The 70,352-nt window shown below is 46.1% G+C and overlaps 2 protein-coding genes and 1 pseudogene across 9 annotated transcripts in view; 1 reads left to right on the top strand and 2 right to left on the bottom strand.

The window, feature by feature from the left end:
* LOC137231782 (BOLA class I histocompatibility antigen, alpha chain BL3-7-like) overlaps window positions 1-3,440 on the bottom strand; it is a 3,714-nt gene extending 274 nt beyond the window's left edge. The window contains exons 1-8 of one of the 4 annotated variants that reach the window (XM_067752443.1): window positions 3,156-3,440; window positions 2,565-2,834; window positions 2,088-2,363; window positions 1,192-1,467; window positions 963-1,073; window positions 500-532; window positions 310-357; window positions 1-146 (exon numbers count right to left, since the gene is read on the bottom strand). The exon at window positions 1-146 is cut by the window's left edge and continues 274 nt beyond it. In XM_067752443.1, coding sequence (XP_067608544.1) covers window positions 142-146; window positions 310-357; window positions 500-532; window positions 963-1,073; window positions 1,192-1,467; window positions 2,088-2,363; window positions 2,565-2,834; window positions 3,156-3,219 — 1,083 coding nt within the window. In that variant the 5' untranslated portion in view covers window positions 3,220-3,440 and the 3' untranslated portion in view covers window positions 1-141. The other 3 variants (XM_067752444.1, XM_067752442.1, XM_067752441.1) reach the window with 3 other exon arrangements.
* Window positions 3,441-43,996: 40,556 nt separating this feature from the next.
* LOC137231778 (BOLA class I histocompatibility antigen, alpha chain BL3-6-like) lies at window positions 43,997-47,484 on the bottom strand. 5 transcript variants are annotated; one of them, XM_067752428.1, is made up of 8 exons: window positions 47,329-47,484; window positions 46,734-47,003; window positions 46,257-46,532; window positions 45,360-45,635; window positions 45,131-45,241; window positions 44,667-44,699; window positions 44,472-44,519; window positions 43,997-44,308 (listed from the first exon to the last, which is right to left on the bottom strand). In XM_067752428.1, exons 1-8 carry the CDS (start codon window positions 47,390-47,392, stop codon window positions 44,304-44,306), a joined length of 1,083 nt encoding a protein of 360 aa, XP_067608529.1. In that variant the 5' UTR covers window positions 47,393-47,484; the 3' UTR covers window positions 43,997-44,303. The 5 variants fall into 5 exon arrangements, with proteins under 5 accessions (XP_067608529.1, XP_067608530.1, XP_067608532.1 ...); XM_067752429.1 differs by lacking the exon at window positions 44,472-44,519; XM_067752431.1 differs by lacking the exon at window positions 45,131-45,241.
* An 11,294-nt stretch (window positions 47,485-58,778) lies between these two features.
* On the top strand, window positions 58,779-60,473 carry LOC137232874 (cysteine-rich protein 1 pseudogene; annotated as a pseudogene).
* Window positions 60,474-70,352: the final 9,879 nt, after the last annotated feature.

Raw genomic sequence — 70,352 nt, 5'->3', positions numbered from 1 at the left:
GTGGGCCAGTCTCCCCACCTCCTCACATTATGCTACGAGGAACACAGACACATTCAGATGCAGCTGCAGAAAGAGGAGTCACGGGATCTGAAGCCACAGAAGTACGATGGTGAATCACTCAGTCCCCACGAGGCTGCTGCCTCACACTGTGAAAGAAAATAATCATGAACAAATTCCGGTCAGTCATGTAAGTGCTGACCTTCCCAACAGCCCCCCACATGCTCAAATGTCCCATTCAAGGATCCCCACCACCCGGGGCATGTCCTCCGCCCCAACACCTCTCGCAATCTAGGTCCTGCAGGGTCTCACCTTTAGGATCCGTGAGAGACACATCAGAGCCCTGAGAACTGTCACTGCCTGGGGGAGAACAAAACCAGGACGTGGTCAGAACCCACAGGAGAGAAACTAGAGAAGGAACTTTAGGAGGGTGAGCCCCCCCCAGGGCCTCCTGTCTGCACCCTCACAAGGGTCTCAGGAATCACAGCCCCTGCACACTTACTTGCAGCCTGAGCGTAGCTCCAGCCTTTTTGACCTGTAAGAAGAAAACATCACGTGAGAGGCCAGGGAGAAGACTGAGTTGTGAGATCCTAGAGGAACCCCCTAGTCCTGGATCACAGAGAACTTTCCAGAACTGTTGACCAAAACCCATGATAGGATCAGGAACACGAAGAAAGGAAATGTGCGGGGACTGGATCAATTTCTTCCCTCCTGGGGGTCTGTCAGCAGGAACATTCCCTCTCTGACCTTCAAGTGCTGGTAACCTGGTCCCCAACTGGAATTATGAAGGTGAAAAACGTGTCTTTCATTTCCACATGTGCTTTACAAAAGGGTAAGTGCCAGTCTGCAGACTGACAAGCAATGTCTCTGAATGGTGCTGCCCAATACACACACAGGCAAGCTTCCACCTGGGCTTGAACCCCCCTGTGACACAAGAAAACTCAGATCCCTCCCCCCTTCCCTACCTGAGTGCTTCTTCCTCCAGATCACAGCTCCAGTCACCACGGCTCCAGTGACCACCAAGAGAACCAGGCCAACAATGAGGACCATGATGGGGATGGTGGGCTGAGGAGGTTCTGTGGAGGAAAGGGAAGGGGCCCTGACTTCAGGCCTGAATCCCGACCTTGCTGAACGTGTCCAGAAGGGCTCCTGCTTTATCTGAGAGGAAGCTCCACCCCACGTGTCCCTCCTTACCCCATCTCACGGTGAGGGGCTTCTGAAGCCCCTCGTGCTGCACATGGCACGTGTATCTCTGCTCCTCTCCAGAAGGCACCACCAGGGCCGCCCACTTCTGGAAGGTTCCGTCCCCTGAAGGCCTGGTCTCCACAAGCTCCATGTCCTGGGTCTGATCCTCCCCATCACGCTGCCAGGTCAGTGAGATCTCCTCAGGGTAGAAACCCAGGGCCCAGCACCTCAGGGTGACCTCACGGTCAGAGACGGGGTGGTGGGTCACGTGTGTCTTTGGAGGGTCTGAGGAGGAAGAATCAGAAAATTCACACTTAGTGTTACCTTCATGGGCCACTGAAGCAGCATCATGTGACCATCCTGAGAATGAACAGCACAACAGGTTTGAAAAGAAGCAGCAAAAACACCAGACACCAGCCTGGACTCCGGGGTCTGGGAAGATCTCCCAGTCCTTGGAAAGTTCTATGATAAGGATGAAAACCAAGGTAGGAGGCTCCATGTAAAGGGGAGAATACAGAGCAATGGTCCTGACTTTGGTGGAGGCTGAATGACTCAGAAAAGCTGGAGTCAGGCCTCCTAAGATGTTCTCAGGCTGAGAACAGGCTTGAGAGAGAAAGTCATGGTTCACAAGATGGGGGTCAGGGTCAAAGGGCACCGTTGGTCAGTTATTTCAGGGATGGTTTCCTGTTTCTTCCCCAAAGAGACTGGATTCCTTCACTGTCTTTCAGAAAAGTGAGGCCACCGGTGAGTCACTGTCTTGTACAGAATATGAAAACCTGGGCGGATTCCTCCCTCTCCCGACAAGAAGCTGGGGCAGTGTTCCCACAGGGACCCCATTTCCTCCCCTTGTGGGAAGCCAGCTCCAGCCCGAGGGGAGACCAGGGAGGCTCCGTGGCCCCTCGTACCTGCGCGCTGCAGCGTGTCCTTCCCGGTCTCCAGGTATCTGAGGAGCCCCTCCACACACCTGCCCTCCGCGTAGTTCCTGTGGCGCTCCGCATAACCGGCTTTCTCAAGCTTGCGCTTGGAGATCTGAGCCGCCGCGTCGGCCGCGGTCCAGGAGCGCAGGTCCTCGTTCAGGGCGATGTAATCGGCGCCGTCGTAGGCTAACTGTTTGTACCCGCGGAGGAGGCGACCGTCCGGCCCCACGTCGCAGCCGTACATCTCCTGGAGGGTGTGAGACCCTGACCCCGCCCCGACCAGCCGCAGCGATTAAACCCAAACTGAAAATGAAACCGGGTAAAGTCCCGCCGTTTCCTCCCGAGTCGGGGGGCCGGGCGGGTCCCGCAATGTTGGGGTGACCCTCGGACCCGGAGACTCGGGGCGACGCCGGCCCGTCCCTGGGGATGGGGGTCGTGACCCGGACCCGGGCCCGCGTCGCTCACCGGCCTCGCTCTGGTTGTAGTAGCCGCGCAGGGTGTTCAGGTTCACTCGGTACATCTGTGCGGCCTCCTTGGAGATCCGCGTCTCCCGATCCCAGTACTCCGGCCCCTCCTGCTCCACCCACGGCGCCCGCGGCTCTTCCCTCGGATTCGGGGCGTCGCTGTCGAACCGCACGAACTGCGTGTCGTCCACGTAGCCGACGGCGATGAAGCGGGGCTCCCCGCGGCCGGGCCGGGACACCCCGGTGTAGAAATACCTCAGGGAGTGGGAGCCTGGGGGCGGGGAGGGGTGAGACCCGGTCCGACCCTCCTCCCGGCGCGGGTCCCCGGGTCCCAGGTGACGGGGCCGGCAGGGGGGAGGGGGCGAGGGGCTCGTGAGACGGAAAAGGTGTGGAGGTCGGAGAAGGGCCGGCACCCCGGGGGGAGAGAAGAGAGGGCGGGAAGCAAGGGAGGGAGAGGCGGGGACCGGGGTGAGGGGGCGGGTCTGGACCGGGGGCGGCGGCGTGGCTCCTTCCCTGGGAGTCCTGACCCCCGATCCCCGGGGTCCCCTCGCTCCTCCCCGCAGAGGCCGTTCCCTCCCAACCCCGCACTCACCCGCCCAGGTCTCGGTCAGGGTCACGGCCCCCGTGAGGAGCAGGAGGAGGGCTCGCGGCGCCATGACCCACCACCTCGGCGTCTGAGGAGAAACTGCGTGCGGCGGGTCGGTGGAGACTTTATAACCGGGAACCGCGGGGACGCTGATTGGCTTCTCCAGAAACCGGACACGCAATGGGAGTGAGAAGTGGGGACGCGTCACGAGTGTCCAGGCAGGAGGGCCCGACACAGGTTGTGAGAGAGAAAGTGAAACTCCGGGAGACTGGGAATCCCCCCCGCGGAGCGTCCCCGCCCCAGAGACCGCCTGACACCCTGAGAGCCTGAGAGCCTGCCCCTCCCGGGACCTGGGACTCTGCCTGATCCCTCCCCTCCTGCACCGAGAGCTCTTTGTCACAGTGTCTCCCTGAGTCCTGGCCCAGGGACTGTGTAGTCAGCGATTTTCACAGCATTGTGATCAGAATATTTATACAGTCTTACAAACTAGTGACGACCCCCCAGATAATTTTACGTGGATACTTCTATCGGTACTTTCCAAAGTAGAAATAATAGAGTTTAAAAATTTTAAATTAATTTATTTAGAATAATATTAATAACCCATGATTTAATATGAAAAATAGCTACTTCCCAAAATAAACACGGTAGTGGGAAAAGTGGAGCTTTTCAGATTTTTATATTTTTGCAAGTCTCTCTGTTTCTTGTCTCATTAGAAGACCCCTGGATGTTCATGTTTGCTTCTTCAATGAATCCGTTCTTTTGATTGAAGTCTATGAAAATAAACAGGCCCACAGATATGTAGGAGTAGTATTTTCAAAAACCTTTTCAGACAGTCATGGATGTTAGTCTTTGATACAAAACGAAAACTACACAAGTGGTAGCTTCTCAAAGGTTATTTGCAAAGTGGACCTGACAATATTATTAACTATTTCCTATTCTGTTACGTTAAACTCCTTAACCCTATTTTGCACATTGAATGTCTCTTGAACTAAAGTAAGATTTTAAAAAACTAATACGTTGTTTCACTAAGTTATATAGATCTTCCAGTGTGATTCATTCTTTCAAGTAAACATTGTATTCCATGAAGAAGAGGGTAGTTCAGGTCACACAAGTTATTTTCCTTGGGACATAGTACTTTGGAATGTAGCAGAAGGGCTTGATGGGTACTTCTCATGTCATCTTAGAAGGTACTTTTAAAATGTGGATTTAAGGGAGTTCCCTGGCCGTCCAGTGGTTAGGACTCAGAGCTGTCACTGCCATGGCCTGGGTTCAAGGGTTCAATCCCTTTTCAGGGAACTAAGATCCCACATGCTGTGGGGCGTGGCTATAAAAAAAAAAGTGGATTTAAGGATGATTTAGGAAATAAAAGAATTTTTATGTATTTTTTAAAGTTGTTTTTTAATGAGGTATAGTTGGTTTACAATGTTGTGTTAATTTCTGCTATACAGCAAAATGATTCAGCTATACATGTGTATATACACTCTTTTTCATTTTCTTTTCCATTATAGCTTATTAAGGAAAGATAAAAATTTGTAATGCATCAACCAGAATGTTTTAAAGCAAACCTGCTTTTTTCTTCCTGCAAGTAAGCTGTGGTGAAAATAATTATATTGCAGTTTGCTACAGTAGTCTCCATCGCTGCTGAGTTATACCTCAAAGCAAATGTCAACATAATGGAAAGTCAAATAATATCTTAGTAATGCTATGAAAGTAGGTTTCACCTCATGGATCTCATGAAAGGGTCTCAGTGACTTCAAGGGTTCCACAGATCACACTCTGAGAACTGCTGTTCGAATAAACCTGGGAAAATCTCCTAACTGACGCTTGCCTTTGCCTCCTCTTCGTTTTGGAGAATCCCTCTCCCTAAGCTGGACTCCCTGCCTCCCCACACTTAGCTGAGGGCCCTGCCCCCGGGGCTCCTCTAGGAGAGAACTTACCCCTTGGAATTGATCCCAGAGAGTGTCCTCAGTCCGGGAAGGGAGGTAGGGGACAGGTGTTTCCCCTTTGGACCTGGAAACAGTTTGTGCCTGAAGGCACCGTACCCACTCATAACCTAGTTTGGTTTTGTTACACACCAGCTAAGTATGTATTCATATCCCAGACAGAAATCTGACATCGTCTCTAAGAGAAATAATATTGGCCCTTTCATGGGTCCAGTATATCTGACTTGAGGCCCAGAAAGCATGAAGAGCAGTCCTGTCCAATAGAATGTTCTGTGGTGAAGGAATTGTTCTATATCTGTACTGTCAAAATCAGGTAGCCACTAGCTACAGGTCGCTATTTAGCACCTCAAAAGTGGTTACTGTTCTGAGCACCTTAATGTTATTTAGTTCAAATAACATTAAATATGTGGCTAGTAGCTAGCCTATTGGGCATTGCATATCTATAATGTTCTTAATTTCCAGTCTCTTCCCCCAAAAAGATACTGTGTGACTCATAGGTTGATGCATATTAAAATAACCTTCATATGGAAATCATGGTTTTGTCTATGTGGGTCTTAGATATATCCTTAAAATGTAGCATGCGCAGAAAGTTTCATTAACATGTATTTAAACAACTAGAGTGTTCAGACATTAAGGACACCGTGGTTTATCGCCTTAAGGTCATATGTGTTCAAAACTGCCCATCGCTGGAGCTAATTCTTGTCTTTATAAGCTTGAGCTCTTGCTGTTCTTTTCATTAACCTGGTAAATATAAGCAGACACTGAAGTCTTCACTTATCCCAAGAGAAAGTATTCACTGAACACAGCATATATCAAATACCTTGCAAGACCTGTACATACTTGTGAAATGATAAAGCAGGAGATGTAAACCTTAGAATCCACCAGCTGAGAATTCTTTACTGACTGCTCCTGCTATTCGTTCCCCCCAAATTCAATCAGTTCTGTTTCCCTTCACCCTTGGACCCCTCTCTCCTAGACAAAAAAATACTTGAATTTTTTACATTTGGGGAATGAAGAGTTATATGACCCAAAGGTGAAAAACCACTAAAAAATCATAAATTTTCTCTATGTCAACCAGACTTTCACAAAGATACTAACACATGCCCTTATCAAACTCAAAGACAAAAAGATTGACAAACAGGTAGCAATGTTTTTCAGCCAAAGACCACCAGGAGAAAATCTGTGGGCAAACAAGTTGGATTTATTACTGGATGCAGCGAGGGAGATGACACACCATCGGGGACCACGGTGTCTTAGTGTGAGGTGTTAGAACATATACAGGAAGTGGGCTCTGGTTGGGTGATTTTGAGGAGGGTGTATGGAGGAGGGGCTCACTCTACACTGGGTGTTGTCAGGAAGTGGGGGCAATTCTATGACCGGGCATGTCAGTGAATCTTCCCTGTAAGGAGGAAAGACTAGAGTGAGGATGCAGCTGTGATTGGAAAGAAGCCGTGGTCGCTGGTATCAGCACAGGGAGAGGTTTGATACATTGTGAGGTGCATAGTGCCGCCTCGTTTGGTCTGTGCTTGGAGAAAATGATGTTGTGGTCTTGTTTTGTCTTACTGTGTCATGGTCTCAGGTGTCCTTGTCTGATGTTCATGTTCTGTGAGGTGACATATGTCCAACAGGAGAAGAACACGGCTGCGTGGTGAGCACCAGCCCAGCTTCTGGCAACGCTGAGGCCTAAGGTAAACGTCAGACCAGCTTCTGATGTTGGAGGCTGCTTTGTCCTTCCTGAATTCAGTGTTTAAAATAACTAAATCCCAAACAAAACATAATTAAAGTGTATTAGAAAACAATTCGCAAAATAAGAAATGCAAATGTCAAACAAATATATAACAAATAAATGTAAAGAAAAATGCAAATCTGGAATAAGAAATGGGAATAAGTTAAAATCTATCATCTTGGCAAAGATAATAGTAAGAGGAGAGTATTGACAGGAATTTAGGGAGAATATACTGTCATAAAGATTGATGGGATTGAAAACTGGTCGAAAAATTTTAAAGGTCACTATGCAGAATGTCTCAATTTCAGTATATTTACATTTAAAAATTTTTAAATTTTGTATTGGTGTATAGGTAATTTACAATGTTGCGGGGCGTTTTGTTTTCTTAGGTGTACAGCAACTTGACTCACTTATGCATAGACATATATATGTCCTTTTTTGGGTTCTCTTCCCATATAGGTTATTATAGAGTGTTGAGTAGGGTTCCTTATGCTATACAGTGGGTCCTTGTTGATTATTTTATAAATAGTAGTGTGTATATGTTCGTCTCAACCTGCTCATTTTTCCCTGCCCACCACATTTCCCTTTTGGTAACCGTAAGTTTGTTTTCTAAGTTTGTGAGGCTGTTTCTCTTTTGTAAAGAAGTTCATTTGTATCCATTTTTAGATTCCACCTGTAAGTAATATCATAGGATACTTGTCTTTTCCAGTTTCGCTTCCTTCCTTGTGGCTGGAAATGGCATTATTTCATCCTTTTTATGGCTGAGTAATATTCCATTGTGTATATGTATCCTATCTTCATTATGCATTCATCTGTCCTTATACACTTAGGTTGCTTCCATGTCTTGGCTATTGTACATAGTGCTGCCAGGATCGTTGGGGTGCCCGTGTCTTTTAAAACTATGGTTTTCTCTGGATCTAGGCCCAGGATTGGGATTGCTGGGTCACATGGTTCTTGTATGTTTACTTTTTTAATCAACCTCCATACTGTTCTCCCTAGTGGATGTACCGATTTACATTCCCACCAACAGTGTAGGAGGGTTGCCTTCAATATGTTTACATTATGACATAGAAATTTCTCTTTCAGAAATTTATCCTGCGAAGATAACCACACATGTTCTCAAAAATATATATTCAAGGATGTTCTTGAATTGTGGTTTATAAAAGCAAAGAATGGAAACAAGCTAAATGCTATAGTCATTGTAATGATGGTAACTATGAATAGAGGAACACTTAATAAGAATTAAAGCAATAATGCCATGTGATTTACATAGTGGGTCAAATTTATTCCTCTAAGCAAACCCACGAGGGGACTTCCCTGGTGGTCCAGAGGCTAAGACTCCAAGCTCCCAATGCAGGGGCCCAGGTTCGAACCCTGGTCAGGGAACTAGATCCCGCATGCCACAATGAAGATCTGGTGCAGCCAATAAATAAATAAATTAATTAATTTAAAAAAAAGCAAACCCATGAGGCACCCAACATGTGATCCCTTTGTACAGACACAGAGAGAGAGACTCAGAGAGAGAAGACACAGAAGTGGAGACTCAGAGAGGTTAAGGAGTGTATATCTCAAGGCCACCTTCAATCAGGATCTGGAGACACTGGAGAAAAAATGAAGAACAACAGGTGGGACCTGGGTGATATGTGACAGGCACTGTGGTGAGGGAGATGGACAGAAATGACAAAGATAAATGTAAATCACTACTGAGCTAAGTGCTGTGAGGAAGAAGTTCATGATATCATGAAAGTAGATAACCAAGAGACCTGACAGCTCCCCTACCACTGTTAGCAATAATATTTGAAAGATGTGAAAGATATATGGTATATTAAACAAAACAGAATTCTATACAATTATATTAAATCATAGAACCAAAAAGGGCTCTTTGAAATTAAAAATAATGTCATAGAAGTGTATAATTCAGTAGATGAATTGAAAAATTACAGTCATACTCACAGTAAGTAAAAGGAATAGAAAAGTAATGGCAAGGAGGAGAGAAGACCTATAAGAATATTCCACTATCAATCAAGAGATTCCAGTGAGTAAGCAATACAAGTTTCAAAAATAAAGGAGAGTAGGAAATAATAAAATAATTTTTTCAAGAAAACCTCTTGGAGTTTACAGACAAAAATTTACATCTGGAATGGCCTAAGCAAACTCTTACTGCAGTAGATGAAAACAGACCGACACTAAGAAACATCACAGTGAAATTGCAGAAAGGATGGAAAAGAAGAGAGACCTTGAAAACTTCAAGAGGCAAAAAACATGGGCCTGGAGGCTAGAAGACAGTGAATCAACGCCTTCCGAATTCTAAGGAAAATAATCAGTATTTCCAACACAGAGTTCTATATTGAGTCAAGATGAGAGTAAGTCCTAGGGTAGCCTAAGACATTTCAGAGTTACAATGTTTTCCTTTCCATGTTCCCTTCTTCAGGATACTGTTAGACAAAGTGCGGGGGAAATGATGGAGAAAACCAACAGCAGGGAAACATGGGATCGAGGCAACAGGGAAGCCTTGTAAAATTATACAGTAGGAGAGAGAGGCAGAGGGCCGCCCAGAATGAGGAGAAGGAGATCCGGCACATCAGCCCTGCCCCAGGTGTGCAGGGAACCAGTCTCCGTGTGGCAGCACAGAGGGCTGTGGGAGAGTCTGTGCAAAGAGGTGAAGTTGGTGGAATATCCGATGTGCTTGAATGTACTCAGAAAGGCTTAGATTCTGCGCAGAGTTTTAGAATGATTTAAAATGAGTACAATATGGGGCTTCCCTGGTGATGAGGTGGTTAAGAATCCACCTGCCAGTTCAGGGGACAAGGGTTTGAGCCCTGGTCCGGGAAGATCCCACGTGCTGTGGAGCAACTAAGCCCGTGAGCCACAACTACTGAGCCCGCCTGCTGCAACCACTGAAGCCCGCGCACCTAGAGCCCATGCTCCGCAACAAGAGAAGCCACCACAATAAGCCCGCGCACAGCAACAAAGAGTAGCCCCGCTCGCTGCAATTAGAGAAAGCCCGCATGCAGCAATGAAGACCCAAAGCAGGCAAATAAACTAAAAAAAAAAAAATGAGTACCACCAAAGTAAGACATTATTTATTCCAGCGAAATCTTAAATATCCATTCAAGAAAAGTGATCATAGTCTACTAAATGCTCACTTGTGACTAGCATTTCTGTCATCATCATAAGGCAAATATTGCACAGCGAGCTAATCAAAATTACAAAACTGATAGATGTATAATTATAACTATTTTGGGAAGACAGGGGTGTGTGAAAGAAAAACCAATTAACTAAAGATGATACATAAAACTGAAAGCAAAGGAGTATTAAAGGCATGCTTTTTAGAGACATAGAAGAAACAATTAGAGAATCCGCTTAAGAACTAAAAGAGCTTCTCTCTGAGATTCAAGAGACAGGGGACATGGAAGATTGGGGACATCGGTCCAGATATCAAGTCTTATAGAAGTATTTTACTTTTTAAAACTATGTGCACATATCCATTAGCTAAAAATAAAAAGACAACCTAGTAGATGAGAGAATGGCCTTTGGCCTTAGGAAGTGTTCTGTTAAGAAGAGTCATAGAAATGGTGCAGTAGTTGGGAGGAAACTGTACACAGAGTGGTGGATGTTTATGGGAGAATTTTGTTTTGATTTATTTATTTTTGTTTGATTAATTTTAATGGGAGGAATTGCAGCATGTTTGTAGGCAGGGATGAAGGAGCAGTAGAGAGTGGGAAACTGATGACACAGGGGAGGATGGAGTCGGATCCTGTACCCACGCTGAGGGGCAGCCTCAGACAGGAGGGGACCATCCATCATCACTGGTGGGAAGGTGAGATATAGGTGCAGATGTGGGAATAGTGGAGGAGGAGGATGTAATTCTCACCCGAGTGATTTTTTTTTCTGAGTGAAAAAAAAAATGCTCATCATTAAGAACAGGGAGTGAGGGATGAGTGGAGGGGTCTGAGGGGAAAGGAGGAAATGAGAAATCGCCCTCTCAGGGGTGTGAGAGTGAGCTGACTGGGAAATGGCGTCTGCAGAGTGCAGGGTGGGGGCCACTGAGGTCTGGGCTGTTCAGCTTAGAGAAATTTCCAGCTCTTGGGCAACAACAGGAGGATGTATAAGAAACGAAAGAAAAATGCAACAAAATATCTGCAAATGTGAGGATTACATTCTTTTTACTTTGTCATTTATCACTTTCGACACTTTATTACTTACTTTACAGTGAACATACATTATATCCTATATTATACGTTACACATATACATCATAATAAGAATTCAAAAGCTTTGTTTAAATTTTTAAAAGGAAGGCAAGTGGGCAGAAAAAGTGAAGAGCTGTGGGCCCAGAGCTGGACGTGCTGGGCTCCGTGCCTGAGCTCTGGGCAGTGAACTCACACAGCCTTTTCTCCTTTTCTCAGGACCGTGTTTTCTTTGGAGGTCAAGCAGGATTTTTCCCTTCTTTTTTCAGTGTGGTCACTTATTAGGACCTTGTCACCTCTTTGATGCTTCTAAGATAGTTTTTATATTTTACATGGCATTTTCAGCTATTTTCAGTGAGCAGAATTCTCCCTACAATCCAGCCCATCTTCTCCAGTAATGGAATTTCTGTGGCAGAATAGCTCAGTTAAAAGACTTTGGGTGCCAAAGTAGAGAATATGTGTCCTAATGCACGATCTTAAGAGGATCTGTCAGGTGTTTTAGAAGTGCAAGGGATTTTAATGTAATTTTTGAAAGCATATTTACCTACACAGAAGGGGACTGAAAAGGTACTCAAGGGTATACAAAATAAATAATTCATGTTCTCCCTCTTGTCCCCCATTTGCCCAAGTCCTCTACTTGGAAACCACTGCGGTTGGCAAATTCTCATTTTCCTTCTCCCCAAATATATCTCTGCATTTATGAATACTCTTATGTCAGTGAAAGAGCTCAGGCCACAGACTGGGAGAAATTATTTGCAAATTCACATATCTGATGGAGGACTTGTTTTAGAATATACATAGAATGCTTAAACTCAATAATATGAAAACAATTTAAAAATGAAGGAAAGTCTGAACACACACCTCTTCAAGAAGATCTATCCATGGAACTGCATATGAAAAGATGCTCAACATCATATATTATTAGGAAATGTAAATTTTAAAAAATGATGTATCATCACACCTATTAGAATAGCTAGAATCCAAGAACTGGTGATACCAAGTGCTGTCCAGGATGTTGAGCGACAGAAACCCTCACTCACTGGGGCAGGAATACGAAGCAGCACAGCCCCTAGGAAGGATGGTCAGCAGTTTCTTATAAAGCTGCACATAGACACTCCATCCAGTCTACTCAGCGCTCTAGTCCTCATGCAACTCATCTGAAAACTTATATATGCACAAACCCCGGCACACCAAAGTTTATAGCAGAGCGCCCCTCAAGTGTGGGCTGCACGTAGTGACTTCCTTTTAAAGGCTACAGTGCAGAAAGTGGGGAAGTAAAAATAGAAGTTCACAAGGAGAGACCTGGGAAATGTACCTTAGCTGGGTGATAAGGTGAACTTATTACTGATTATCAAGTGGAGAGTATACACCCTTGTTGTGTGGAGAATGTCACTTCATCTCTGTGGTTTCTTCCCCAAAATACTTTGCCCCAGTCAACCAACTGGAATAGAGGGACATTCTACAGTATCCCTGAGCAGTACTCAAAAACATCAAGGTCATCAAACACAAGGGACCTCTGAGAGACTGTCACAGCCACAGGAGCCTGAAGGAGACATGATTGGGACTTAGCACAATGTGTCTTTGATAGGATCGTAGATCAGGAAAAGGAAAAACTAATGAAGTCCAAATAAATTCTGGAGTTTAGTAATAATGTATCAACATTGCTTCATTAGCTGTGACAAATGTATGATGGTGATATAAGATATTACCACAGGGAGACTGAGCGTGGGAGTTACAGGAACTCTCTACTAACTCTGCTACTGTTTTTGTGAATCTCAAACTACACTAAAATGAAAAAAAAAAAAAAAAATCTGCCAGAAACGAACAGGGAGTGAAATAAGAATCGACTTTGAGTTTTCCAGAGTGTTTTCATCAATGAGCTGGAGAGATGGGTTGTGGAGAGGAAAGATGGAAACCTCAGACACAAGGCAGGGCTCCAGGGCTCTCCTCCCCTCTAATCCCCGCCGCATCCCCGAGCCCGACCCCAGAGCTGCTCAGGCAGCATCTTCATCCCCTGATTGCTGACCAGCCTCCAGGGCAGCCATCTCTGTGGACTCAGACCACAGCCCCTCCTCTCCCTTCCCTGTGCTGAATAGGAGAGGGCGGAGTGGTGGCGCCCCCGTGTGGCCACAGTTGCTGATGACAGGCGACCTGAGCTCCCCTTTGACTCCCTTACAAAAGACCTGCCCAGGGTTTCCTTGGGCTCCTAACAGTGGGTCAGTGCTGCGCACAGAAGTTGGAGTTCATCCAGTGTCAAGTTCAAAGTCTGAACTGTTACTCAGAATACATGCTGACACGGACCTTTTTCTCCCCATCAAACTACCAAGGAAGGACTAAGACCTCAGGGAGGCAGATTTCGAGGCCATTAAAAGCTGGTTCCAAAGTCCAGGGTGGACCCCACAAACAGACTGGGTGTCCTCACTCTCCAGGGGTGGGACCTTGAACCCCAAGTCCTTGTCACTTCTTGCAGCTGCTGACAGGGTTATAGACTCTTCCTCTAGGGAATCAACTCTGGAACCTCCATCCCTAGAATGGGGTAGAAGCGGGGGAGGGGGAGGAGATCCCCTAAGATATCTGCCTATGAAGATGGGGAGGCTCCTGGAGAAGTGAGGAGAGGAAGGAAACAGTGACATTAGGGGATGGAGGCCAACAGGAGTGGAGGGGGAGGAATGAGAGAGGAGAGGCGCAGGGCGGCTCACTCAGTGGACACGTATGCGGGAAGGGTGGGGTCTGTGTGGGGAGAGGCTCAGGGGCTTCTGGCCTGGGCGCTGGTAGAGGCTCTGTTTTTCACCTGGATGATAAGTACACAGGTGTTAGCTCTCTATTTTGCTGGTAAACTATGCTTAAGTTTTTGGTGTTTTCCTGTCCTTACAGGTATGGTATAACTGAAATACACCTGGAAGAAAGAGAAAAGGAGAGAGGGGAGGTGGTTAAAGGAATTCCTCTCTTCCAGAGAAATAACCTCACCCCCAGTCCTCACTCCACCCCACACACACATGGTGCTGGGGGCAGCAGGGAGACTCAAGGAAGGGAGAGTCCATCCCAGCTCACAGCCCGGGGCTACCTGGACATCGTCTCCCTGTGAGCTAAGACAGCGGTGACCACTGTGCCAAAAAGACTGGCTAAAGACCTTTGGAAAAAGATGGGCCCAGCTGGTGGAGGTGGAGAGCAGAGGACAGGAGAGCAGAGGACAGGACATGGAGTGGAGCCTGGAGACCACAGTGGGACAAGGAGATCAGCCATGAGTCTGGGCCCGGGGGTCCCCCTAACATTTCCCTGAGACACAAAAACGACCTCCCCCCTCCCCAGCCCTACAGGACCCAGGCGTCCCAACACCGTACCCAAGGACACCAAGCATGGCCCCTCCTGTCCAGGCATGAAGTCCGCCACCGTTTGAAGCCTCAAAGGTCCTCTCCGCTCCTCCCCAGTCCCGAGAGCCCAGGACACCCCAGTGTCCTGTCTCTTCTTCCCCTCCTTGGACCTAATAATAGACAGGGACCTGCTGTCTGGATCCCTCCAGCCACTTCCCAACCTGAATTTAAAGGCCCTGTGGTCCTGGACTCAGATCTAATTTCTGGCGCTGATGTTGACCCTGGACTTCGGGGTCAGAGGTCAGGGGAGGCTCCCCAGGGCCCCACAGGCTGCAGCTGAGCCAGGCTTCCAGCTGAACAGAATCAGCTGATTCTGGACATAAAACTGCGACCTGGAGGAGACACATCAGCCACACGGAGGAGTGGAAAGCTGCCTTTGTCTCTCCCCCCTTCCATCCACAACCAGGAAACATCCACGACACACCACAGGTGACTCTGCCCAACACACCAGGACTCCGGAGAATGCCACCAGTGTGCATGGAAAGGTGGGTGGACTGGGACACAGAGACGAGGCTGAACCGAGGGAAGAGCAGAGGCGGAGCCTGCGATCCTGTTCTCCACCTGCGGCCTCTGAGCTGGAAGCCCCAGAACACCCAGTAGCAGCCGCAACAGGACACAGGAATCCAGCCTTCCAGCCTCAGCAGTGCCCAGGGCCCCAGGTAACTAGGCAGCAGCAGAAGTGGGTCCTGGGGCCCCAGCCACCAGCCCCTGAGACGCCCATGACTTTGGCCCCTCCAGCCACCCACTGGCAGCAGCAGAGCCGGAGAACCTTACAGCTCGGGACATGGCAGAGGCGCCTGCACCACCCCAGCTACCCACGCCCCCCTCTTCCCTCGTGGTTCAGGGGATCCCGGACACGAGGGAAGAGCCCACTATCCCAGGTCACAGGCAGTGATGCCAGTGGCACAGGCAGCAACAAGGCAGCAAAATCCCTGGAGGCACAAGAAGCAATAAGAGGGCACGGGACCACACCCCTGATGGGGGTGGAAAGCGCCAACTCTCCCAAGCAGGTAACGCAGGTAGGAGAATCCCAAACCTGTGCTCTAGCGCCACCTCCTGGAAGAGAAGAGAAAAGCCTCTGCTCTCTAATTTGTTGAATGGTTAGAATGAAGCAGAAAAATGCTCCGCACTTCACCAGTGCTGGCAGAGGAACAGCACAGCAAGCACACGAAGAACCACAGTAACACTGCATCACGAAAAGTAAAGGACAGTTCTCCAGAAACCAAACTTAAGGTCATGGAATACTGTGACATAACTGATAGAGATTTCAAAACAGCTCATGAGGAAACGCCACAAGCTCCAAGAAAATTCAGAAAGGCAGTATAACGAGCTCAGGAATATATGAACGAACAGAAGGAATACTTTACCAAAGAGACTGAAAGTCTAAGCAAAACTATATAATTTCAGTGTACTTATGTGGCGCACTTTCTTTAAATTGATACCTAAATATTTTATCCTGATGCTATCATAAATTGCATTTAAACGTATTCATTTTCCGAGTCCCCTGCTCCGGTGTGCTCCCGCCCAGCCACCCGCCCCGGACCCGGCGCCACCGTGCCCAAGTGCCCCAAGTGTGACAAGGAGGTGTACTTGGCTGAGCGGGTGACGTCCTGGGGAAGGACTGGCATGGCCTTGCCTGAAGTGTGAGAAATGTGGAAAGACGCTGACCTCGGGGGGAAGGGACACACTGAGCATGAAGGCAAGCCCTACTGCAACCAACCCTGCAACTGGGCCATGTTCGGACCCAGAGGCTTTGGGCGCGGTGGAGCGGAGAGTCACACTTTCAAGTAAACCCAGGTTTTGGAGACCCCATCCCCGGCTGCCCCCGGGGCCGCGGCCCTCTAGGCCGATGGCGGGCCTTCTCCACAGGCACCTGGGGGCTGTCCTGTAGACCCCCATGCCCTCAATAAACCCGTACACTTGGAAGAAAACAAAAGAAAACACATTCATTCATTTTCCTAATTTTATATTTCTGGCACAGAACTCTTAAAATCCTTCGAATTTCCTAAGTGATGATAGCCGCAGAGGTGTGTTTTGTTATGTTAAAGGTTGGCTTTTGGACTGAACCTAAGGATGGGGGCTGGTTACCAGGAGAAGCAACCATGTTAATAGGCAGTTGGAATTTCCAGTACCACCGCATCCCCCACGTCCTGGGAGCCGAGAGGGGCCGGAGGTTTCACCTACTGCAATGGCCCGAGATGTAATCAATCGTGCCTGTTTAATGAAGCCTCCATAACACCCCAAAATGATGAGGTTCAGAGAGCCTCCACGCTGGTGAATACACGGAGATTTGGGGAGAGTGTCCCAATCGGAGAGGACACGGAAGCTCCACGCCCTTCCCACACACTCGCCCTTTGTGTCTCCTCCGTCTGGCTGTTCCAGAGTTACATCCAGTAGTCTAGTAAGGAAAGTGTTCCTGTGAGTTCCGTGAGCCGCTCTAGCAAATTAATCAAACCCGAGTGGGGGATCATTAGAACATCCAATCTGTAGCCAGTCGGTCAGAAACACAGGTGACAACCTGGACTCGAGACTGGCATCTTAAGGAGGGGGCGGGCGTGCAGGACTGAGCACTAACCTGTGGGGTCTGACGGTGCCCGCGGTAGAGTCAGAGTTGAGTGAATGGGGTCGCAGGGGAAATCCAAACATGGGAATATTGTAATCTGATGATCGCAATATTAATGGTAAAGAAAGAAAGACGGGAGGGTGGGAGAAAAAGCCTGGGTCTTGCCTGCGATCATCTGTCTCCTGCTACACAGAATGGCCAGCCTGGGAGAGATGGGAGAGCTCCAGAAAAGAGAAGGAAACAATAGTTTTACCCACGGTAATCTTACACCTTCCCCCAGGAGCTGAAATAGACACTGTTTGATTTCACCCCTCCCTTCCTGGAGTTTTAGACAAAGGTTCCACTAAGTAATTGGTGTCGACCTGTGCAGGTGTACCGCGTCTTATTGCATTTTGAAGATACTGCATGTTTTACTAATTGAAGGTTTGTGCCAACCCTGCAGTGAGCAAGTCACCAGCGCCACTTTTCCAACAGCATTTGCTCACTTCATGTCTCTGTGTGTTGGGCTGCACCCCGCAGGCCTACAAGGCCTGTGCTTGCCCAGCTTCAAGACAGAAGAAAGGCTCGGAGTCAGCAACAGAGGCGTCAGTGGTGTAAGGGATGGGGAAGCTTACACGTCTGAAGCAAGATCCTGGAGCGACACCCCGCCGTGTGCGGGGGCCAGGGGGTATATTACCAGTTATAGGGGAATTGACATCAGGTGGGCTCATTAGTTACCAGGGAAACCAGTAGAGGGCACACCCCTCACATCCTCCCTGATAAGAACAATCACTAGCTAGGGCTAGGGGCAAGTATGTAGCAGGTCAGTCATGTGTAGGTGGAGCAGGCCTTGGTCGGACAGGGGATGTACAAGAGAACAAGAGAACAGCCGTCCTGAGTGGCCTGACCATACACTGTATCAGAGTTTGGTAATTCTCACAATATTTCAAACTTTTCATATTATTATATTTATTATGCTGGTCTGTGATCAGTGATCTTTGATGTTATTATTGTAATTGTTTGAGGGCACAAGGAACCACTCCCATAGAAGACAACAAACTTATGGATAAATCTGTGTGTGTTCTGACTGCTCCACCGACCAGACGTTCCCTCATCTCTCTCCCTCTCCTCAGGCTGCCCGATTCCCTGAGACACAACAACATGGAAATTAAGCCAATTAAAAACCGTGCAATGGCTTCTAAGTGATCAAGTGAAAGAAGAGTAGCATATGTTTCACTTTAAATCAAAAGCTAGAAATGATTAAGCTTAGTGAGGAAGGCATGTCAAAAGCCTAGATAGGCTGAACGCTAGGCCTCTTGCACCAAACAGTTAGGCAAGTTGTGAAAGCAAAGGAGCAGTTCTTGAAGAAAATAAATAGTGCTACTCCAGTGAGCACACGAATGGTGAGAATGCAAAACAGCCTTATCGCTGATATGGAGAAAGTTTTAGTGTTCTGAATAGAAGATCAACCACCCACAACATTCTCTTCAGCCAAATTCCAAACCACAGCAAGGCCCTAACTCTCTTCAACTCTATGAAGGCCGAGAAGGTGAGGAGCTGCAGAAGAAAAGTTTAAAGCTAGCAGAGGTTGGTTCATGAGGTTTAAGGAAAGAAGCCGTCTCTGTAACATGGAAATGCGAGGTGAAGCAGCACTGCTGACGTAGAAGCTGCAGCAAGTTATCCAGAAGGTCTAGCTAAGACCATTAATGAAGGCGGCCACACTAAATAACAAATTTTCTGTATAGATGAAACAGCCTTCTATTGGAAGAAGGTGCCATCTAGGACTTCCATAGCTAGAGAGGAGAAGTCAATACCTGGCTTCAAAACTTCAAAGGCCAGGCTGACTCTCTTGTTAGGGGCTAATGCAGCTGGTGACTTAAACTTGAAGCCAGTGCGTATTTTCCATTCCTCAAATCCCAGGCCCTTTAAGGTTTATGCTAAATCTACTCTGCCTGTGATCTGTAAATAGAACAACAAAGCCTAGATGAGAGTACATCTGTTTACAACATGGTGGACTAAATGTTTTCAGCCCACTATTGAAACTTACTGGTCAGAAAAAGATTCCTTTCAAAATATTACTGCTCATTGATGATGCACTTGGTCACCCAAGAGCTCTGATGGAGATACACAATGACTTTCCCTTCTCTCCTGCTTGCCCTGGTTGCTCATGGACCAATGACATGGTCTTAGGTATGTTGGGTCGTGCTGATAAGGGCAACATCCCAGGGACAGCAGAAAACAAAGGTCAAGGAGACCTGGATGCTTGGACATCCTCGTGGTGCAGAGCCACCCTAGCAGCCCTGGAACTGCCTGCCTCACTGTCATGGGAGCCACACACTAGCTTCCATCCTGTGAGACCACTGTTATTTGGGTTTCTGCTGCACATACTGAATTAATACATATCGAGAGAATAGGACTTCCCAGGAGTGTGTGGCCATGGTGGTCTGTTCTGGAGATGAGCAGAGATATATTTCGTGTCACCTCTGTGGGCTCTTGGGACATTACTGTGAGTTAGAGAAAGGGAGAACTGGGCCAGAGGGGGCAGCACAGGGAGATTGGAGATTGTTACCCTCCTCATCTTTCTAGCCATGGGGTCTTGCCTAGGGAAGTGTCTGGGTCACCGGGTGTCAGATTTGGCAGTCCTGGTTTCTTCACTTCCTGTCCTCCTTGCAGACCAGACCTCCTGCTCATCCTACCTAGGACCAGAATCACTGCTGGTTACCTCCTCATCACCCTGTCTGATGACAGGGACTGTGGAGGTGGAAATCTAGAGGATTAACCCCTCAGGTAGAAAAGGAGTGCAGGGTCATTCCGCCTCAGATTCCATGAGGAGTCTGTGCTTCCCCCAACTGGTTTGAACAGCTGACCTTTGGATAGTTGACCTCCGGTCCCTCATATCCTGTGCCCTGATGATCATAAAATTCTATCACTTCACTGTATTCTCTTTATTACAAATGAGTCACTAGGTCCAGCTTATACTCCAAAGGTGGGAATTACACAAGTGCATGAACGCCAGGAGATGGGAATCACATCTTAGAAGTGTGCTCACCACAAGGGGGACTCTGGCAACCACCTGAAAGTGTGGCATCTCACAGGGCTGGTAGCCAGGAGTGCAGAGATCAGAGCTGAGGTCCAAGGGATTTTGTATTCATCCCACAGGAATACAGGACAAAATTATGATGCCAGAAAGGTAGCCCAGTCTTCTAGGTAATTTGTGGAATGGAAGAGGCAAAAGGCTAGGTAGAAATATAAAGGAGAGGAAATAAAAGGACACCCAGCAGTTCTAATAGTTAATGTTCTCACTTATTTTCTTATGGTTCTGAGAATTTGCAAAAGTCATTTTGTTTAATAGTTACATGGTTTAATAATCAGCATGACCTTAAATAACTTAGGAAATGTAATGAACCGAGGGATGAGGAAATCACATGACTCAGGCCTGACAAGTCAGGTTACCACGTTGTACCACATCCACCTAGCAACAGGGACTGGTCCAAGGGTAGTCTTTCCTCTCCAGTACTTTATGTATGCTCAATGTGAAAAAGATGTTTATCTTTCTGCTAAAGTTGTGAAAGTGGGTAATGTGAGGGGCTTAGAGATCATATTGTCTGTCTTCCCCAGGAACAGTGAAAGAGAAGAGAAATTGAGGTCTGATGACAAGTTTGAGTCTCCGGGTCCAATCATGTATCTAACTGGTCTCACCCCTGGCCTTCCCCGGTAAATCAACATGTTAAACCTCTTTTGCCAAAGCTAGATTCATTCCAGTTTTGTTAACTTGTAACTGAAAGAGTCCTCTCACAAGAAGGCAGACTTTTCTGTGATGCTGGATATTTAGATAACACTCGTTCACATATTAGTAAGACTTTATTTTTGTAGAGTAGTTTTTCTTTTTTTTTGTGGTACACGGACCTCTCACTGTTGTGGCCTCTCCCGCTGCGGAGCACAGGCTCCAGACGCGCAGGCTCCGCGGCCATGACTCACGGGCCCAGCCGCTCCGCGGCATGTGGGATCCTCCTGGACCGGGGCACGAACCCGTGTCCCCTGCATTGGCAGGCGGACTCTCAACCACTGCGCCACCAGGGAAGCCCTTGTAGAGTAGTTTTAAGTGCACAGCAAGATTGAGGGGGATATACAGAGATTTCCCATATACTCCCTGCCCCCATACATGCATAGCATGCCCCATTATCAATGTCCCCTGAAGAGTGGTGCGTTTGTACCGCTGATGGACCTACATTGACACATCATCATCACCCACAGTCCGTAGTTTATATTATGATTCACTCTTGGAACTCTACATTCTGTGGGTTTGGACAAATGTATAGGAACATGTGTCCATTATTATAGTGTCAGACAGAGTGTTTCACTACCCTAAAAATCCTCTATTTTCTGCCTACTTATTCCTCCCCTCACTCCCCAACCCCTGGCAACACATCTTTTTACTGTCTCCAGAGTTTTGCCTTTTCCACAATGTCATATGCTTGGAATCATACAGTATATAGACTTTTCAGATTGGCTTCTTTCACATGGTAGTATGCATTTAAGGTTCCTCCAAGTCTTTACAAGTCTTGCTAGTTCGTTTCTTTTTGACACTGCATAATATCCCATTGTCTGGATGTACCACAGTTTATTTATCCCTTCACCTACTGATGGATGTCTGAGTTGCTTCCGAGTTTTGACAATTATGAATAAAAGTGCTATAAATATTCATATGCAGATTTTTGTGTAGACAGGTTTTTAACTCCTTTAGGTAAATACCGAGGAACACAACCGCTGGATTGTCTGCTGGATTGTCTGGTAAGAGTACATGTATTTAGTTTTGTAAAAAACTGCCAAACCGTCTTCCAAAGTAGCTGTACCATTTTGCCTTCCCACCAGCAATGAATGAGAGTTCTTGTTATTCCACATCCTCTCCAGCATTTGGTCTTCTTAGTGTTCTGGATTTTGGCCATTCCAATGCGTGCGTAGTAGTATCTCATTTTTTTAAATATGCATTAAGGTTGAGGTGTAAGTGTTCTTTGCCTATTTTGAATAAGAGTTCTTTATCAGATGCGTCTTTTGCAAATTTTTATCCCAGTCTGTGTCTTGTCTTCTCAGTCTCTTGACATTGCCTTTCTGTGAGCAGATATTTTTCATTTCAATGAAGTCCAGCTTATCACTTGTTTCTTTTATGGATTGTGTCTTTGGTGTTTTATCTAAAAAGTCACTGCCATACTCTAGGTAATCTAGGTTTCCTCCTATGTTACTTCTAGGTGTTTTACACTTTTGCTTTTACCTTTAGGTCTGTGGTCCATTTTGATTTAAATTTTGTGAAGGGTGTAAGGTCTACATCTAGATTCTGTTTTTTTTTTCGCATGTGCACGTCCAGTTGTCCCAGCCCCATTTTTCTTTTTAACATCTTTATTGGAGTATAATTGCTTTACAGTGGTGTGTTAGTTTCTGCAGTATAACAAAGTGAATCAGCTATATGTATACATATATCCCCATATCTCCTCCCTCAAGGCTTATCTCTGGGCTTTCTATCTTGTTCCGTTGATCTGTGTTTCTGTGTTTGTGCCAGTACCATATTGTCTTGATTACTGTAGCTTTGTAGTATAGTCTGAAGTCAGGGGGTCTGATTCCTCCAGCTCCGTTTTTTCCCCTCAAGTCTGCTTTGGCTATTGGGGGTCTTTTGTGTCTCCATACAAATTTTAAGATGTTTGTTCTAGTTCTGTAAAAAATGCCACTGGTAATTTGATAGGGATTGCATTGAATCTGTAGATTGCTTTGGGTAGTATAGTCATTTTCACAGTATTGATTCTTCCAATTCAAGAACATGGTATTTCTCTCCATCTGTTGCCATCATCTTTAATTTCTTTCATCAGTGTCTTATAGTTTTCTGCATACAGGTCTTTTGTCTCCCTAGGTAGGTATATTCCTAGGTATTTTATTCATTTTGTTGCAATGGTAAATGGGAGTGTTTCCTTAATTTCTCTTTCAGATTTTTCATCAGTATTGTATAGGAATGCAAGAGATTTCTGTGTATTAATTTTGTATCCTGTAACTTTACCAGATTCATTGATTAGCTCTAGTAGTTTTCTGGTGGCATCTTTAGGATTCTCTATGTATAGTATCCTGTCATCAGCAAACAGTGACAGTTTTACTTCTTCTTTTCCAATTTGTATTCCTTTTATTTCTTTTTCTTCTCTGATTGCCGAGGCTAGGACTTCCAAAACTATGTTGAATAATAGCGGTGAGAGTGGACATCCTTGTCTTGTTCCTGATCTTAGAGGAAATGCTTTCAGTTTTTCACCATTGAGAATGATGTTTCCTGTGGGTTTGTTGTATATGGTCTTTATTATGTTGAGGTAGGTTCCCTCTATGCCCACTTTCTGGAGAGTTTTTATCATAAATGGGTGTTGTGTTGAATTTTGTCAAAAGCTTTTTCTGCATCTATTGAGATGATCGTATGGTTATTATTCTTCAATTTGTTGATATGGTGTGTCACATTGATTGATTTCATGTATTGAAGAATCCTTACATCCCTGGGATAAATCCCACTTATTCATGGTGTATGATCCTTTTAATGTGTTGTTGGATTCTGTTTGCTAGAATTCTGTTGAGGATTTTTGCATCTATATGCATCAGTGATATTGGTCTGTAATATTCTTTTTTTGTAGTATCTTTGTCTAGTTTTGCTATCAGGGTGATGGTGGCCTCACAGAATGAGTGTGGAAGTGCATCTTCCCCCACAATTTTTTGGAAGAGTTTGAGAAGAATGAGTGTTAGCTCTTCTCTAAATTTTTGATAGAATTCACCTGGGAAGCCATCTGGTCCTGGGCTTTTGTTTGTTGGAAGATTTTTAATCACAGTTTCAATTTCCTTACTTGTGATTGGTCTGTTCATATTTTCTATTTCTTCCTAGTTCAGTCTTGGAAGGTTATACCTTTCTAAGAATTTGTCCATTTCTTCCAGGTTGTCCATTTTATTGGCATAGAGTTGCTTGTAGTAGTCTCCTAGGATGCTTTGTATTTCTGTAGTGTCTGTTGTAACTTCCCCTTTTTCATTTCTAATTTTATTGGTGTGAGTCCTCTCCCTCTTTTTCTTGATGAGTCTGGCTAATGGTTTATCAATTTTGTTTATCTTCTCAAAGAATCAGCTTTTAGTTTTATTGATCTTTGCTATTCTTTTCTTTTTTTCTATTTCATTTATTTCTGCTCTGATCTTTATGATTCTTTCCTTCTACTAACTTTGGGTTTTGTTTGTTCTTCTTTCTCTACCTCCTTTAGGTGTAAGGTTAGATTATTTATTTGAGATTTTTATTGTTTCTTGAGTTAGGCTTGTATAGCTATAAACTTCCCTCTTAGAACTGCTTTTGCTGCATCCCATAGGTTTTGGATTGTCGTGTTTTCATTGTCATTTGTCTCTAGGTATTTTTTGATTTCCTCTTTGATTTCTTCAGTGATCTCTTGGTTATTTAGCGATGTAGTGTTTAGCCTCCATGTGTTTGTGTCTTTTACATTTTTTCCCCTGTAATTCATTTCTAATCTCATAGCATTGTGGTCAGAAAAGATGCTTGATATGCTTTCAATTTTCTTAAATTTACTGAGGCTTGATTTGTGACCCAAGGTGTGATCTATCCTGGAGAATGTTCCGTGAGCACTTGAGAAGAAAGTATAATCTGCAGTTTTTGCATGGAATGTCCTATAAATATCAATTAAATCTAACTGGTTTACTGTGTAATTTAAAGCTTTTGTCTCCTTATTTATTTTCATTTTGGATGATATGTCCATTGGTGTAAGTGAGGTGTTAAAGTCCCCCACTATTATTGTGTTACTGTTGACTTCCCCTCTTACAGCTGTTAGCAGTTGCCTTATTTATTGAGGTGCTCTTATGTTGGGTGCATATATATTTATAATTGTTATATCTTCTTCTTGGATTGGTCCCTTGATCATTATGTAGTGTCCTTCCTTGTCTCTTGTAACATTCTTTATTTTAAAGTCGATTTTATCTGATATGAATATTGCTACTCCAGCTTTCTTTTGATTTCCATTTGCATGGAATATCTTTTTTCCATCCCCTCGCTTTCAGTCTGTATGTGTCCCTAGGTCTGAAGTGGGTCTCTTGTAGACAGCATATATGTATTCTTGTTTTTGTATCCATTCAGCAAGCCTGTGTCTTTTGGTTGGAGAATTTAATCCATTCACGTTTAAGGCAATTATTGATTTGTATGTTCCTATGGCGATTTTCTTAATTTTGGGGGTTTGTTTTTGTTGGTCCTTTTCTTCTCTTGTGTTTCCCACTTAGAAAAGTTCCTTTAGCATTTGTTGTAGAGCTGGTTTGGTGGTGCTGAATTCTCTTAGGTTTTGCTTGTCTGTAAAGCTTTTGATTTCTCCATTGAATCTGAATGAGGTCCTTGCCCGGTAGTGTAATCTTGGGTGTAGGCTCTTCCCTTTCATCACTTTACATATATCATGGCACTCCCTCTGACTTGCAGAGTTTCTGCTGAGAAATCAGCTGTTAACCTTATGGGAGTTACCTTGTATGTTATTTGTCATTTTTCCTTTGCTGCTTTCAATAATTTTTCTTTGTCTTTAATTTTTGCCCGTTTGATTACTATGTGTCTTGGCGTGTTTCTCCTTGTGTTTATCCTACAGGAGACTCACAGCGCTTCCTGGACTTCGGTGGCTATTTCGTTTCCCATGTTAGGGAAGTTTTTGACTATAATCTCTTCAAATATTTTCTCGGGTCCTTTCTCTCTCTCTTCTCCTTCTGGGACGCCTATAATGCGAATGTTGTTGCATTTAATATTGTCCCAAAAGTCTCTTAGGCTGTCTTCATTTATTTTCATTCTTTTTTCTTTATTCAGTTTTGCAGCAGTGAATTCCACCATTCTGTCTTCCACGTCACTTATCCGTTCTTCTGCCTAAGTTATTCTGCTATTGATTCCTTCTAGTGTAGTTTTCATTTCCATTATTGTATTGTTCATCTCTTTTTGTTGTTCTTTAATTCTTCTATGTCTTTGTTAAACATTTCTTGCATCTTCTCGATCTTTGCCTCCATTCTTTTTCCGAGGTCCTGGATCATCTTCACTATCATTATTCTGAATTCTTTTTCTGGAAGGTTGCCTATCTCCACTTCATTTAGTTGTTTTTCTGGGGTTTTATCTTGTTCCTTCATCTGGTCCATAGCCCTCTGCCTTTTCGTCTTGTCTATCTTTCTGTGAATGTGGTTTTTGTTCCACAGGCTGCAGGATTGTAGTTCTTCTTGTTTCTGCTGTCTGCCCTCTGGTGGATGAGTCTGTCTAAGAGGCTTGTGCAGGTTTTCTGATGGGAGGGAGTGGTGGTGGGTAGAGCTGGGTGTTGCTCTGGTGGGCAGAGCTCAGTAAATCTTTAATCCCCTTGACTGCTGATGGGTGGGGCTGGGTTCCCTCCCTGTTGGTTGTTTGGCCTGAGGCAACCCAAGACTGGAGCCTACCTGGGCTCTTTGGTAGGGCTAATGGCAGACTCTGGGAGGGCTCATGCCAAGGAATACTTGCCAAAACTTCTGCTGCCAGTGTTCTTGTCCCCACGGTGAGCCACAGCCATCCCCCGCCTCTACAGGAGACCCTCCAACATTAGCAGGTAGGTCGGGTTCAGTCTCTTATGGGGTCATTGCTCCTTCCCCCAGGTCCTGATGCACACATCACTTTGTGTGTGCCCTGCAGGAGTGGAGACTCTGTTTCCCCCAGTCCTGTCAAAGTCCTGCAGTCAAATCCCACTAGCCTTCAAAGTCTGTTTCTCTAGGAATTTCTCCTCCCATTGCCGGAACCCCAGGTCGAGAAGCCTGAGGTGTGGCTCAGGACCTTCAATCCAGTGGGTGGACTTCTGTGGTATAAGTGTTCTCCAGTCTGTGAGTCACCCACCCAGCGGTTATGGGATTTGATTTTGCTGTGATTGTGCCCCTCCTACCATCTTATTGTGGCTTCTCCTTTGTCTTTGGATGTGGGATATCTGTTTTGGTGAGTTCCAGTGTCTTCCTGTCAGTGATTGTCCAGCAGCTAGTTGTGATTCTGGTATTCTCAAAGAGGGAGTGAGAGCATGTCCTTCTACTCCTCCATCTTGGTTCAGGCTCTGTATGACTTCTAATCTTCCAAATTTGTTAAGTGGGGACTTCCCTGGTGGAGCAGTGGTTAAGAATCCGCCTGCCAATGCAGGGGACACGCGTTCGATCCCTGGTCTGGAAAGATCCCACATGCCGAGGAGCAAGTAAGCCCGTGCGCCACAACTACTGAGACTGCGCTCTCAAGCCCGTGAGCCAGAACTACTGAAGCTTGTGTGCCTAGAGCCCGTGCTCTGCAACAAGAGAAGCCACCACAATGAGAAGCCCGTGCACCACAATGAAGTGTACCCTCCGCTTGCTGCAACTAGAGAAAGCCCGTGCACAGCAAGGAAGACCCAACGCAGCCAGAAATAAAATAAATAAATTTATTTAAAAAAAATTTTGTTGAGGTGTGTATTATGGCCCAGAATGTGGTGTATCTTTGTGAATGTTTAATGTGAGCTTGAGAAGACTGTGTATTCTGCTGTTGTTGGCTGAAGTAGTCTATAGATATTGATTATATCCAGTTGATTGATAGTGTTTTGAGTTCAATTATGTCCTTGCTGATTTTCTGCCTGCTTGCTCTGTCCATTTCTGAGAGAGGGATGTTGAAGTCTCCAACTAAAAGAGTGGATTCATCTATTTCTCTTATCAATTCTATCAGTTTTTGCCTCACATCGTTTGACCCTCTGTTGTTAGGTGCATTCACAGTAAAGATTGTTATGTCTTTTTGGAGAATTGACTCTTTTATCAGTATGTGACGCCTTTCTTGCTATTTCTGATAACCTTCCATGTGTTGAAGTCTGCTGTGTCTGAAATTAATATAGCTACTCTTGCTTTCATTAGACTAGTGTTAGCATGGTATATTTTTCTCTATCTAGAAGCTCTGTGCCATGAGTTGGGTTCTCCCCATCATGCTGCCAGATCAGGGTTACTCCACAAGGTAGAAGCCCAGGGCCCAGGTTCTTAGGGTGACCTCACGGTCAGAGATAGAGTGGTGGGTTGCATGTGTCTTTGGGAGAATCTGAGAATGAATCAGAAAATTCAGACATCTTACAACCCTCATGGGACACTCCAGCAGCACTCATGTGACCATCCTGGGAACAGACAGGACAGTTGAGTTGGGGGGAGAAAGACACCAGCCTGGATGTGAGGTCTGGGATAATCTCCTCTTCCTTGGATATCTGTAAGTTCAGGTTGAGACAACTCAGAGTAAGAGGCTCCAGGTTTTTGGGTTGGAGAACACCACTTCTGGTCCTGACCTGTGTGGGGGCCGAGTAACTCAGAAAAACTGGAGTCAGACCTCCAGACAGATTGAGGGTGAGGCAGAGAGCAAGGCCTGAGAGAGAGAAAGTCGCCCAGAATATAGTGCCCATTGCTGCCGCCGGGGTCAAAGGGAACTGCTAATCAGTTACTTCGGGGATTGTCTTCCCCTCCATACCTGGAGAGACTGGATGCCTTAATTGTCCTGAGAGAAGGGTGGGACCTCAGAGTCACTCTCTTGGCACAGAATCTGGAATCCCCAGAGGACTCTTCCTGTGGTTCTACTATCAGACATAATTTCTTTTCTTGGCTTCTTTTTTCTGACTTTTTTCTATTTATCTGTCTATTAAGTATCTTATTAACATTAATCGTTGACTTAAGAAACATTCTAAAGAGGAACAGTTTCAACATTGTCTTGCTAAATTCTGACCCTGTTCTTTAGTAATTCCTCACATTTCATCTCATAATTACTTCTAACCAAAAGCACTGCAACATCCTCTATCTACATCCTTAACCTATAAAATCTGTTCCCTTCAGTCCTGTAAGTGAAACACGGACTGCACTGTCATTGAATATAATAGTTAAAACCTTTGGCCACTCACCATATAGAAAAAATCTGTTTGCACGTTGCTTTGTCCCTTCTATAGTGAGGATCTGAACATACAACGTCAGCACTCGACTTGTACTTGCTTGTATTGATAGATACAGTTATAGGAATCTTCTGTTGTTTGGTCATATTTTTTTGATAAAACATTCTCATACAACTGAGCTATCAGAGCAAGTATACCCACATCTCCAGCAATTTAAATAAGGGACGTTCTTCTTAGGCAACTAGCATCTGCTCCCATGTCTTGAGAATGCTAAACTACGTGAGTCTTGATGAGACCACCTCTTGTTACAGAAGCCAAAAGCATGCTTTCCTAACCTTTAATGTTGCTGGGGCACAGGCAGGCATCCTATTCTCTGGCAATCTGGTGCACTTATGCCAGATTTTTCTTTAGGAGTTACTTACATGAAGAACTACGGCCTGTTCTATCCACTAATTTCCTGAGACCATTCCCTCCTCAACTCTTCATTCTCATCTCTATGTCCAGGAGAACTATACCCATCAGCTGGGTCTATGAATCCACCAAGATAGCTGCTGCCAAACCCAGCTCTGGCTCCACCCCTGTGTGTGTTCATTACTTCTTCCTCCTCTGCTCCCCACCAGATCACACCCGCTCTCCACTAGCTTGTCCTCATGTGTGGTATGTTCTGTTTAGGTGCTGCCAACCCCAACCATCCTCTCAACCCCTGCGACCCCCCCAGCTACTCCTCCCTCTCACTGCAGCGCCGACACTGACTCCCAGCTCTCTTGGGGCAGAATTTGCAAGCAGGTAGGCACACATATCCCTCCTTCTTTACACTCTACAAGCCCCAGTAACGTTTAATAAGTTTACCTTTTTCTAAAATAGCCAAATTTGTTTTCTGCTGCTTATACTTAAGACTACTAATTTAATATTAAGCTAAGTATCTATTTCTACCACCTCAAAACACAGCTGACATAAGACTGAACTTCAGGTCCAAGTGACCTCCAAAACTCATATACACCTGAACCTCACATGGCTTCCACTCCCCGCTTCTTATTGCAAAAATTATCAGAGCATAGCAGAAAGAAATAAACTAATTCCCACTCCAGATAGCTCAAGTCTCATAATGTATCAATGGTAAGCAGGTCTGAGTTGCAAAACATTTACTGTTTCCTCAGCTGCTTAGAAGGATGGCAGGAGAAATTATGTGACAGAAAAGGTGCTCTAGAAATGGATATGGCTGTTGTAATCAATTCCTATTCGTGGCAGGGGCTGCAGTCCTATGATATAGTCACTCGTTCTCATACCTTTATCTCAGTGGCAGGTGAAGAACCAAATCAAAGTCAACTGAAGAGAAAAATTAATAATTAACACGCATTTTAATAAGTACTTTAAAGACATTTCAACCATTCCCTTGTAGAGAAAGCAGGTCAAGCGTTACTACTCCCATTTTAGAGACAAAGAGGTGAGGACAAGAGAGTCCTGACTACCATAAGGCACCAGTCATCTAAGCACATTCAGAAACCCAGCAGGACCACCCAGCTGAGGCAGCGAGTTGGGAATGATGTAAAGGAGCAGAGGATCAATGCAAACACCCAGGGCTGTGCCCAGGACGTCTCCTCTCAGGGTCTCAGCGTAAGTCTGGATCTCATGCAGTCAAGCCACAGGAAAGGGGAAATTCTCCCAGTGAAGGAAGCTGAGAATTCAAAGAGAAACTGTTGAGTTCTGGCATTGGTAAAGGTTACCTTCCCACCATCAAAATCCAGAGCAGCTCCAGTCAGCCTTGGACAGTAGGACAGGATCTGTCAAGGCTCAGGGCCGGTGCATATATAGACCCCAGCTGAAGACAGCTGCAGAGTCCAGAACCCCTCCTCGGGGTTGAAGCTGAGAAACCCTCTTCTCACCACTGACTCTCCTGCCGCCCTCAGCAGGCAGAATTCTGGCCACATTCCATTGTCCTGCGACCATTCCCCTCCGACTGCTCCTTCTCACCTCTATATCCAGGAGAACTAGACCCATCAGGGATGCCTAGAAATCCACCAAGATAGCCACTGCCAAACACACCTCTGCTTCCACCCCCGTGGAAGCATAGCAGAAATACTGCTTCCACCACCGTGGAAGCATAGCAGAAATACTGCTAAATACTGCTTCTTCTTCCTCCCCTGCTCCCCACCAGATCCTGTCCACTGTCACTTCCTGATACACTTTGCCCCGCGTGAAGCCCTTACTGCCCAGCACACCAGGCTCCGGATCAAATCGCTGACCATGCTGCTATGTGTTCATCCACAAGCCAGTGAATATCATGCTCTTCCCATTTGGAAACACTGAGAGGAAGCCATTGGCTGTCTGGGAATTCAGGATGATCCTCACTGTGGGGACAAGGAGACGAATGTGTGGCATCACAAAAGACAGCAATTGAGATTTATCCCATAGGTTCTGGGGTCTTTATGACAATGGGGGTGGACTCCTCAGTGGAGCAGGCCAGAAACTGCTTGTGACCTTGTGCTTATACTATTAGCAACCATATCTGGAAAATGAAGAGAACACAGAAAATTCAAGGGCACAGGCAGTATGATGAGACTTGAGAGGGCAAAACGGTAAGGACTGAGATCACTGCAGCTGCACAAATCTGGGGAAAGGTTTATGGGTTTGAAATCTGAATTCTCGGGATAAAGAATTTGGATACATTAGTCACACGAAGACCTTCCTCTTTAAAACGAAAGAACTGACCCATAAGTAATGGAGCTTCATAGGAAAGCTGCAATTAGCAAACTTCAGCCACTATCCCCTCCAGATGCTCACTTGTTTTATATTCCAGATCCCTCATCAATTTTCCTGGAATAAAAGTACCGAAGGACAGTAAGCAATTCTGACACCACATCTTCTAGGTTAAATTCTCTTACTGTTGGCTAATATAATTTTAGAAGGTGACAAAGCACCGTGAAAACTCATGTGAAACAGAGAAATCAATTCAGGAGACACCCAGAGCTGTCCAGTCTAAAGTGGTTCATGTAAGTATCCCGGCCAACATCTGCTGAACCCACCTGGTGCTTCATTAAAGAGCACCTTCGGGCATATTCCCTGTTTTTAAACTAAGCCCTAAACTTCTAGTCCTAGACAATACTATTTCTCTCCACTCTCAAAGATACCTCTTTTAGATTCATTCTCCCAGTATTCTTTAAATTAAATTTTCTTTTTTATTCGGTACATGGGCCTCTTACTGTTGTGGCCTCTCCCGTTGCGGAGCACAGGCTCCGGATGCGCAGGCTCAGCGGCCGTGGCTCACGGGCGCAGCCGCTCCGCGACACGTGGGATCCTCCCGGACCGGGGCACGAACTCGTGTCCCCTGCATCAGCAGGCGGACTCTCAACCACTGTGCCACCAGGGAAGCCCCTAAATATACATTTTTTAAAGCTTTAAAGTTAAAATTAAGGAAGTGCTGGGCAGAGATGTGTAAGCTAAATACGAAATGAAAGAAATCTGAGGTCTTGATCTTATTTTCGAACAGGATTGTATTCAAAGCAAAAAATTATTAAGTGAGACTACAGAGGGTGTTTTATGTTACTAAGAAAATTATAATCCACAATTAAGATATAACTCTCCTTAAAGGTCATACAGAAAAAAAGCATCAAAATATAAAAAGCAAAAACTATAAGAATACAAGTAAAATGGGCAAAAACTCATTGCTAATAGGAATCTTTGAGTGATTTCTTCTAGTCCATGACATATCAAGAAGTCAAAAAATAAGTGTCAATACAAAATACCTAAATAACAAAACTACTAAGAAAACTTCATGGAGATATAGCAAATCCTATTCCAAGAACACGGAGAATGTACCTTCTATTCAAATGTTTGGAACTGTCCAAAAGTTTACAATGCACAATACAGAAAGCCTCAATAAAGTGCAGAATGGTAGAAATGGCAAAAAACTTGTCTGGTCAGAAGATTTAAAAACTATGCAAGATAAAACTATTAGAAAAAACCCTGCACACCACTGACAGGAAAAAAAAAAAGGGAGGAGAGTCCTTGAAGAGGATCTTATCCTGGAGGAGGATGTTGGACAGAGTTCTCACCTCCGTGTCCTGGACCTGGCTGTCTAGTGCTTGTTCCCTTCACCCGCTGCCTATAGGACAGTCCCTGCCTCGTGCTGGTTGGCAGCCAAACCATCAGGAGTTATGGTGTCTTGATCTTTGGAGTCGATGCTACTCAGCAAGCCCCTGCCTGAGCCCTCCCTGCTTTGTCTACCACGGAGCCTCCAGAGCACAGGTGACACACCATCCCAGCCATGACGGAGAGGGCACCCTGAGATCTTGGGCCCTCAGAGGTCACTCTGACCTGGCAGCATGGTGAGGAGGACCATACCCAGGCCATGGAGCCTGTAGAGACCAGGCCTTCAGAGGACAGAACGTTCCAGAAGTGGGCGGCCCTGGTGTTGCCTTCTGGAGACGAGCAGAGACACACGTGCCACGTGCAGCACCAGGGGCTGCCTGAACCCCTCTTCCTGAGGTCTGGTGTGGAGGGATCTGAGGCGGAACCTTCTTCTCAGGGAAGTAGGAGCCCTTCTGGGAACTTTCAGCAGGGTCAGGGCTCAGGTGTGAGGTCAGGGCCCCTCCCTCTCCTTTCCTCCTCAAAGCCATATTCCCAGCCCAACATCCCCATCAAGGGAGCATTTGCTGGCCAGGTTCTCCTTGCAGCTGCTGTCAGTGGGGGTTGTGTTTGCAGGAGTTTAGATGGGTCGAACTAGCCTGCAAGAACTGTGCTCTAGAACAACAAGAGCTCAGCTTAGGAAGGGATTCTGGGTTTCAGGGTTCTGACCCAAGGGTCTCTCGCCTCAGGGCTTGAACTGCAGCTCCTGTCCTCGTGACTTCTGCAGCCAACGTGCAGACATCCTGTTGCGCAGCAAAGCCTGGAGGGACCCTGGCTGGTGGGAGGCCAGCTGAGGAAGTGCAGGTGAGCTGGGAGGCTGGGGACCTGCTGCATCCCCTGAGCCCCAGTTCCAGTTCCGGCCAGTGTACGTGGCTGCCTTTGGACTCCAGGACCTTGATCTAAGTTCCGTTCCCCTTCTCCTCTATGAGGGTTCCAGCAGCAGGGCCACATGAGGCCCAGAAAGTACAAGATTGCCTGGGGAATGGGTCTCTTTCTAGTGGGACAAAAATTCTCAGGTCGGTCTCCAGCAGGATCCTAAATGTTTTTACAAAGATGAAGTAGTATTAAGCCCAGTCCTACAATGAACTGGCAAATCTGAAGGGAGAGTGTAACCTGCATGTGTGTCTGTCTGTGTGTGTTCACATGCGGATAGAAATGTGTGTGGATGTCTGTGTATATGTGTGTGGGTGAGTGTACACGAGCATGTGTGGGCCTTTGTATGTGTATGTGTGTTTTTGTGGTGTGCGAGTGTGCATTGCTCTGATGCGTCCTCATCCTGGCCCCCACCCTGGCCTTCTCCAAGGTGCCCCTCCCACCTCAGGGGATATAAGAGACAGGACAGCTCTCCATCTGCACATGAGTAAGAAGAGGCTGAGGTGATGAGTGTTGGGGAGAAGTGGTCCTCGTCCTCTCGGAAGAAAGAAACAGGAGCTGCATGCGTGGACTCTCTTCCTCCCCAGGATTTTGCCTTAATAAATGTGTCAGATACCAGTTTAAGGGACTTACATGAAGCAAATCATTTAAATCTCATCAGAGTCCTCTGAGATAGGGACAGCTATCAACCCCATTTTACAGACAAGGAAACTGAGGCCTCAGAGAGCTTGGCTGGCTCTCAGTTGGCTGAGCCATGACTCTAAGGAAGCGGTCTGACCGCTGTGCCCAGGTCTGTACTCACTCTGCTGTGTTGACTCCCATACACTGTTCACCAGCCTCACTAAGGGTCACCTCCTCTGGGGGCTCTGACAGCTTCCCTGTCCCCTCTGGGCTCTGAGACTGGCTGGGAGTCTATTGCGTTTCTCACACTCCCTATAGGTGTGTCCATGGGGTCTGAAGTGACAGGAGAGTTGGTTCTCCATTGGCTGCTGGAGTGTGTTTGCCGGAGGTGGGGGGAAGTGAGGGTCACATCAGGGCTGGAGGTCCTCAGTGGTGTTTGCATCTGGGTGTGAGCTGGGCTTTCCAGATGCTGAAGGGTGACGACCAGCAGGGCCCATGCAGAGTTTACTCATCACTGTGTTATTCCACAGCCTGAAACCACGGCCCCTCGTGGGCCTGAGAGTCACAGGGGTGCTCACGCATCTCCTTCCCATCCCTGCTGCCCCGACTGCTCTTCTGCCAGCTGACTTCCTGGGAACATCTGCTGTCCAAGGTGACACATGAGGAGGGGTCTGGCCACAGCCCTGCTCACCAGCACTTCCTCCCACCCTGCCTGCTGCTCCCTTCTGGGGCCTCCTGGATGAACTGAGAGGACAGCAACTAGGATAGACAGAGAAGCTGACATTACGCTGGTAAAGAGAAAGCAGAATGTCTGTCACCAAGGGAAGGAAAGCGTTGCCTTAGGGAAGAAGACTGAGTAGTTTCTTGTGGGCTGTTACACTGGCAGCCTCAGACTTCTGCTGCATGTCGACAGGAGGCTGACCTTAATTTCCTGCCATGTAGGACTTGCCAACGCGGCTGCTTCCTTCCTCAGAGCTTGCAAGCAGTGAAGACAGTAGAAAGTCAGCCAGCAAGATGGGGTCTTGCTCTTCTATGATCTAATCTCAGGAGTGACATCCCCGTTGTCATATTCTATTGGTCAGAAGCAAGTCACAGGTCCCACCCACACTCAGGGGTGGAGAGCCACAAGGTGTGAACCCCAGGAGGCAGGGATCCTTGGGTAGCATCTCAGAGTCTGTCTGCACTGGGACATTCCAGGTCAGAGAAGCAGGAGCACGAGGTAGTGAGGACTCTGCCCTGGCCGTGTTCACACACGGATTGCACAGTCACTGAACAGTCATTGTCACTGTGGGTCCGCCTCAGGCAGGATGATCTGCAGAACTGACTTGTGTTTATCTGGGCACCGACCTGGATACAAGAATCAATGTTTTCATCGGAAAGGTTTCTCTCCAGGTCTGTGGGAATCTGAGAGGGTCTGCTCTGAATATTTGCCCCCTTACTTTTCAAACCTCCTACACCTCTAGGAAAGTGCTGTCACTAAAGTCACCCACATTTTCTTCCCTGTGTCATCCTGCCAGCAAACCCTGGGCTCCCACTATTCCTCACATCTTACTTTCATACAGGATCCCAGAGTCACTCCTTGTGATTCTAGTTTGTTGGTTTCCTCCCCTTCATCCAGATTATTTCTTAGTGATTTTCTCTCGTGTTGATTACTCAGTTTCATTAGGAAATTGTGTTCTCTAACTAACCCTTTCCACTAATTTTTGGACCAAATGGGCCAAGGTCGTCTCTCCATTCCTCAGCTCACGTCCCACACAGGGACAGGATAAGAGTGGGGCTCCTGGGAAATCATGGACTGGCACAGACCCTCATCGGGGTGAGACATTTAGGTCACCAAGGCATAGACCTTAGCTTTCTTTATGTCCCCGGCAGGGGGCACCACACTCGGCACACAGTATGCTCTCAATCAGCCCCCTCCCTCCTGGAAACTGTTTCCCCAACAACTAATTATAGACTATGTTGCATTTACCAGGTCATTTCACTCCATCGTGAGTTCCTTGATGTGTCACTCACGGAGGCCCAGCACAGGGCCTGACATCTAGTAAACCGCCTAGTAAATGATCACTAAATGAGTGTGGGGTTTTCTTTGGTCATTCAACATTTATTTCAACTTACTAATACATGCATAAAGTTAAAAAAAATCATATGACATAGAAGACATACAGTGAAATGTAAATTTCCTCCTCCATCCCATCCAAAACCCTTCCAAATTCCCTCCCTGGACACAGTAACTGTTACCAGTTTCGACAGTGTTATAGAGAGTGATTTCATTTTATCAGGTGGTATTTATCACATATTCTATCTGCAATTTTGTTATCAGTTAGCAATATATTGTAAGATTATTCTATTTTTAAACTATAAATCTGGTTCAGCTTAAGATATTGATAGTAACAATTCTCCACTGGTGATTAAAAAAAATTTAAGTATAGGGCTTCCCTGGTGGCGCAGTGGTTGAGAGTCCGCCTGCCGATGCAGGGGATACGGGTTCGTGCCCCGGTTTGGGAAGAACCCACATGCCGCGGAGCGGCTGGGCCCGTGAGCCATGGCCGCGGAGCCTGCGCGTCCGGAGCCTGTGCTCCGCAACGGGAGAGGCCACAACAGTGAGAGGCCCGCGTACCGCAAAAAAAAAAAAAAAAAAAATTAAGTATAGCAAAAATCATCTCTCTTCCATAGTAATAGAGTTCTTTTTCTGGAGAAAGTCACCTAGAATAAAAACACATTAAAAACTTTCCTCATGGCGCAGTGGTTTAGAATCTGCCTGCCAATGCAATGGACACGGGTTCGATCCCTGGTCGGCGAAGATCCCACATGCCGCGGAGCAAATAAGCCCGTGCGCCACAACTACTGAAGCCTGTGCGCCTAGAGCCCGTTCTCGCAACAAGAGAAGACACTGCAATGAGAAGCCCCTGCAATGCAGCTAAGCGGAAGTAGAGAAAGCCCAGCAACGAAGACTCAATGCAGCCTAGATAAATAAGTAAATAAATTAATTAAAGTAAAAAATAATACCATTCAATCTCCACTACTTGTATCCTTTTGATTAAGTTCTGGCCAATATGATGAAGCAGATGTGAACTTTAAAATTTTGCTCTTAAAGGAAAGAAACCTTTTTTCCTTCCCTGCTTTCCCTGGTTGCTCATGGACCATGAACATGGTCTTAGGTACCTTGGGTCATGCCAACAATGGCAACATCCCAGGGACAGCATAGAAGGAAGGTCAAGAAGACCTGGACGCCTGGACATCCTCGTGGTGCACAGCCACCCTAGCAGCCCTGGAACTGCCTGCCTCACTGGCATGGGAGCCACACACAAGCTTCCATCCTGTGAGACCACTGTTATTTGGTTTCTGCTGCACATACTGAATACATATCGGGAGAAAAGGACTTCCCAGGAGTGTGGGGCTGTGGTGGTCTGTTCTAAGATGAGCAGAGGTATATTTACAGTGTCACCACTTGGGCTCCTGGGACATTATTGTAAATGGAGAAAGGGAGAGCTGGGCCAGGGCTGGGGGCGCAGCACAGGGAGACAGTTACCCTCTTCATCTTTCTAGCCATGGGGTCTGATAGGGGAGCGTTTGGGTCACCAGGTGTTAGAGATTTGGGAGCCTTCGTTTCTTCACTTCCCTTCTTGTCCTTTTCACAGACAGTTCTCTTGACATTCCAGCCAGGATGAGAATCCCTGCCTGTGGTCTTTTCCTCCTCCTCCTCCTGTCTGATGGCAGTGACTGTGGAGGCTGACATCTAGAGGAGAAACTCCTCAGGTAGGGAGAGAATGCAGCATCGGTTGTCATTGGGTTCCATCGGGAATCTCTGCTTCCCCAGCCAGGCCTGGACAGCCAGCCCTGAGACAGCAGACCCCAGGTCCCTCATATATTTTTCCCTGGTGATCCCCAAATATACATTCATCACTTCCCCTATTCCATTTGTTACCAATGAGTCACTAGGTCCAGCTTATGTTCCAAAAGTATTAGACAGGGGGATAGATACCAGAGGAGGGAACATCGGGGACCAACTTAGAGTCTGCCGACCACAGGGTGACTTTGGGACCATCCGACTACATGGCCTGTCACACGGCTGAGGGTAGCAATGCAGAGACCAGAATAAATAAGGAGTTGAAGTCAAAGGTTTTGGGGCTCACTTCACAGGAATCCAGATCAAAATTATATTCCGCCAAAACTGGCCCGATCTTCCAGGTAATTTGGGATTTTTAAAAGAGAGAACTTTGTAGGTAGAAACATAAACGTAGGAAATGAAAAGCCAGGTAGCAGCGCTGAGAGTTAGCGCTGTCTCACTGTCATTGACAACGATCCTTCCTGTTTCCGCAAGAACCACAGTGGTGAGTTAACTGGTACGTGATGTGACCACCATCCCTGCATCCTTTAAGTCTGTGAGGATGACGTTAACTTCTTTCATTATCCCAAGACACAATATTGTTTTTAATGTTCTGTCATAGCTGAGCTTGGGAGGCTTTTTCAGGGGATTCCACTAAGCCTTTCTGACTAAAAGCTTGTACTTCACAGATTAAAAAAAAACAATATGAGGGGCTTCCCTGATGGCGCAGTGGTTGAGAGTCCGCCTGCCGATGCAGGGGACATGGGTTCGTGCCCCAGTCCCGGAGGATCCCATGTGCTGCGGAGCGGCTGGGCCCGTGAGCCGTGGCCGCTGGGCCTGCGCGTCTGGAGCCTGTGCTCTGCAACGAGAGAGGCAACAGCGGTGAGAGGCTCGTGTACCGCAAAACAAACAAACAAACAAACAAAAATACAACAATATGAGCTCTCTGGGTGACATTTCCAATTACAGCTCATAAGCTTGAGAAAACCAAAGGTAAGATTTTTCCAGATTTGGATGATGCCCTAAGGATAAAAACAACTTTTCCCTCTGGGTTATTACCCACGTTTATATTTTGGCCTAAACAATTATTCTCTTGATACTGTACCTATGGAAGCTTTTTATACTTTATTATTTGTTTTCACTGGAAGAGGCAGTCTTAAAACAAGTTCTATCGCGGTACTGGGAATGGAGTCTCCATGACCTATTTTTTCACTCCTGCTATTTATCTGGCACCATGGTAGGTGCGAGAATACGAGTCCACCCAAAGCAATGATTCTTTATCACTTGTGTGAGCCAGTGCTGCTTTGTGAAATGTTTGCTCTCAGCTCAATACAGACATTGAAAGTGAGTGTAAGCAAGTAAACTTCTACCTTTATCTTGTCCCAGACTGGTAATTGCCAAGAAAAAGATGAGCATGTATATCATGTCATTGGATCTGCTGAGACACTTGGATCATTAGTTCCTCATGCACCAGAGATTAAGTAACTTGGTGTCTAATCTAGTACTGATACTTTTTAAAGACTTTTGTGGGGATCACATGTAAACTGATAAGTGATATGGATACTTTCCCCAGAAAGATGTGCATGTACAAAGAAATATGAAACAGGATAAAATGTCAGTGTTTATGTATGGATCCCATGAAGACTTATAGATCTTGTTTTTTAAGCTTAGAAAGAGACAAAGGTAGGGAGAGGACATTCTGAGTAATCATTTCATTATTGAAAAATGCACTCTGCTTACCTGAGTATAAACTGGAGTAGACAGAAGCTGGACCCCATAACAGAACATCACAGAAGAAGCTGAAAGATGCCATTTATTACTTATTCATCCATCCGACCTGACTGCTTACAATGTACCAGGTCAAGTTCTCGTCTAGATCACTGCTCAAAAATTGAAATTTGTCATTCTTTTTCCCTTCCTCACCTTCAACCTCCACCCCTAGAATCTGTACCCTGTTCCCAAGTTAGGGGAATTTCAAACTTGAAGATCTTGGTAGGAGGTAGAGACCACCTCCTTCCATAGGAGAGAAAAACCTGCTTCCAAACATTCTGGCAGGTTGAAACAGCCTGAGCCTCCACCAGGCAGGTGACCCCATGCTGGACTCTGACTCAGGACGTGGTGACACAGAGAGGCGGGAACTGTGCTGAACGCTTTGGCACATGTGGCAGAGGCAGCAGTAGTGTCATCCAGTTGTCAGGAGCAGCAGAGACAGCAGGACGAGCCGCAGGGCACGCTGTCCAGCTTCCGGGCTGACAGTGCTGTGAAAAGTGGCATCTGTGCCCACCTGCAGGGGCAGCGGTTCCTCTGTGGGACCCGACCTGGGTGGGATTGTGGATTCTGTTCCTGGCTGTGTAGTCTCAGGGCTGTTCTGTGGCTTTTTCCTGAAATAAAACAAAACTACAATCTCTCTTCCCCGCGCACCGTCCCCCCCCCCCGTTGCATTTAGAACAGTTTGAAACCCTTTTTTGCCCATAAAGAATTGCATGAGAATACCATGTAGCGAAACTCTGAGAGAGCAGGGGTTCAGAGACTCTTCCCCGCTGCTTTATTGAGATATGATTGATCTACAATATTAAGTAAGTTTATGGTATACAACTTGTTGACTTGATACACTTTATTCTGCAAAATAATTACCACTGTAGCATTAGCTTACAACTGTATCATGCCCCATAATCACCTTTTTCGTGTGTGTGGAGAAAATTTAGGTCTACCCTCTTAGAACTCAAAAGCTTTTCTTTATGCTGAGTGGATAACTGCTTCTTAAATTTTCCACCTGGCTATACTGCATGGTAGAGAAAACACGTATCTCCCAGAAAATGTCCTGCCTTTTTCTTCCCAGGGAAGAAACATTTCAGTGTGGATTTAAAACCCCTCCCCACCCTGATTACTCTCTGATCCCTGACCTCAGTGGATCCCAATCTGCCTGAGCCTCAGGACTGCTTGTAGGGATTCTGACAAAGTACTCAGCCTCTTCCCTGACCCGCCATCTCAGAATGTGGGCATGAGGTCCAGGAATCCCTTATGAACAAGCCCTACAGGTGAGGCTGATGCACAGCCACGTGGGAATCCTGGTCTACATTGTTGCTACTCAATGTGTGATCTGAAGACCAGCAACATCAGCACCAAACTTGTTTAAAATGCAGATTCTCACGCTCCCTTCCACCTGAGGTGTGCAGGTGGTGCACAGGAAGATCGGGACCCCCTGGTCTCTTTGCCGTCTAGACTCGGTGTTCAGAACCGTGCGGTCTGCTTGGGCGTGTGGTCTGATCAGATCGCATAACGCTGGAGGGTTCAGGGTTCAGTCCTTGTCCTTCCTCTTCTGTAGCCAATTCTCCCCTGGTGACCTCATCTGTTCGCAAAGCTTTAAATCTCATTTATAGGGTGTCACTTCCTCCAACTATTTCCCCAGCCAGGTCACCTCACCTGAACCCCAGACTCAGTTTGTACTTTCCTAAAGCGAATGCCAGTGCTGCCGCCTCCTCAAATATGCTGCTTCCAGAGTCTCCCCATTTCTGCGGAAGGTGCCCCACATGTCTACTTGCAAATCTCAAAATTTGGGGTCTTCCTTCATTCTGCTTTCTTATAACCCAAATTTCATCCATTAGGAATTGCTGTAAAACGCCATTTTCAGAATATATCCAGAATCCAATCAGTTACTATTACTTTCCCTGCTCACACCCCAGACAATCACCAGTATCTCCAGCCTGGACACTGCACCATTTCCTACAGTTTCCTCTATGGAATCTCTTGCCCTTCACCTCCTGATTCTGCCCAGCAATCAGATGTTTCTAGAGAGTAGTCACACCAGGTCAATCTTCTGTTCAAACCATCTTGTAGGGGCTTCCCTGGTGGCGCAGTGGTTGAGAGTCTGCCTGCCGATGCAGGGGACACGGTTTCGTGCCCCGGTCTGGGAAGATCCCAAATGCCATGGAGCGGTAGGGCCCGTGAGCCATGGCCGCGGAGCCTGCGCGTCCGGAGCCTGTGCTCCACAACGGGAGAGGCCACAACAGTGAGAAAGGCCTGCGTACCGCAAAAAAAAAAAAAACCAAAAAAAACATCTTGTAGACTCCGCACCTTACTCAGACAAAATCAAAACCCTTCTAATATTGTCTAGGTCTATATGATCTGTCCGGACACTGCATCTCATCTCAGTTCCTCTCTCCTCCAGCCACTATGGCCTCCTCACTCTTCCTTGAACACGCAGACACTCTCCTGCCCTAGTGCACTGGCACTGGAGGCTCCCTTGCCTGGAGAGAACTTGCCCCAGACATCCTCGTGGACATACCTTCATGTCCTTCACATCTCTACTCAAAGGTCACCTTCTCAATCAGGCCCACACTGACTGCCCTAGTAAAAGAGACATCATCCCTGTCCCCACACACTTACATGCTGGGTCACCTTCCTCAAAGCACTTACCAACTTTTAATGTAAACACTTCCCTCACTTACTAGTCTCATAGTGCACTCTGCCCTTTCCCCTAAAGCATATACGCCACATGGCTGACAAGTTTTGTCTGTTCTTAGTTCCCTGAGGTTTCCTAGATGCAAAAATAGTGTGTCATGTACCTGGCACACAAAAATATCAATTGAATGATCAGTGTAGAGCACCTCCCTATTCTAGAGACAGTGTCTTTATTAACGTGACCTCAGGCCACATGCTGTCTTGTGGCAGCTACAGCACAACATCCATTTGCAATGACATCAATGCCGCCTGTACTTTTCTCAGAAGGGCTGATCTCCCCTCCCTCCCACACCAATCAGTCTGCACACCACACACCATGCTCCTTCTCGCTTCAGAAAAGAACATCCTGCACTTATGCGTCCTATATTCCACCGTACCCTGACTCTATTAGACTCTGCTTTCTAAATCCATCAGTTTGGATTGGAGTCAGCACTGGGCTTAGAAGATCTAAGGGCAGAAGAGGGGCCAGGCTGCAGAGAAGAGAGATCCAGCAAGAATTAAGTCAAGATGAGAGACTATTGGGTCCCTTCTGTTTGCTAATTCCAGAATCTGGTTCCTTTTAAAAGATGGGGAAAAGTTGGAAAGAAGAATCCAGCAGACATCTCTAGAAGGAGGGCAAGAGCTGGATGAGGCTGAAAATTGCTCTCTTGATACTACTGAGAATCCAGGGTGCAGGGCCCCCTTGGACTTGTGGGGACAAGACAGGCAAAATGACTCCGGCTGCTCTCAGAGATGGGGACACCCAGAGAAGAATGAGACCAAACTCTGCACATGAAAAACAACAGTCATTATTCCAACGACAACAACTAAATAAGCAAAATATAAACACGCACAATAAAGACAGGGTCCGAGGATGGGAGCAAGGCCCGAGCCAAGGCTACCTGGTTACAGGAAGCCCTTGCTGCCCACAGTCCTGGAGACAGTACGAGACCCAGCTGATTTCTGAGCCTCTGAGATCACAGGTCCTGGTGGGACAAGGTTCTACTGAAGTGACGAGGACAAAGGAACAGAGCAGATGACCTGGCAGAGCAGTGACCCCATCAAAGCCCACGATGCAGTGAGCACGGAGTGGGCACAGGCCACGTCCACACCCAACTCCTTACCGCCTCCTCCTGTCCCACCTGCATCAGACAGAGCACAGCAAGAGCACACACAGATTCTGGAAGGTTCTCAGCGCTTCCATTTATTTTCTCTCTCAAACTTTAAGAATCCTTTCCTTTATTATCCCATCAATGCCTCATAGCAGGAATTAGAAATAACAAAATTCATATACAGATTTTATTTCCAACAGGCAAGATAAGACATTATTACTCAGTGCACCACGAAGTTAAGACAGGGATGGAGGTGGCCCAGCCCTGCCTCTGCTGGAACAGGCAAGTGGATCAGGGAAGAGAACACAGATCAGGGTGGGGAGGGGTCGTGGTGGGCAGGGGAGGGCCAGTCTCCCCATCTCCTCACATTATGTTACGAGAAACACAGAAACATTCAGATGCAGCTGCAGAAAGAGGAGTCACGGGATCTGAAGCCACATAGTGGGACCGTGCATTACTCAGTCCCACGAGGCTGCTGTCTCACACTGTGAAAGAAAATAATCATGAACAAATTCAGGTCAGTCATGTAAGTGCTGACCTTCCCAACAGCCCCCCACATGCTCAAATGTCCCATTCAAGGATCCCCACCACCCGGGGCATCTCCTCCACCCCAACATCTCTCCCAATCTAGGCCCTCCAGGGTCTCACCTTTAGGATCCGTGAGAGACACATCAGAGCCCTGAGCACTGTCACTGTCTGGGGGAGAACAAAACCAGGACATGGTCAGAACCCACAGGAGAGAAACTAGAGAAGGAACTTTAGGAGGGTGAGCCCCCCGCCATGGCCTCTTTCTTGTCTGCACCCTCACAAGGGTCTCAGGAATCACAGCCCCTGCACACTTACTTGCAGCCTGAGTGTAGCTCCCTCCTTTTTCACCTGTAAGAAGAAAACATCACGTGAGAGGCCAGGGAAAAGACTGAGTTGTGAGATCCTAGAGGAACTCCTTAGTCCTGGACCAGACAGAACTTTCCAGAACTGTTGACCAAAACCCATGATAGGATCAGGAACACGAAGAAAGGAGATATGCGGAGACTGGATCAACTTCTTCCCTCCTGGGGGTCTGTCAGCAGGAACCTTCCCTCTCTGACCTTCAAGTGCTGGTAACCTGGTCCCCAACTGGAATTATGAAGGTGAAAAAACCTGTCTTTCATTTCCACACGTGCTTTACAAAAGGCTAAGTGCCAGTCTGCACACTGACAAGCAATGTCTCTGAATGGTGCTGCCCAATACACACGCAGGCAAGCTTCAACCTGGGCTTGAACCCCCCAGTGACACAAGAAAACTCAGATCCCTCCCCCCTTCCCTACCTGAGTGCTTCTTCCTCCAGATCACAGCTCCAGCCACCACGGCTCCAGTGACCACCAAGAGAACCAGGCCAACAATGAGGCCTATGATGGCGATGGTGGGCTGAGGAGGTTCTGTGGAGGAAAGGGAAGGGGCCCTGACCTCAGGCACGAATCCCGACCTTGCTGAACGTGTCCAGAAGGGCTCCTGCTTTATCTGAGAGGAAGCTCCACCCCACACGTCCCTCCTTACCCCATCTCAGGGTGAGGGGCTCCTGAAGCCCCTCGTGCTGCACATGGCACGTGTATCTCTGCTCCTCTCCAGAAGGCACCACCAGGGCCGCCCACTTCTGGAAGGTTCCGTCCCCTGAAGGCCTGGTCTCCACAAGCTCCATGTCCTGGGTCTGATCCTCCCCATCACGCTGCCAGGTCAGTGAGATCTCCTCAGGGTAGAAGCCCAGGGCCCAGCACCTCAGGGTGACCTCACGGTCAGAGGTGGGGTGGTGGGTCACGTGTGTCTTTGGAGGGTCTGAGGAGGAAGAATCAGAAAATTCACACTTAGTGTTACCTTCATGGGCCACTGAAGCAACATCATGTGACCATCCTGAGAATGAAGAGCACAACAGGTTTGAAAAGAAACAGCAAAAACACCAGACACCAGCCTGGACTCCAGGGTCTGGGAAGATCTCCCAGTCCTTGGAAAGTTCTATGATAAGGATTAAAGCCAAGGTAGGAGGCTCCATGTAAAGGGGAGAATACAGAGCAATGGTCCTGACTTTGGTGGAGGCTGAATGCCTCAGAAAAGCTGGAGTCAGGCCTCCTAAGATGTTCTCAGGCTGAGAACAGACCTTGAGAGAGAAAGTCATGGTTCACAAGATGGGGGTCAGGGTCAAAGGGCGCCGCTGGTCAGTTATTTCACGGATGGTTTCCTGTTTCTTCCCGAAAGAGACTGGATTCCTTCACTGTCTTTCAGAGAAGTGAGGCCACGGGGGAGTCACTGTCTTGTACAGAATATGAAAACCTGGGCGGATTCCTCCCTCTCCCGACAAGAAGTTGGGGCAGTGTTCCCACAGGGACCCCATTTCCTCCCCTTGTGGGAAGCCAGCTCCAGCCCGAGGGGACACCAGGGAGGCCCCGCGGCCCCTCGTACCTGCGCGCTGCAGCGTGTCCTTCCCGGTCTCCAGGTATTTGAGGAGCCACTCCACACACCTGCCCTCCAGGTAGTTCCTGTGGTGCTCCGCAGCACCGGCCGCCTCCCACTTGCCCTTGGTGATCTGAGCCGCCGCGTCGGCCGCGGTCCAGGAGCGCAGGTCCTCGTTCAGGGCGATGTAATCGGCGCCGTCGTAGGCGTCCTGGCTGTACCCGCGGAGGAGGCGACCGTCCGGCCCCACGTCGCAGCCGTACATCCACTGGAGGGTGTGAGACCCTGACCCCGCCCCGACCAGCCGCAGCGATTAAACCCAAACCGAAAATGAAACCGGGTAAAGTCCCGCCGTTTCCTCCCGAGTCGGGGGGCCGGGCGGGTCCCGCAATGTTGGGGTGACCCTCGGACCCGGAGACTCGGGGCGACGCCAGCCCGTCCCTGGGGATGGGGGTCGTGACCTGGACCCGGGCCCGCGTCGCTCACCGGCCTTGCTCTGGTTGTAGTAGCCGCGCAGGGTGTCCAGGCCCGCTCGGTAAGTCTGTGCGTTTTCCTTGCAGCCCCGCGTCTCCCGATCCCAGTACTCCGGCCCCTCCTGCTCCACCCACGGCGCCCGCGGCTCCATCCTCGGATTCGGGGCGTCGCTGTCGAACCGCACGAACTGCGTGTCGTCCACGTAGCCGACGGCGATGAAGCGGGGCTCCCCGCGGCCGGGCCGGGACACCGCGGTGTTGAAATACCTCAGGGAGTGGGAGCCTGGGGGCGGGGAGGGGTGAGACCCGGTCCGACCCTCCTCCCGGCGCGGGTCCCCGGGTCCGAGGTGACGGGGCCGGCAGGGGGGAGGGGGCGAGGGGCTCGTGAGACGGAAAAGGTGTGGAGGTCGGAGAAGGGCCGGCACCCCGGGGGGAGAGAAGAGGGGGCGGGAAGCAAGGGAGGGACAGGCGGGGACGGGGGTGAGGGGGCGGGTGTGGACCGGGGGGGGGCGGCGGCGTGGCTCCTTCCCTGGGAGTCCTGACCCCCGACCCCCGGGGTCCCCTGGCTCCTCCTCGCAGAGGCCGTTCCCTCCCGACCCCGCACTCACCCGCCCAGGTCTCGGTCAGAGCCAGGGCCCCCGTGAGGAGCAGAAGGAGGGTTCGCGACGCCATGACCCACCACCTCGGCGTCTGAGGAGAAACTGCGTGCGGCGGGTCGGTGGAGACTTTATAACCGGGAACCGCGGGGACGCTGATTGGCTTCTCCAGAAACCGGACACGCAATGGGAGTGAGAAGTGGGGTCGCGTCACGAGTATCCAGGCAGGAGGGCCCGACACAGGTTGCGAGAGAGAAAGTGAAACTCCGGGAGCCTGGGAATCCCCACCACGGAGCGTCCCCGCCCCAGAGACCGCCTGACACCCTGAGAGCCTGAGAGCCTGCCCCTCCCGGGACCTGGGACTCTGCCTGATCCCTCCCCTCCTGCACCGAGAGCTCTTTGTCACAGTGTCTCCCTGAGTCCTGGCCCAGGGACTGTGTAGTCAGCGATTTTCACAGCATTGTGGTCAGAATATTTATACAGTCTTACAAACTAGTGATGACCCCACAGAAATTTTATGTGGATACTTCTATCGGTACTTTCCAAAGTAGAAATAATAGAGTTTAAAACTTTTAAATTAATTTATTTAGAATAATATTAATAACCCATGATTTAATATGAAAAATAACTACTTCCCAAAATACACACGGTAGTGGGAAAAGTGGAGCTTTTCAGATTTTTATATTTTTGCAAGTCTCTCTGTTGTCTGTCTCATTAGAAGACCCCTGGATGTTCATGTTTGCTTCTTCAATGGATCCGTTCTTTTGATTGACGTCTATGAAAATAAACAGGCCCACACACATGTAGGAGTAGTATTTTCAAAAACCTTTTCAGACAGTCATGGATGTTAGTCTTTGATACAGAACGAAAACTACACAAGTGGTAGTTTCTCAAAGGTTATTTTCAAAGTGGACCTGAAACAATATTATTAACTATTTCCTATTCTGTTACGTTAAACTCCATAACCCTATTTTGCACATTGAATGTCTCTTGGACTAAGATAAGATTTTTAAAAAGTAATACGTTGTTTCACTAAGTTATATAGATCTTCCAGTGTCATTCATTCTTTCAAGTAAACATTGTATTCCATGAAGAAGAGGGTAGTTCAGGTCACACAAATTATTTTCCTTGGGACATAGTACTTTGGAATGTAGCAGAAGGGCTTGATGGGTACTTCCCATGTCATCTTAGAAGGTACTTTTAAAATGTGGATTTAAGGGAGTTCCCTGGCCGTCCAGTGGTTAGGACTCAGAGCTGTCACTGCCATGGCCTGGGTTCAAGGGTTCAATCCCTGTTCAGGGAACTAAGATCCCACATGCTGTGGGGTGTGGCCCCAAAAAACGAAAAAGTGGATCTAAGGATAATTTAGGAAACAAAAGAATTTTTATGTATTTTTTAAAGTTTTTTTTTAATGAGGTATAGTTGGTTTACAATGTTGTGTTAATTTCTGTTATACAGCAAAGAGATTCAGCTATACATGTGTATATACATTCTTTTTCATTTTCTTTTCCATTATAGCTTATTAAGGGAAGATAAAAATTTGTAATGTATCAACCAGAATGTTTTAAAGCAAACCTGCTTTTTTTTTCTGCAAGTAAGTTGTGGTGAAAATAATTATATTGCAGTTTGCTACAGTAGTCTCCATCGCTGCTGAGTTATACCTCAAAGCAAATGTCAACATAATGGAAAGTCAAATAATATCTTAGTAATGCTATGAAAGTAGGTTTCACCTCATGGATCTCATGAAAGGGTCTCAGTGACTTCAAGGGTTCCACAGATCACACTCTGAGAACTGCTGTTTGAATAAACCTGGGAAAATCTCCTAACTGACCCTTGCTTTTGCCTCCTCTTCGTTTTGGAGAATCCCTCTCCCTGAGCTGGACTCCCTGCCTCCCCACACTTAGCTGAGGGCCCTGCCCCCGGGGCTCCTCTAGGAGAGAATTTACCCCTTGGAAATTGATCCCAGAGAGTGTCCTCAGTCCGGGAAGGGAGGTAGGGGGACAGGTGTTTCCCTTTTGGACCTGGAAACAGTTTGTGCCTGAAGGTACCATACCCACTCATAACCTAGTTTGGTTTTTTACACATCAGCTAAATATGTATTCATATCCCAGACAGAAATCTGACATCATCTCTAAGAGAAATAATATTGGCCCTTTCATGGGTCCAGTATATCTGACTTGAGGCCCAGAAAGCATGAAGAGCAGTCCTGTCCAATAGAATGTTCTGTGGTGAAGGAATTGTTCTATATCTGTACTGTCAAAATCAGGTAGCCACTAGCTACAGGTCGCTCTTTAGCACCTCAGAAGTGGCTACTGTGCTAAACACCTTAATGTTATTTAGTTTAAATAACATTAAATATGTGGCTAGTAGCTAGCCTATTGGGCATTGCATATCTATAATGTTCTTAATTTCCAGTCTCTTCCCCCAAAAAGATACTGTGTGACTCATAGGTTGATGCATATTAAAATAACCTTCACATGGAAATCATGGATTTGTCTATGTGGGTCTTAGATATATCCTTAAAATGCAGCATGCGCAGAAAGTTTCATTAACGTGTATTTTAACAACTAGAGTGTTCAGACATTAAGGACACCGTGGTTTATCACCTTAAGGTCATATGTGTTCAAGACTGCCCATCGCTGGGCTAATTCTTGTCTTTATAACCTTGAGCTCTTGCTGTTCTTTTCATTAACCTGGTAAATATAAGCAGACACTGAAGTCTTCACTTAGCCCAAGAGAAAGTATTCACTGAACACAGCATATATCAAATACCTTGCAGGACCTGTACATACTTGTGAAATGATAAAGCAGGAGATGTAAACCTTAGAATCCACCAGCTGAGAATTCTTTACTGACTGCTCCTGCTATTCGTTCCCCCCAAATTCAATCAATTCCGTTTCCCTTCACCCTTGGACCCCTCTCTCCTAGACAAAAAAATACATGAATTTTTTACATTTGGGGAATGAAGAGTCGTATGACCCAAAGAAGAAAAACCACTAAAAAATCATAAATTTTCTCTATGTCAACCAGACATTCACAAAGATACTAACACATGCCCTTGTCAAACTCAAAGACAAAAACATTGACAAACAGGTTGCAATGTTTTTCAGCCAAAGACCACCAGGAGGAAATCTGTGGGCAAACAAGTTGGATTTATTACTGGATGCAGCGAGGGAGATGACACACCATCGGGGACCACGGTGTCTTAGTGTGAGGTGTTAGAACATATACAGGAAGTGGGGTCTGGTTGGGTGATTTTGAGGAGGGTGTATGGAGGAGGGGCTCACTCTAGATTGGGTGTTGTCAGGAAGTGGGGCCAATTCTGTGACTGGGCATGTCAGTGAATCTTCCCTGTAAGGAGGGAAGACTAGAGTGAGGATGCAGCTGTGATTGGAAAGAAGCCGTGGTCGCTGGTATCAGCACAGGGAGAGGTTTGATACATTGTGAGGTGCATAGTGCTGCCTTGTTTGGTCTGTGCTTGGAGAAAATGATGTTGTGGTCTTGTTTTGTCACACTGTATCATGGTCTCAGGTGTCCTTGTTTGATGTTGATGTTCTGTGAGGTGACATATGTCCAACAGGAGAAGAACACGGCTGCGTGGTGAGCACCAGCCCAGCTTCTGGCAACGCTGAGGCCTAAGGTAAACTTCAGACCAGCTTCTGATGTTGGAGGCTGCTTTGTCCTTCCTGAATTCAGTGTTTAAAATAACTAAATCCCAAACAAAACATAATTAAAGTGTATTAGAAAACAATTTGGAAAATAAGAAATGCAAATGTCAAACAAATATATAACAAATAAATGTAAAGAAAAATGCAAATCTGGAATAAGAAATGGGAATAAGTTAAAATCTATCATCTTGTCAAAGATAATAGTAAGAGGAGAGTATTGACAGGAATTTAGGGAGAATATACTGTCATAAAGATTGATGGGATTGAAAACTGGTACAAAAATTTTAAAGGTCGCTATGCAGAATGTCTCAATTTCAGTATATTTACATTTAAAAATTTTTTAATTTTGTATTGGTGTATAGGTATTTTACAATGTTGCGGGGTGTTTTGTTTTCTTAGGTGTACAGCAACTTGACTCACTTATGCATAGACGTATATATGTCCTTTTTTGGGTTCTCTTCCCATATAGGTTATTATAGAGTGTTGAGTAGGGTTCCTTATGCTATACAGTGGGTCCTTGTTGATTATTTTATAAATAGTAGTGTGTATATGTTCTTCACAATCTGTTCATTTTTCCCTGCCCACCACCTTTCCCTTTTGGTAACCGTAAGTTTCTTTTCTAAGTCTGTGAGGCTGTTTCTCTTCTGTAAAGAAGTTCATTTGTATCCATTTTTAGATTCCACCTGTAAGTGATATCATAGGATACTTGTCTTTTCCAGTTTCGCTTCCTTCCTTGTGGCTGGAAATGGCATTATTTCATCCTTTTTATGGCTGAGTAATATTCCATTGTGTATATGTATCCTATCTTCATTATGCATTCATCTGTCCTTATACACTTAGGTTGCTTCCATGTCTTGGCTATTGTACATAGTGCTGCCATGATCGTTGGGGTGCCCGTGTCTTTTAAAACCACGGTTTTCTCCGGATCTAGGCCCAGGATTGGGATTGCTGGGTCACATGGTACTTGTATGTTTACTTTTTTAATCAACCTCCATACTGTTCTCCCTAGTGGATGCACCGATTTACATTCCCACCAACAGTGTAGGAGGGTTGCCTTCAATATGTTTACATTATGACATAGAAATTTCTCTTTCAGAAATTTATCCTGCGAAGATAACCACACATGTTCTCAAAAATATATATTCAAGGATGTTCTTGAATTGTGGTTTATAAAAGCAAAGAATGGAAACAAGCTAAATGCTATAGTCATTGTAATGATGGTAACTATGAATAGAGGAACACTTAATAAGAATTAAAGCAATAATGCCATGTGATTTACATAGTGGGTCAAATTTATTCCTCTAAGCAAACCCACGAGGGGACTTCCCTGGTGGTCCAGAGGCTAAGACTCCAAGCTCCCAATGCAGGGGCCCAGGTTCGAACCCTGGTCAGGGAACTAGATCCCGCATGCCACAATGAAGATCTGGTGCAGCCAATAAATAAATAAATTAATTAATTAAAACAAAAAGCAAACCCATGAGGCACCCAACATGTGATTCCTTTGTACAGACACAGACAGAGAGACTCAGAGAGAGAAGACACAGAAGTGGAGACTCAGAGAGGTTAAGGAGTGTATATCTCAAGGCCACCTTCAATCAGGATCTGGAGACACTGGAGAAAAAATGAAGAACAACAGGTGGGACCTGGGTGATATGTGACAGGCACTGTGGTGAGGGAGATGGACAGAAATGACAAAGATAAATGTAAATCACTACTGAGCTAAGTGCTGTGAGGAAGAAGTTCATGATATTATGAAAGTAGATAACCAAGAGACCTGACAGCTCCCCTACCACTGTTAGCAATAATATTTGAAAGATGTGAAAGATATATGGTATATTAAACAAAACAGAATTCTATACAATTATATAAAATCATAGAACCAAAAAGGGCTCTTTGAAATTAAAAATAATGTCATAGAAGTGTATAATTCAGTAGATGAATTGAAAAATTACAGTCATACTCACAGTAAGTAATAGGAATAGAAAAGTAATGGCAAGGAGGAGAGAAGACCTATAAGAATATTCCTCTATCAATCAAGAGATTCCAGTGAGTAAGCAATACAAGTTTCAAAAATAGGGGAGAGTAGGAAATAATAAAATAATTTTTTCAAGAAAACCTCTTGGAGTTTACAGACAAAAATTTACATCTGGAATGGCCTAAGCAAACTCTTACTGCAGTAGATGAAAACAGACCAACACTAAGAAACATCACAGTGAAATTGCAGAAAGGATGGAAAAGAAGAGAGACCTTGAAAGCTTCAAGAGGCAAAAAACATGGGCCTGGAGGCTAGAAAACAGTGAATCAACGCCTTCCGAATTCTAAGGAAAATAATCAGTATTTCCAACACAGAGTTCTATATTGAGTCAAGATGAGAGTAAGTCCTAGGGTAGCCTAAGACATTTCAGAGTTACAATGTTTTCCTTTCCATGTTCCCTTCTTCAGGATACTGTTAGACAAAGTGAGGGGGAAATGATGGAGAAAACCAACAGCAGGGAAACATGGGATCCAGGCAACAGGGAAGCCTTGTAAAATTATACAGTAGGAGAGAGAGGCAGAGGGCTGCCCAGAATGAGGAGAAGGAGATCCGGGACGTCAGCCCTGCCCCAGGTGTGCAGGGAACCAGTCTCCGTGTGGCAGCACAGAGGGCTGTGGAGGAGTCTGTGCAAAGAGGTGAAGTTGGTGGAATATCCGATGTGCTTGAATGTATTCAGAAAGACTTAGATTCTGCACAGAGTTTTAGAATGATTTAAAATGAGTACAATATGGGGCTTCCCTGGTGATGAGGTGGTTAAGAATCCACCTGCCAGTTCAGGGGACAAGGGTTTGAGCCCTGGTCCGGGAAGATCCCACGTGCTGTGGAGCAACTAAGCCCGTGGGCCACAACTACTGAGCCCGCCTGCTGCAACCACTGAAGCCCGCACACCTAGAACCCATGCTCCGCAACAAGAGAAGCCACCACAATAAGCCCGCGCACAGCAACAAAGAGTAGCCCGCTCGCTGCAATTAGAGAAAGCCCATATGCAGCAATGAAGACCCAAAGCAGGCAAATAAACTAAAAAAAAAAAAAAAAAAAAAAATGAGTACCACCAAAGTAAGACATTATTTATTCCAGCGAAATCTTAAATATCCATTCAAGAAAAGTGATCTTAGTCTACTAAATGCTCACTTGTGACTAGCATTTCTGTCATCATCATAAGGCAAATATTGCACAGCGAGCTAATCAAAATTACAAAACTGATAGATGTATAATTATAACTATTTTGGGAAGACAGGGGTGTGTGAAAGAAAAACCAATTAACTAAAGATGATACATAAAACTGAAAGCAAAGGAGTATTAAAGGCATGCTTTTTAGAGACATAGAAGAAACAATTAGAGAATCCGCTTAAGAACTAAAAGAGCTTCTCTCTGAGATTCAAGAGACAGGGGACATGGAAGATTGGGGACATCGGTCCAGATATCAAGTCTTATAGAAGTATTTTACTTTTTAAAACTATGTGCACATATCCATTAGCTAAAAATAAAAAGACAACCTAGTAGATGAGAGAATGGCCTTTGGCCTTAGGAAGTGTTCTGTTAAGAAGAGTCATAGAAATGGTGCAGTAGTTGGGAGGAAACTGTACACAGAGTGGTGGATGTTTATGGGAGAATTTTGTTTTGATTTATTTATTTTTGTTTGATTAATTTTAATGGGAGGAATTGCAGCATGTTTGTAGGCAGGGATGAAGGAGCAGTAGAGAGTGGGGAACTGATGACACAGGGGAGGATGGAGTCGGATCCTGTACCCACGCTGAGGGGCAGCCTCAGACAGGAGGGGACCATCCATCATCACTGGTGGGAAGGTGAGATACAGGTGCAGATATGGGAATAGTGGAGGAGGAGGATGTAATTCTCACCCGAGTGATTTTTTTTTCTGAGTGAAAAAAAAATGCTCATCATTAAGAACAGGGAGTGAGGGATGAGTGGCGGGGTCTGAGGGAAAAGGAGGAAATGAGAAATCGCCCTCTCAGGGGTGTGAGAGTGAGCTGACTGGGCAATGGCGTCTGCAGAGTGCAGGGTGGGGGCCACTGAGGTCTGGGCTGTTCAGCTTAGAGAAATTTCCAGCTCTTGGGCAACAACAGGAGGATGTATAAGAAACGAAAGAAAAATGCAACAAAATATCTGCAAATGTGAGGATTACATTCTTTTTACTTTGTCATTTATCACTTTCGACACTTTATTACTTACTTTACAGTGAACATACATTATATCCTATATTATACGTTACACATATACATCATAATAAGAATTCAAAAGCTTTGTTTAAATTTTTAAAAGGAAGGCAAGTGGGCAGAAAAAGTGAAGAGCTGTGGGCACAGAGCTGGACGTGCTGGGCTCCGTGCCTGAGCTCTGGGCAGTGAACTCACACAGCCTTTTCTCCTTTTCTCAGGACCGTGTTTTCTTTGGAGGGCAAGCAGGATTTTTCCCTTCTTTTTTCAGTGTGGTCACTTATTAGGACCTTGTCACCTCTTTGATGCTTCTAAGATAGTTTTTATATTTTACATGGCATTTTCAGCTATTTTCAGTGAGCAGAATTCTCCCTACAATCCAGCCCATCTTCTCCAGTAATGGAATTTCTGTGGCAGAATAGCTCAGTTAAAAGACTTTGGGTGCCAAAGTAGGGAATGTGTTTCCTAATGCATGATCTGAAGAGGATCTGTCAGGTGTTTTACAAGTGCAAGGGATTTTAATGTAATTTTTGAAAGCATATTTACCTACACAGAAGGGGACTGAAAAGGTACTCACGGGTATACAAAATAAATAATTCACGTTCTCCCTCTCGTCCCCCATTTGCCCAAGTCCTCTACTTGGAAACCACTGCGGTTGGCAATTTCTCATTTTCCTTCTCCCCAAATATATCTCTGCATTTATGAATACTCTTATGTCAGTGAAAGAGCTCAGGCCACAGACTGGGAGAAATTATTTGCAAATTCACATATCTGATGGAGGACTTGTTTTAGAATATACATAGAATGCTTAAACTCAATAATATGAAAACAATTAAAAAATGAAGGAAAGTCTGAACAGACACCTCTTCAAGAAGATCTATCCATGGAACTGCATATGAAAAGATGCTCAACATCATATATTATTAGGAAATGTAAATTTTAAAAAATGATGTATCATCACACCTATTAGAATAGCTAGAATCCAAGAACTGGTGATACCAAGTGCTGTCCAGGATGTGGAGCGACGGAAACCCTCACTCACTGGGGCAGGAATACGAAGCAGCACAGCCCCTAGAAATGATGGTCAGCAGTTTCTTATAAAGCTGCACATAGACCCTCCATCCAGTCTACTCAGCGCTCTAGTCCTCATGCAACTCATCTGAAAACTTATATATGCACAAACCCCGGCACACCAAAGTTTATAGCAGAGCGCCCCTCAAGTGTGGGCTGCACGTAGTGACTTCCTTTTAAAGGCTACAGTGCAGAAAGTGGGGAAGTAAAAATAGAAGTTCACAAGGAGAGACCTGGGAAATGTACCTTAGCTGGGTGATAAGGTGAACTTATTACTGATTATCAAGTGGAGAGTATACACCCTTGTTGTGTGGAGAATGTCACTTCATCTCTGTGGTTTCTTCCCCAAAATACTTTGCCCCAGTCAACCAACTGGAATAGAGGGACATTCTACAGTATCCCTGAGCAGTACTCGAAAACATCAAGGTCATCAAACACAAGGGACCTCTGAGAGACTGTCACAGCCACAGGAGCCTGAAGGAGACATGATTGGGACTTAGCACAATGTGTCTTTGATAGGATCGTAGATCAGGAAAAGGAAAAACTAATGAAGTCCAAATAAATTCTGGAGTTTAGTAATAATGTATCAACATTGCTTCATTAGCTGTGACAAATGTATGATGGTGATATAAGATATTACCACAGGGAGACTGAGCGTGGGAGTTACAGGAACTCTCTACTAACTCTGCTACTGTTTTTGTGAATCTCAAACTACACTAAAATGAAAAAAAAAAAAAATCTGCCAGAAACGAACAGGGAGTGAAATAAGAATCGACTTTGAGTTTTCCAGAGTGTTTTCATCAATGAGCTGGAGAGATGGGTTGTGGAGAGGAAAGATGGAAACCTCAGACACAAGGCAGGGCTCCAGGGCTCTCCTCCCCTCTAATCCCCGCCGCATCCCCGAGCCCGACCCCAGAGCTGCTCAGGCAGCATCTTCATCCCCTGATTGCTGACCAGCCTCCAGGGCAGCCATCTCTGTGGACTCAGACCACAGCCCATCCTCTCCCTTCACTGTGCTGAATAGGAGAGGGCGGAGTGGTGGCGCCCCCGTGTGGCCACAGTTGCTGATGACAGGCGACCTGAGCTCCCCTTTGACCCCCTTACAAAAGACCTGCCCAGGGTTTCCTTGGGCTCCTAACAGTGGGTCAGTGCTGCGCACAGAAGTTGGAGTTCATCCAGTGTCAAGTTCAAAGTCTGAACTGTTACTCAGAATACATGCTGACACGGACCTTTTTCTCCCCATCAAACTACCAAGGAAGGACTAAGGCCTCAGGGAGGCAGATTTCGAGGCCATTAAAAGCTGGTTCCCAAGTCCAGGGTGGACCCCACAAACAGACTGGGTGTCCTCACTCTCCAGGGGTGGGACCTTGAACCCCAAGTCCTTGTCACTTCTTGCAGCTGCTGACAGGGTTATAGACTCTTCCTCTAGGGAATCAACTCTGGAACCTCCATCCCTAGAATGGGGTAGAAGCGGGGGAGGGGGAGGAGATCCCCTAAGATATCTGCCTATGAAGATGGGGAGGCTCCTGGAGAAGTGAGGAGAGGAAGGAAACAGTGACATTAGGGGATGGAGGCCAACAGGAGTGGAGGGGGAGGAATGAGAGAGGAGAGGCGCAGGGCGGCTCACTCAGTGGACACGTATGCGGGAAGGGTGGGGTCTGTGTGGGGAGAGGCTCAGGGGCTTCTGGCCTGGGCGCTGGTAGAGGCTCTGTTTTTCACCTGGATGATAAGTACACAGGTGTTAGCTCTCTATTTTGCTGGTAAACTATGCTTATGTTTTAGGTGTTTTCCTGTCCTTACAGGTATGGTATAACTCAAATACACCTGGAAGAAAGAGAAAAGAGAAAAGGAGAGAGGGGAGGTGGTTAAAGGAATTCCTCTCTTCCAGAGAAATAACCTCACCCCCAGTCCTCACTCCACCCCACACACACATGGTGCTGGGGGCAGCAGGGAGACTCAAGGAAGGGAGAGTCCATCCCAGCTCACAGCCCGGGGCTACCTGGACATCGTCTCCCTGTGAGCTAAGACAGCGGTGACCACTGTGCCAAAAAGACTGGCTAAAGACCTTTGGAAAAAGATGGGCCCAGCTGGTGGAGGTGGAGAGCAGAGGACAGGAGAGCAGAGGACAGGACATGGAGTGGAGCCTGTAGACCACAGTGGGACAAGTAGATCAGCCATGAGTCTGGGGCCGGGGGTCCCCCTAACATTTCCCTGAGACACAAAAACGACCTCCCCCCTCCCCAGACCTACAGGACCCAGGCGTCCCAACACCGTACCCAAGGACACCAAGCATGGCCCTCCTGTCCAGGCATGAAGTCCGCCACGGTTTGAAGCCTCAAGGGTCCTCTCCGCTCCTCCCCAGTCCCGAGAGCCCAGGACACCCCGGTGTCCTGTCTCTTCTTCCCCTCCGTGGACCTAATAATAGACAGGAACCTGCTGTCTGGATCCCTCCAGCCACTTCCCAACCTGAATTTAAAGGCCCTGTGGTCCTGGACTCAGATCTAATTTCTGGCGCTGATGTTGACCCTGGACTTCGGGGTCAGAGGTCAGGGGAGGCTCCCCAGGGCCCCACAGGCTGCAGCTGAGCCAGGCTTCCAGCTGAACAGAATCAGCTGATTCTGGACATAAAACTGCTACCTGGAGGAGACATATCAGCCACACGGAGGAGTGGAAAGCTGCCTTTGTCTCTCCCCCCTTCCATCCACAACCAGGAAACATCCACGACACACCACAGGTGACTCTGCCCAACACACCAGGACTCCGGAGAATGCCACCAGTGTGCATGGAAAGGTGGGTGGACTGGGACACAGAGACGAGGCTGAACCGAGGGAAGAGCAGAGGCGGAGCCTGCGATCCTGTTCTCCACCTGCGGCCTCTGAGCTGGAAGCCCCAGAACACCCAGTAGCAGCCGCAACAGGACACAGGAATCCAGCCTTCCAGCCTCAGCAGTGCCCAGGGCCCCAGGTAACTAGGCAGCAGCAGAAGTGGGTCCTGGGGCCCCAGCCACCAGCCCCTGAGACGCCCATGACTTTGGCCCCTCCAGCCACCCACTGGCAGCAGCAGAGCCGGAGAACCTTACAGCACGGGACATGGCAGAGGTGCCTGCACCACCCCAGCTACCCACGCCCCCCTCTTCCCCCGTGGTTCAGGGGATCCCAGACACGAGGGAAGAGCCCACTATCCCAGGTCACAGGCAGTGATGCCAGTGGCACAGGCAGCAACAAGGCAGCAAAATCCCTGGAGGCACAAGAAGCAATAAGAGGGCACGGGACCACACCCCTGATGGGGGTGGAAAGCGCCAACTCTCCCAAGCAGGTAACGCAGGTAGTAGAACCCCAAACCTGTGCTCTAGCGCCACCTCCTGGAAGAGAAGCGAAAAGCCTCTGCTCTAATTTGTTGAATGGTTAGAATGAAGCAGAAAAATGCTCCGCACTTCACCAGTGCTGGCAGAGGAACAGCACAGCAAGCACACGAAGAACCACAGTAACACTGCATCACGAAAAGTAAAGGACAGTTCTCCAGAAACCAAACTTAAGGTCATGGAATACTGTGACATAACTGATAGAGATTTCAAAACAGCTCATGAGGAAACGCCACAAGCTCCAAGAAAATTCAGAAAGGCAGTATAACGAGCTCAGGAATACTATGAATGAACAGAAGGAATACTTTACCAAAGAGATTGAAACGCTAAGCAAAACTATATAATTTCAGTGTACTTATGTGGCGCACTTTCTTTAAATTGATACTTAAATATTTTATCCTGATGCTATTATAAATTGCATTTAAACGTATTCATTTTCCGAGTCCCGCGCTCCGGTGTGCTCCCGCCCAGCCACCCGCCCCGGATCCGGCGCCACCGTGCCCAAGTGCCCCAAGTGTGACAAGGAGGTGTACTTGGCTGAGCGGGTGACGTCCTGGGGAAGGACTGGCATGGCCTTGCCTGAAGTGTGAGAAATGTGGAAAGACGCTGACCTCGGGGGGAGGGGACACAATGAGCATGAAGGCAAGCCCTACTGCAACCAACCCTGCTACTGGGCCATGTTCGGACCCAGAGGCTTTGGGCGCGGTGGAGCGGAGAGTCACACTTTCAAGTAAACCCAGGTTTTGGAGACCCCATCCCCGGCTGCCCCCGGGGCCGCGGCCCTCTAGGCCGATGGCGGGCCTTCTCCACAGGCACCTGGGGCTGTCCTGTAGACCCCCATGCCCTCAATAAACCCGTACACTTGGAAGAAAACAAAAGAAAACACATTCATTCATTTTCCTAATTTTATATTTCTGGCACAGAACTCTTAAAATCCTTCGAATCTCCTAAGTGATGAGAGCCGCAGAGGTGTGTTTTGTTATGTTAAAGGTCGGCTTTTGGACTGAACCTAAGGATGGGGGCTGGTTACCAGGAGAAGCAACCATGTTAATAGGCAGTTGGAATTTCCGGTACCACCGCATCCCCCACGTCCTGGGAGCCGAGAGGGGCCGGAGGTTTCACCTACTGCAATGGCCCATGATGTAATCAATCGTGCCTGTTTAATGAAGCCTCCATAACACCCCAAAATGATGAGGTTCAGAGAGCCTCCACGCTGGTGAATACACGGAGATTTGGGGAGAGTGTCCCAATCGGAGAGGACACGGAAGCTCCACGCCCTTCCCACACACTTGCCCTTTGTGTCTCCTCCGTCTGGCTGTTCCAGAGTTACATCCAGTAGTCTAGTAAGGAAAGTGTTCCTGTGAGTTCCGTGAGCCGCTCTAGCAAATTAATCAAACCCGAGTGGGGGATCATTAGAACATCCACTCTGTAGCCAGTCGGTCAGAAACACAGGTGACAACCTGGACTCGAGATTGGCATCTTAAGGAGGGGGCGGGCGTGCAGGACTGAGCACTAACCTGTGGGGTCTGACGGTGCCCGCGGTAGAGTCAGAGTTGAGTGAATGGGGTCGCAGGGGAAATCCAAACATGGGAATATTGTAATCTGATGATCGCAATATTAATGGCAAAGAAAGAAGGACGGGAGGGTGGGAGAAAAAGCCTGGGTCTTGCCTGCGATCATCTGTCTCCTGCTACACAGAACAGCCAGCCTGGGAGAGATGGGAGAGCTCCAGAAAAGAGAAGGAAACAATAGTTTTACCCACTGTAATCTTACACCTTCCCCCAGGAGCTGAAATAGACACTGTTTGATTTCACCCCTCCCTTCCTGGAGTTTTAGACAAAGGTTCCACTGAGTAATTGGTGTCGACCTGTGCAGGTGTACCGCGTCTTATTGCATTTTGAAGATACTGCATGTTTTACTAATTGAAGGTTTGTGCCAACCCTGCAGTGAGCAAGTCACCAGCGCCACTTTTCCAACAGCATTTGCTCACTTCATGTCTCTGTGTGTTGGGCTGCACCCCGCAGGCCTACGAGGCCTGTGCTTGCCCAGCTTCAAGACAGAAGAAAGGCTCGGAGTCAGCAACAGAGGCGTCAGTGGTGTAATGGATGGGGAAGCTTACACGTCTGAAGCAAGATCCTGGAGCGACACCCCGCCGTGTGCGGGGGCCAGGGGGTATATTACCAGTTATAGGGGAATTGACATCAGGTGGGCTCATTAGTTACCAGGGAAACCAGTAGACGGCACACCCCTCACATCCTCCCTGATAAGAACAATCACTAGCTAGGGCTGGGGGCAAGTATGTAGGAGGTCAGTCATGTGTAGGTGGAGCAGGCCTTGGTGGGACAGGGGATGTACAAGAGAACAAGAGAACAGCCATCCTGAGTGGCCTGACCATACACTGTATCAGAGTTTGGTAATTCAAACAATATTTCAAACTTTTCATTATTATTATATTTATTATGCTGGTCTGTGATCAGTGATCTTTGATGTTATTATTGTAATTGTTTGAGGGCACAAGGAACCACTCCCATAGAAGACAACAAACTTATGGATAAATCTGTGTGTGTTCTGACTGCTCCACCGACCAGACGTTCCCTCATCTCTCTCCCTCTCCTCAGGCCGCCAGATTCCCTGAGACACAACAACATGGAAATTAAGCCAATTAAAAACCGTGCAATGGCTTCTAAATGATCAAGTGAAAGGAGAGTAGCACATGTTTCACTTTAAATCAAAAGCTAGAAATGATTTTGAGGAAGGCATGTCAAAAGCCTAGATAGGCTGAACGCTAGGCCTCTTGCACCAAACAGTTAGGCAAGTTGTGAAAGCAAATGAGCAGTTCTTGAAGAAAATACATAGTGCTACTCCAGTGAGCACACGAATGGTGAGAATGCAAAACAGCCTTATCGCTGATATGGAGAAAGTTTTAGTGCTCTGAAAAGAAGATCAAACCACCCACAGCATTCTCTTCAGCCAAATTCCAAACCACAGCAAGGCCCTAACTCTCTTCAATTCTATGAAGGCCGAGAAGGTGAGGAGCTGCAGAAGAAAAGTTTAAAGCTAGCAGAGGTTGGTTCATGAGGTTTAAGGAAAGAAGCCGTCTCTGTAACATGGAAATGCGAGGTGAAGCAGCACATGCTGACATAGATGCTGCAACAAGTTATCCAGAAGTTCTAGCTAAGACCATTAATGAAGGCGGCCACACTAAATAACAAATTTTCTGTATAGATGAAACAGCCTTCTATTGGAAGAAGATGCCATCTAGGACTTCCATAGCTAGAGAGGAGAAGTCAATGCCTGGCTTCAAAACTTCAAAGGCCAGGCTGACTCTCTTGTTAGGGGCTAATGCAGCTGGTGACTTAAATTTGAAGCCAGTGCGTATTTTCCATTCCTCAAATCCCAGGCCCTTTGAGGTTTATGCTAAATCTACTCTGCCTGTGACCTGTAAATAGAACAACAAAGCCTAGATGAGAGTACATCTGTTTACAACATGGTGGACTAAATGTTTTCAGCCCACTATTGAAACATACTGCTCAGAAAAAGATTCCTTTCAAAATATTACTGCTCATTGATGATGCACTTGGTCCCCCAAGAGCTCTGATGGAGATACACAATGAGACATTCCCTTCTCTCCTGCTTTCCCTGGTTGCTCATGGACCAATGACATGGTCTTAGGTATGTTGGGTCGTGCTGATAAGGGCAACATCCCAGGGACAGCAGAAAACCAAGGTCAAGGAGACCTGGATGCTTGGACATCCTCGTGGTGCAGAGCCACCCTAGCAGCCCTGGAACTGCCTACCTCACTGTCATGGGAGCCACACACTAGCTTCCATCCTGTGAGACCACTGTTATTTGGGTTTCTGCTGCACATACTGAATTAATACATATCGAGAGAGTAGGACTTCCCAGGAGTGTGTGGCCATGGTGGTCTGTTCTGGAGATGAGCACAGATATATTTCGTGTCACCTCTGTGGGCTCTTGGGACATTACTGTGAGTTAGAGAAAGGGAGAACTGGGCCAGAGGGGGCAGCACAGGGAGATTGGAGATTGTTACCCTCCTCATCTTTCTAGCCATGGGGTCTGGCCTAGGCAAGTGTTTGGGTCACCGGGTGTTAGATTTGGCAGTCCTTGTTTCTTCACTTCCTGTCCTCCTTGCGGACCAGACCTCCTGCTCATCCTACGTAGGACCAGAACCACTGCTGGTCCCCTCCTCATCACCCTGTCTGATGACAGGGACTGTGGAGGTGGAAATCTAGAGGATTAACCCCTCAGGTAGAAAAGGAGTGCAGGGTCATTCCGCCTCAGATTCCGTGAGGAGTGTGTGCTTCCCCCAACTGGTTTGAACAGCTGACCTCATTCCCTGTGCCCTGGTGATCATAAAATTCTATCACTTAAGTGTATTCTCTTTATTACAAATGAGTCACTAGGTCCAGCTTATACTCCAAAGGTGGGAATTACACAAGTGCATGAACACCAGGAGATGGGAATCACATCTTAGAAGTGTGCTCACCACAAGGGGGACTCTGGCAACCACCTGAAAGTGTGGCATCTCACAGGGCTGGTAGCCAGGAGTGCAGAGATCAGAGCTGAGGTCCAAGGGATTTTGTGTTCATCCCACAGGAATACAGGACAAAATTATGATGCCAGAAAGGTAGCCCAGTCTTCTAGGTAATTTGTGGAATGGAAGAGGCAAAAGGCTAGGTAGAAATATAAAGGAGAGGAAATAAAAGGACACCCAGCAGTTCTAATAGTTAATGTTCTCACTTATTTTCTTATGTTTCTGAGAATTTGCAAAAGTCATTTTGTTTAATCGTTACATGGTTTAATAATCAGCATGACCTTAAATAACTTAGGAAATATAATGAACCGAGGGATGAGGAAATCACATGACTCAGGCCCGACAAGTCAGGTTACCACGTTGTACCACATCCACCTAGCAACAGGGACTGGTCCAAGGGTAGTCTTTCCTCTCCAGTACTTTATGTATGCTCAATGTGAGAAAGATGTTTATCTTTCTGCTAAAGTTGTGAAAGTGGGTAATGTGAGGGGCTTAGAGATCATATTGTCTGTCTTCCCCAGGAACAGTGAAAGAGAAGAGAAATTGAGGTCTGATGACAAGTTTGAGTCTCCGGGTCCAATCATGTATCTAACTGGCCTCACCCCCGGCCTTCCCTGGTAAATCAACATGTTAAACCTCTTTTGCCAAAGCTAGATTCATTCGACTTTTGTTAACTTGTAAGTGAAAGAGTCCTCTCACAAGAAGGCAGACTTTTCTGTGATGCTGGATATTTAGATAACACTCGTTCACATATTATTAAGACTTTATTTTTATAGAGTAGTTTTTTTTGTTTTTTGTTTTTTTTTTGCAGTACACGGACCTCTCACTGTTGTGGCCTCTCCCGCTGCGGAGCACAGGCTCCAGACGCGCAGGCTCCGCGGCCATGACTCACGGGGCCCAGCCGCTCCGCGGCATGTGGGATCCTCCTGGACCGGGGCACGAACCCGTGTCCCCTGCATTGGCAGGCGGACTCTCAACCACTGCGCCACCAGGGAAGCCCTTGTAGAGTAGTTTTAAGTGCACAGCAAGATTGAGGGGGATATACAGAGATTTCCCATATACTCCCTGCCCCCATACATGCATAGCATGCCCCATTATCAATGTCCTCTGAAGAGTGGTGCGTTTGTACCGCTGATGGACCTACACTGACACATCATCATCACCCACAGTCCGTAGTTTATATTATGATTCACTCTTGGAACTCTACATTCTGTGGGTTTGGACAAATGTATAGGAACATGTGTCCATTATTATAGTGTCAGACAGAGTGTTTCACTACCCTAAAAATCCTCTATTTTCTGCCTACTTATTCCTCCCCTCACTCCCCAACCCCTGGCAACACATCTTTTTACTGTCTCCAGAGTTTTGCCTTTTCCACAATGTCATATGCTTGGAATCATACAGTATATAGACTTTTCAGATTGGCTTCTTTCACATGGTAGTATGCATTTAAGGTTCCTCCAAGTCTTTACAAGTCTTGCTAGTTCGTTTCTTTTTGACACTCCATAATATCCCATTGTCTGGATGTACCACAGTTTATTTATCCCTTCACCTACTGATGGATGTCTGAGTTGCTTCCGAGTTTTGACAATTATGAATAAAAGTGCTATAAATATTCATATGCAGATTTTTGTGTAGACAGGTTTTTAACTCCTTTAGGTAAATACCGAGGAACACAACCGCTGGATTGTCTGCTGGATTGTCTGGTAAGAGTACATGTATTTAGTTTTGTAAAAAACTGCCAAACCGTCTTCCAAAGTAGCTGTACCATTTTGCCTTCCCACCAGCAATGAATGAGAGTTCTTGTTATTCCACATCCTCTCCAGCATTTGGTCTTCTTAGTGTTCTGGATTTTGGCCATTCCAATGCGTGCGTAGTAGTATCTCATTGTTTTAATATGCATTTCCATGATGACATAAAATGGGAACATCTTTTCATATGCTTATGTGCCATGTGTATATCTTCTTTGGTAAGCTGTCTATTAAGGTCTTTGGTACTTTTTTTTGTTTTTTGGCTGCATTTGGGTCTTCGTAGCTGCGCGCAAGCTTTTCTCTAGTTGTGGCGAGCGGGGGCTACTCTTCGTTGCAGTGCGTGGGCTCCTCATTGCGGTGGCTTCTCTTGTTGTGGAGCACGGGCTCTAGGTGCACGGGCTTCAGTAGTTGTATCACGGGGGCTCAGTAGTTGTGGCTCACGGGCTCTAGAGTGCAGGCTCAGTAGATGTGGCGCATGGGCTTAGTTGCTCCGCGGCATGTGGAATCTTCCCAGCCCAGGGATTGAACCCGTGTTCTCTTCATTGGCAGGCGGATTCTTAACCACTGCACCACCAGGGAAGTCCCTTTGGCCCATTTTTAAATGAGACTGTTTTCTTATTGTTGAGGTGTAAGTGTTCTTTGCCTATTTTGAATAAGAGTTCTTTATCAGATGCGTCTTTTGCAAATTTTTATCCCAGTCTGTGTCTTGTCTTCTCAGTCTCTTGACATTGCCTTTCTGTGAGCAGATATTTTTCATTTCAATGAAGTCCAGCTTATCACTTGTTTCTTTTATGGATTGTGTCTTTGGTGTTTTATCTAAAAAGTCACTGCCATACTCAAGGTAATCTAGGTTTCCTCCTATGTTACTTCTAGGTGTTTTACACTTTTGCATTTTACCTTTAGGTCTGTGGTCCATTTTGATTTAAATTTTGTGAAGGGTGTAAGGTCTACATCTAGATTCTGTTTATTTTTTCGCATGTGCACGTCCAGTTGTCCCAGCCCCATTTTTCTTTTTAACATCTTTATTGGAGTATAATTGCTTTACAGTGGTGTGTTAGTTTCTGCAGTATAACAAAGTGAATCAGCTATATGTATACATATATCCCCATATCTCCTCCCTCAAGGCTTACCTCTGGGCTTCCTATCTTGTTCCGTTGATCTGTGTTTCTGTGTTTGTGCCAGTACCATATTGTCTTGATTACTGTAGCTTTGTAGTATAGTCTGAAGTCAGGGGGTCTGATTCCTCCAGCTCCGTTTTTTCCCCTCAAGTCTGCTTTGGCTATTGGGGGTCTTTTGTGTCTCCATACAAATTTTAAGATGTTTTGTTCTAGTTCTGTAAAAAATGCCACTGGTAATTTGATAGGGATTGCATTGAATCTGTAGATTGCTTTGGGTAGTATAGTCATTTTCACAATATTGATTCTTCCAATTCAAGAATATTGATTCTTCCAATTCAAGCCCATCTGTTGCTATCATCTTTAATTTATTTCATCAGTGTCTTATAGTTTTCTGCATACAGGTCTTTTGTCTCCCTAGGTAGGTATATTCCTAGGTATTTTATTCTTTTTGTTGCAATGGTAAATGGGAGTGTTTCCTTAATTTCTCTTTCAGATTTTTCATCAGTATTGTATAGGAATGCAAGAGATTTCTGTGTATTAATTTTGTATCCTGTAACTTTACCAAATTCATTGATTAGCTCTAGTAGTTTTCTGGTGGCATCTTTAGGATTCTCTATGTATAGTATCCTGTCATCTGCAAACAGTGACAGTTTTACTTCTTCTTTTCCAATTTGTATTCCTTTTTCTTCTCTGATTGCCGGGGCTAGGACTTCCAAAACTATGTTGAATAATAGCGGTGAGAGTGGACATCCTTGTCTTTTTCCTGATCTTAGAGGAAATGCTCTCAGTTTTTCACCATTGAGAATGATGTTTCCTGTGGGTTTGTTGTATATGGTCTTTATTATGTTGAGGTAGGTTCCCTCTATGCCCACTTTCTGGAGAGTTTTTATCATAAATGGGTGTTGTGTTGAATTTTGTCAAAAGCTTATTCTGCATCTATTGAGATGATCGTATGGTTATTATTCTTCAATTTGTTGATATGGTGTGTCACATTGATTGATTTCATGTATTGAAGAATCCTTGCATCCCTGGGATAAATCCCACTTATTCATGGTGTATGATCCTTTTAATGTGTTGTTGGATTCTGTTTGCTAGTATTTTGTTGAGGATTTTTACATCTATATTCATCAGTGATATTGGTCTGTAATATTTTTTTTTGTAGTATCTTTGTCTGGTTTTGCTATCAGGGTGATGGTGGCCTCACAGAATGAGTGTGGAAGTGCATCTTCCTCCACAATTTTTTGGAAGAGTTTGAGAAGGATGAGTGTTAGCTCTTCTCTAAATTTTTGATAGAATTCACCTGGGAAGTCATCTGGTCCTGGGCTTTTGTTTGTTGGAAGATTTTTTAATCACAGTTTCAATTTCCTTACTTGTGATTGGTCTGTTCATATTTTCTATTTCTTCCTAGTTCAGTCTTGGAAGGTTATACCTTTCTAAGAATTTGTCCATTTCTTCCAGGTTGTCCATTTTATTGGCATAGAGTTGATGTAGTAGTCTCCTAGGATGCTTTGTATTTCTGCAGTGTCTGTTGTAACGTCCCCTTTTTCATTTCTAATTTTATTGGTGTGAGTCCTCTCCCTCTTTTTCTTGATGAGTCTGGCTAATGGTTTATTAATTTTGTTTATCTTCTCAAAGAACCAGCTTTTAGTTTTATTGATCTTTGCTATTCTTTTATTTTTTTCTATTTCATTTATTTCTGCTCTGATCTTTATGATTCTTTCCTTCTGCTAACTTTGGGTTTTGTTTGTTCTTCTTTGTCTCGTTCCTTTAGGTGTAAGGTTAGATTATTTATTTGAGATTTTTATTGTTTCTTGAGTTAGGCTTGTATAGCTATAAACTTCCCTCTTAGAACTGCTTTTGCTGCATCCCATAGGTTTTGGATTGTCATGTTTTTATTGTCATTTGTCTCTAGGTATTTTTTGATGTCCTCTTTGATTTCCTCAGTGATCTCTTGGTTATTTAGCGATGTAGTGTTTAGCCTCCATGTGTTTGTGTCTTTTACATTTTTTCCCCTGTAATTCATTTCTAATCTCATAGCGTTGTGGTAAGAAAAGATGTTTGATATGCTTTCAATTTTCTTAAATTTACTGAGGCTTGATTTGTGACCCAAGATGTGATCTATCCTGGAGAATGTTCCGTGAGCACTTGAGAAGAAAGTGTAATCTGCAGTTTTTGCATGGAATGTCCTATAAATATCAATTAAATCTAACTGGTCTACTGTGTAATTTAAAGCTTTTGTTTCCTTATTTATTTTCATTTTGGATGATATGTCCATTGGTGTAAATGAGGTGTTAAAGTCCCCCACTATTATTGTGTTACTGTTGACTTCCTCTCTTACAGCTGTTAGCAGTTGCCTTATTTATTGAGGTGCTCTTATGTTGGGTGCATATATATTTATAATTGTTATATCTTCTTCTTAGATTGGTCCCTTGATCATGATGTAGTGTCCTTCCTTGTCTCTTGTAACATTCTTTATTTTAAAGTCTATTTTATCTGATATGAATATTGTTACTCCAGCTTTCTTTTGATTTCTATTTGCATGGAATATCTTTTTTCCATCCCCTCGCTTTCAGTCTGTATGTGTCCCTAGGTCTGAAGTGGGTCTCTTGTAGACAGCATATATGTGTTCTTGTTTTTGTATCCATTCAGCAAGCCTGTGTCTTTTGGTTGGAGCATTTAATCCATTCACGTTTAAGGCAATTATTGATTTGTATGTTCCTATGGCGATTTTCTTTATTTTTGGGGTTTGTTTTTGTTGGTCCTTTTCTTCTCTTGTGTTTCCCACTTAGAGAAGTTCCTTTAGCATTTGTTGTAGAGCTGGTTTGGTGGTGCTGAATTCTCTTAGGTTTTGCTTGTCTGTAAAGCTTTTGATTTCTCCATTGAATCTGAATGAGATCCTTGCCGGGTAGTGTAATCTTGGTTGTAGGCTCTTCCCTTTCATCACTTTACGTATATCATGGCACTCCCTTCTGACTTGCAGAGTTTCTGCTGAGAAATCAGCTCTTAACCTTATAGGAGTTACCTTGTATGTTATTTGTCATTTTTTCCTTGCTGCTTTCAATAATTTTTCTTTGTCTTAATTTTTGCCCGTTTGATTACTATGTGTCTTCACATGTTTCTCCTTGTGTTTCTCCTACAGAAGACTCACAGCACTTCCTGGACTTCGGTGGCTATTTCGTTTCCCATGTTAGGGAAGTTTTTGACTATAATCTCTTCAAATATTTTCTCGGGGCCTTTCTCTCTCTCTTCTCCTTCTGGGACCCCTATAATGCGAATGTTGTTGCGTTTAATATTGTCCCAGAGGTC

This window comes from Pseudorca crassidens, chromosome 10 (assembly GCF_039906515.1).
Source record: "Pseudorca crassidens isolate mPseCra1 chromosome 10, mPseCra1.hap1, whole genome shotgun sequence".
Lineage (NCBI taxonomy): Eukaryota > Metazoa > Chordata > Mammalia > Artiodactyla > Delphinidae > Pseudorca > Pseudorca crassidens.
This window is presented reverse-complemented; position numbering and strand designations above follow the sequence as displayed.

Bases quoted from the DNA above. Each gene is read 5' to 3' on its own strand.
- LOC137231778 (XM_067752428.1), bottom strand. From the start codon at position 47,392: ATGGCGTCGCGAACCCTCCTTCTGCTCCTCACGGGGGCCCTGGCTCTG. The intron at 45,636-46,256 runs GTACGAGGGGCC...CTTCCTCCTCAG, and splicing joins GGACACGCTGCAGCGCGCAG to ACCCTCCAAAGACACACGTG. The intron at 44,520-44,666 runs GTAAGTGTGCAG...GTTCTCCCCCAG, and splicing joins GAGCTACACTCAGGCTGCAA to ACAGTGACAGTGCTCAGGGC.